Source organism: Geotrypetes seraphini, chromosome 16 (genome assembly GCF_902459505.1).
Source record: "Geotrypetes seraphini chromosome 16, aGeoSer1.1, whole genome shotgun sequence".
NCBI classification, from domain to species: domain Eukaryota; kingdom Metazoa; phylum Chordata; class Amphibia; order Gymnophiona; family Dermophiidae; genus Geotrypetes; species Geotrypetes seraphini.
In genome coordinates this window covers 10,313,785-10,385,368 of record NC_047099.1, presented here as the reverse complement: position 1 = coordinate 10,385,368, position 71,584 = coordinate 10,313,785, and the positions used below count along the sequence as shown (strand labels likewise).

The following is a 71,584-nucleotide window of genomic DNA, read 5'->3' as shown; positions in this document are numbered from 1 at the left end:
TCTAAATATGATATGTATAAAGACACATACAGAACAGATACCATTTAAATGTTCTAAATAATATAACAATAGAGACACTGTAGAGATACCTTTCAAATGTTCTGAATGTGATAAGTATTTAAAGAGTTTAAACATTTAAAGAGTTTCTCTACAGTGTCTTTATACTTATCACATTCAGAACATTTGAAAGGTATCTATTCGGTATATGTCTTATTACCTATGACATGCAGAATATTTAAAAGGTATCTCTTCAGTCACTTTATACTAATCACATTTAGAACATTTAAAAGGTATCTCTTCAGTATGTGTCTTTATATGATATTACAGAGACAAAGTATGCCTAAAATACATAACGCATTCAAAACATTTAAAGGGTTTCTCTACAGTGTCTTTATACTTATTACATTCAGAACATTTGAAAGGTATCTGTTCAGTATATGTCTTTATACCTATGACATGCAGAATATTTAAAAGATTGCTCTTCAGTGTCTTTCTACTTATGATATTTAGAACATTTAAAAGGTATCTGTTCAGTCTCTTTATACAAATCACATTTATAACATTTAAAAGTATCTCTTCAGTATGTGTCTTTATACAATATTGCTGAGACTAAGTATGCTAAAATTAATATCACATTTAGAACATTTATAAGGTATCTCTTCAGTGTCTTTATACTTATCACATTCAGAACATTTAAATGCTATCTCTTCAGTGTCTATATTTATCACATTTAGAACATTTAAATGCTATCTCTACAGTGTCTCTATACGTATCACATTTAGAATATTTAAAAGATATCTCTTCAGTATGTGTCTTTATATGATATTGCAGAGGCAAAGCATGCCTAAAATACATATCACAATCGGAAGATTTAGAAGGTACCTCGTCGGTCTCTTTATACTTATCACATTTAGAACATTTAAATGGTATCTGTTCAGTATATGTCTTTATACCTATGACACACAGACTATTTAAAGATTTCTCTTCAGTGTCTTTCTACTTTTGACATTTAGAACATTTAAAAGGTATCTCTTCAGTATATCTGTATACTTATCATATTCAGGACATTTAAAAGGTATCTTTTCATTGTTTTTCTGCTTATCACATTCAGAACATTTAGAAGGTATTTCTTCAATGTCTTTATATTTATCACATTTAGAACATTTAAAAGGTATCTCTTTATTGTTTTTATATTTGTGACATTCAGAACATTTAGAAGGTATCTCTTCAGTTTCTTTATACTTATCACATTCAGAACATTTAGAAGGTATCTTTTTATTGTTTCTATACTTTTGACATTCAGAATATTGAGAAGGTATCTCTTCAGTGGTTTTATGATTATCACATTTAGAACTTTGAAACGGTATCTCTTCAGTATGTCTTTATACTTATCACATTCAGAACATTTAAACTGTTTCACTTTAGTATCTTTATTCTGCAGAGATGCTCAGTGCTGCCCTCCTGTGGAAAATGTATAGCATAAAGGCTGAACCATTTTTCCCCTACCTAAGCAGAGTTTCAACATTACCCCCACCAGCATGAAAAGAAACAGGTGGTTAAAGTGGAAAGAGAGTGGGAAATGTAAATCAAACAAAACTGGACACACTTAAGGAAAGGAGAACTGAAACCAAAGGATAAGAAATTGGAAATTGCAACCCAGGACAGTGCATTACGGGAGATACGGATCGCAGCAAATACAGGAGTTAGAAAATGGAAAACCAGAAATGTAACTGCTAGGAACAGTTACCCTATTTTTAGACGCCTGCAAGGTGCTGAGGGTAGTAATTTTCAATGTAGAAAGATGCAATGAAATAACATCTCAGATCCTATGGGAACTTTGTAAACACTTTAGCATCATTGGATTGGAAGAGCCCTGGGGGAACCCACAACCCTAAGAGAATGAAGAGATTATGATCACCTGGGTCATCCCCATTCTGACCAATCAAAAGCTGGATGCAAGAAAACTGGACACAGTGGTGAAAGAGAAAAACTCCAGATGGGCATTAATCAGCAAAGTTTCTGCCCTTAGCGGTAACTCTATAAGCAGCAGGAAAAGAAAGAAGATCCGGTCAGCGTAGTTGCCAGATTTTTACAACCCGGTGAATGGCTGCCTAAATCGAGAGCTCTATAGGGGCTGATGAGAATTGTGGAGTTAAAAGCCTCCAGCGCATAGCAATCTCTGACTCTTGGGAGGTCAAGGGTCAGTAAGGTTATGGCGAAGGGGGTGAGAAGTCCTCTGCAGTCCTCTGGAGAAAAATAAGACGGCGGCAGGGCAGGCGACTCATTCAGAGTTGGAGGATGAGGGTATCCCTGCTCAACAGTTGGAGAAAGGTGAGGAGGCTCACAGATGTGGGTTAAACATTGAAGGAGGAGATGATTGGGTACACGTCGATGTTAAAGCGTAGAACTCCGCTCTGATGTTAGTGAGTTGGGTGCATGAGTTTCCACCTCTGAAGACCACATGGAAACCCTTTCTACATCGGTGTCTGGGATTAAAGAATCTACCGATTGTATATCTACTGAACTGCAACACCTACAAGTGCAGGCGGAGGATCTTGAAAATCGATCCCGGCGCTGTAATCTGTGTTTTAAAGGCATACCAGAGGTGGAGGCCTAGCGGGACTGCAAAATGGTGGTGTGGTAATTTTGCAAACAATTGCTGCGGGCTGATGGATCACATGCTTTTACTACGGGCACAACGTAGCCTGTGGCCAACTAGAGGTCCCGGCACTAAGGATGTAATCGTTTGCTTTGTCGATTACAATTTAAAGGAGCGTGTTTTGCAGGTGACTTTTCATTGGCAAGATCTAGCGGTGGGAGTATTTCAGGATATAGCATGGTCTACGCTACAGAAACACAAGGCCTTTAAAGAAGTCACCCAGGCTTTGCGTGCAGGTGGACATAGGTTTCGCTGGCTATTTCCCTTTGGGGTGTGGTTGACTGTGAATGGAAGATCTAAGCGAGTGAGCACCGTTGCAGAAGCGTGGTCGGAGATGCAAGATCTGGGCTGCACCAACCTTCCTGAGATAGCAGTGACGTCTAGGCCGAGCGGGACATGGACTACAGTGTTGAGATCTGGAAAGAAACCTGTCAGATCTGCCACTTGATTTTTTATTTTTTTTTTTGGGTGGGGGGTGCTGTTCATGGGCTTTTCTAGCTATTTGTGAGCCACTGTGTGGTTGTCTGTTGCCTTTGGCTCTCATCTTTTGTTCTAATATTAGACGATTTTATAGAATGTCTGTACTTTTAACCTGTTTGGCTCGAAGTGGGATGTTTATGTTGCTGGCACTCTGTTGGGGATTCTGGGGTGCAGTTTCTTTTCCATCGGTTTGGGAAGGTTGGACTTCCCCGGGGTACGTTGCTCTCTTCTACACTACCTTGGGTAGGTAGAGAGTGCCCTCTTGTTCTCCCTACCTTGGAGAGGGTGAACAACCTGTCCTATCCACTAAGTCTATTCCCTTTAGTACCTTGAATGTTTCGATCATATCCCCTCTCAATCTCCTCTTTTCAAGGGAGAAGAGGCCCAGTTTCTTCAATCTCTAACTGTACGGCAACTCCTCCAGCCCCTTAACAATTTTAGTTACTCTTCTCTGGACTAGAGAGTTGCACAGGGGACAGAAATCCCACCCGTCCCCGTGAGGAATCCCTCCATCCCCGCCCATCCATGTGAAGAATCCCATCCATCCCCACGAGAAATCCCTCCATCCACGCCCGTCCCTGTGAAGAATCCCATCCGTTCCTGCCCGTCCCTATAAACTTCAGAATTAGTCATTTCATTTAATTATGCTACTGAATTAAAGACTCTGGTAGAGACCCTTTATTAATTTGGAAATATTAATTGGGAAGAATACATACTTTGTAAATGGTTTCTACCAGAGCCTCTAATGTAAATATAAAATATAAATACTCAGCTTATGAGGACCCCCCAAGGTATGTCAGCTGAGGACTTCCTCTGAAGGTGGCCGAGGCTCCCTTTTGCAAAGCTTGGCAGGCAGCAGCAGAGTCCCTGAGTCACAGATGCTGGCACCTCAGTGTCTCATGGATGCTGCCAGTGGCTGCTGCGCTTGGTGGAAGGGAGTTCTGGCTGTCTCTAGAAGAGGTCCTCTGCTTGCAGTGCTTGGGGATCATCAGCAGCCACAGCCAGGGGTCAGCAAGTACTTCAACTACACTGTAGAAATAAAACCAGAAATGCATTTCCTTTTCTTTTGAACTCAATACAAAGACATCTGCTATATACATTTCCCAAAGCTAACATATTTTAGTCAATAAATTCTGTTTTTTACCTTTGTTGTCTGGAGACTTATTTTTCCATCAAGTTGGTCCCAGTTTCTTTTTTTCTGCTTTCCCGTCTTCTGTAAATTCTTCTGTTGCTGTCCATTGGTTCCTCCTACCAGGGTCCAGCATTTATCCCTCTCTCATTCCCCGGACCATGTGCAGCATCTTTTGCCCCTGCCCATCAGCCCCATGCCCAACATTTCAATTTCTATCACCCCTCTCCAGCACCATGCCACATCTCTCCCTCCATTCCCTTCACCACTATGTCCAACATTCCTCCCTCTTGCATCCCTTTCAATCTTTCCCACTGTTCCCTTTCCACAACATTTCTCCCTCTCATCTTTCACTTCCCTATCTGTACCTCCTTCTCTCCCAATGACCAAAAATTCTCCACTTTCTTCCATTCCCCGTGTACACCATCTTTCTTTCCCTCTCACTGACACACATATGGCGTGCTATACTATAATAAAAGACATTTTAAAAGGTAGTGTAACTCCTTATTGGGGGCAGTTGTTTTCTAAACATAGCTGTTGAATGAAATTTAGTCCTACAGTTATTTTCTTTCAGATTTCCATTGCCGGGTTTTGACCCTCATTTAGCTCCTTATTATCTCATATGAAAAAACCACAATTCTAATCACACAATAATTCAATAGTGCTGTGGTCATCCCTCAACCCTTTAAATATGATACCTCTTTCTTAACAGAAATGATAGGAAAGAGTAAAAGAGGCTTGACTAGTATACTTGTTTCCCTCTCCTGTTAGCTTGACAGTAAACTACACAAGAAAACACTATATACGTTTCTTTATCAGGCACAGCAACAAATGGTTCAGCATGCAGAACCGAGATAATAGGACCAGTATAGAAATACAAAGATGTACTATATTAAGAGACCATAGTTTGTACATAAACACTTGAAAACCCCAGCTAAAAGTAACTAGTCTTTAACAACTTTCAAAAAGCATTAAAGAAGAGCCCGAGAGCTCGTCTCGATGGGCGGCTGTAACACGGGGATGAGGGCCCGCGCGGCCTCCCATCGAGACGAGCGCTCCGCGCGAGGGGAGGGGGAGGGTAGAGTGCAGGAGGCAGCATAGGATAGGCGGGTTTAAAATTCCCGCGGCGGGGCTGCCTCCTGATAGGATGGGGGGAGCCGGGCGGAGATGTTAAAGCCGGGACCTTGGAGGACCCGGTCTCTTCCTGGGTCCTCCGAGGCGGCTTTTCCTGCCCACCCTCCCGCCCTCTCGTTGTCTGGGTTGGTTGGTGACTGAGTTTCGGTAGGCGGTTATCCCGAGCTACGGTATGTTACAGCTCATCAGGAGATGAGCGGGGGGGGGCCGGCAGGGAGTCGTGCCCGGGTTCTGGTTCTATGGTTAAAGGGGCATGTTGGGACATGCCACCCCCCAGAACCTTGCTGGCATGGCAGGATCGGGGGCCGAATATTATTGGGATTGGTTAAGGTGTAGCTCGGGAGAACTGTTTGTTATGTAATGTTAAATTAATGGTTTATTAATAAACAGAGCTGCGGCTGTTTATCCATATACTTGAGTTGTGTTGTTATTGGAAGGGAAGTTTAAGTGTGGGTGGGGTGGGGGAGAGAGAGCGGGCTAATACATATCCCGCTGTTACAATTTAAAACATAAATAAAAAGGCACAGAATACTAGCCATGCAGCAACGGAAGTTGCAGTCTGAACTACAGAACCTAGTTAATTTAAAAATAGGTAGTAAGCATAACAACAGTACGTTCACTATACAATGCAGAAACGATCAATTACTTCTCTTCAACAATGCTTTTGTTCCCACCTCCGTTTGCTCCTTTTTTTGTATTTTTTAACCACGCTAATCTGCCAACTGTGATCAGTTCTAACCAGGATATACTACGGCAACTAATCCCTCGGGATCCCATCAATTTAAAGATGCCGCCATCCACGCCCACCTTCTCCCCTTTAATCAGTTCAAATGGATAAGGGAAGCTAAGTAGCAAGAGCTCAACCTACCTTATTATGTGGGCTAGTTACATCTTTAAAGAATGGCAGACAGCCAATCTGGTTCCTCTGTAAGTGAAGAGGCGGTACCTTTCTGGTTTGAATGGACAGAATGATGCAATAGGGCACCAGTGGGTGGATACTCGCTGAGTAACTAAGCTGCTGTGTCTGGGAGCATTGTAGAAAACAAGAGACTGTATTACTATTTAAAAGCTGGAATGGGCAAGAACAAATTAGCAGGAGGATCGGTTTCTTCCTAGTGCGCACGCAGTAAGTTCTTTTTAGCAGGAGGGCAGAAAAAGAAGACGAGAGCCACTCGGCTTTAGCTGCCTCCAACCTGCGGGATCCCCACAACCCTGAGGGGCATCCTCCCAAAAGAAACCAAAATGGGTTACAAATCAGCATTCATAGTATAATGAAATAATAGCATAACACACACAGATACTCTTACAAAGAATGATGTTAATTTTCCTGGTAACAGTATTTTATGATGATGATTATTGAGAGCTTCTATACCGCAACTAATGACAGTGGAGTCAATTCAGAGCAGTCTATATGAGCTTCTGTAAAGGTGTTATGATACATTAGTTTCTCTTCATTGTCTTAATACTTATTACATTTAGAACATTTAAATGGTTTCTCTTCAGTGTCTTTATACTTATCACATTCAGAACATTTAAAAGGTATCTTTTCAGTGTCTTTATATTATCACATTCAGAACATTTAAAAGGTATCTCTTCAGTATATCTGTATACTTATCACATTTGGGATATTTAAAAGGTATCTTTTCATTGTTTTACTGAATATCACATTCAGAACAATTAGAAGGTATCTCTTCAGTGTCTTTATACTTATCACATTTATCATATTTAAAAAGTATCTCTTCAGAATGTGTCTGTATATGATATTGCTGAGACAAAGAATGGCTAAAATACATATCACAATCGGAAGATTTAGAAGGTACCTCGTCGGTCTCTTTATACTTATCACATTTAGAACATTGAAATGGTATCTGTTCAGTATATGTCTTTATACCTATGACACACAGACTATTTAAAGATTTCTCTTCAGTGTCTTTCTACTTTTGACATTTAGAACATTTAAAAGGTATCTCTTCAGTATATCTGTATACTTATCATATTCAGGACATTTAAAAGGTATCTTTTCATTGTTTTTCTGCTTATCACATTCAGAACATTTAGAAGGTATTTTTTCAATGTCTTTATGTTTATCACATTTAGAACATTTAAAAGGTATCTCTTTATTTATTTTTATATTTGTGACATTCAGAACATTTAGAAGGTATCTCTTCAGTGTCTTTATACTTATCACATTCAGAACATTTAGAAGGTATCTTTTTATTGTTTCTATACTTTTGACATTCAGAACATTGAGAAGGTATCTCTTCAGTGGTTTTATGATTATCACATTTAGAACTTTGAAACTGTATCTCTTCAGTATGTCTTTATACTTATCACATTCAGAACATTTAAACGGTTTCACTTTAGTATCTTTATTCTGCAGAGATGCTCAGTGCTGCCCTCCTGTGGAAAATGTATAGCATAAAGGCTGAACCATTTTTCCCCTACCTAAGCAGAGTTTCAACATTACCCCCACCAGCATGAAAAGAAACAGGTGGTTAATGTGGAAAGAGAGTGGGAAATGTAAATCAAACAAAACTGGACACACTTAAGGAAAGGAGAACTGAAACCAAAGGATAAGAGATTGGAAATTGCAACCCAGGACAGTGCATTACGGGAGATACGGATCGCAGCAAATACAGGAGTTAGAAAATGGAAAATCAGAAATGTAACTGCTAGGAACAGTTACCCTATTTTTAGACGCCTGCAAGGTGCTGAGGGTAGTAATTTTCAATGTAGAAAGATGCAATGAAATAACATCTCAGATCCTATGGGAACTTTGTAAACACTTTAGCATCATTGGATTGGAAGAGCCCTGGGGGAACCCACAACCCTTAGAGAATGAAGAGATTATGATCACCTGGGTCATCCCCATTCTGACCAATCAAAAGCTGGATGCAAGAAAACTGGACACAGTGGTGAAAGAGAAAAACTCCAGATGGGCATTAATCAGCAAAGTTTCTGCCCTTAGCGGTAACTCTATAAGCTGCAGGAAAAGAAAGAAGATCCGGTCCGGTAGTTGCCAGATTTTTACAACCCGGTGAATGGCTGCCTAAATCGAGAGCTCTATAGGGGCTGATGAGAATTGTGGAGTTAAAAGCCTCCAGCGCATAGCAATCTCTGACTCTTGGGAGGTCGAGGGTCAGTAAGGTTATGGCGAAGGGGGTGAGAAGTCCTCTGCAGTCCTCTGGAGAAAAATAAGACGGCGGCAGGGCAGGCGACTCATTCAGAGTTGGAGGATGAGGGTATCCCTGCTCAACAGTTGGAGAAAGGTGAGGAGGCTCACAGATGTGGTTTAAACATTGAAGGAGGAGATGATTTGGGTCCACGTCGATGTTAAGGCGTAGAACTCCGCTCTGATGTTAGTGAGTTGGGTGCATGAGTTTCCACCTCTGAAGACCACATGGAAACCCTTTCTACATCGGTGTCTGGGATTAAAGAATCTACCGATTGTATATGTACTGATCTGCAACACCTACAAGTGCAGGCGGAGGATCTTGAAAATCGATCCCGGCGCTGTAATCTGTGTTTTAAAGGCATACCAGAGGTGGAGGCCTAGCGGGACTGCAAAATGGTGGTGTGGAAATTTTGCGAACAATTGCTGCGGGCTGATGGATCACATGCTTTTACTATGGGCACATCGTAGCCTATGGCCAACTAGAGGTCCCGGCACTAAGGATGTTATCGTTTGCTTTGTCGATTACAATTTAAAGGAGCGTGTTTTGCAGGTGACTTTTCATTGGCAAGATCTAGCGGTGGGAGTATTTCAGGATATAGCATGGTCTACGCTACAGAAACACAAGGCCTTTAAAGAAGTCACCAGGCTTTGCGTTCAGGTGGACATAGGTTTCGCTGGCTATTTCCCTTTGGGGTGTGGTTGACTGTGAATGGAAGATCTAAGTGAGTGAGCACCGTTGCAGAAGCGTGGTCGGAGATGCAAGATCTGGGCTGCACCAACCTTCCTGAGATAGCGGTGACGTCTAGGCCGAGCGGGACATGGACTACAGTGTTGAGATCTGGAAAGAAACCTGTCAGATCTGCCACTTGATTTTTTATTTTTGGGTGGGGGGTGCTGTTCATGGGCTTTTCTAGCTATTTGTGAGCCACTGTGTGGTTGTCTGTTGCCTTTGGCTCTCATCTTTTGTTCTAATATTAGACGATTTTATAGAACGTCTGTACTTTTAACCTGTTTGGCTCGAAGTGGGATGTTTATGTTGCTGGCAGTCTGTTGGGGATTCTGGGGTGCAGTTTCTTTTCCATCGGTTTGGGAAGGTTGGACTTCCCCGGGGTTCGTTGTTCTCTTCTACACTACCTTGGGTAGGTAGAGAGTGCCCTCTTGTTCTCCCTACCTTGGAGAGGGTGAACAACCTGTCCTATCCACTAAGTCTATTCCTTTAAGTACCTTGAATGTTTCGATCATATCCCCTCTCAATCTCCTCTTTTCAAGGGAGAAGAGGCCCAGTTTCTTCAATCTCTAACTGTATGGCAACTCCTCCAGCCCCTTAACCATTTTAGTCACTCTTCTCTGGATTAGAGAGTTGCACGGGGGACAGAAATCCCACCCGTCCCCGCGAGAAATCCCTCCATCCACGCCTGTCCCTGTGAAGAATCCCATCCGTTCCTGCCCGTCCCTATAAACTTCAGAATTAGTCATTTCATTTAATTATGCTACTGAATTAAAGACTCTGGTAGAGACCCTTTATTAATTTGGAAATATTAATTGGGAAGAATACATACTTTGTAAATGGTTTCTACCAGAGCCTCTAACGTAAATATAAAATATAAATACTCAGCTTATGAGGACCCCCCAAGGTATGTCAGCTGAGGACTTCCTCTGAAGGTGGCCGAGGCTCCCTTTTGCAAAGCTTGGCAGGCAGCAGCAGAGTCCCTGAGTCACAGATACTGGCACCTCAGTGTCTCATGGATGCTGCCAGTGGCTGCTGCGCTTGGTGGAAGGGAGTTCTGGCTGTCTCTAGAAGAGGTCCTCTGCTTGCAGTGCTTGGGGATCATCAGCAGCCACAGCCAGGGGTCAGCAAGTACTTCAACTACACTGTAGAAATAAAACCAGAAATGCATTTCCTTTTCTTTTGAACACAATACAAAGACATCTGCTATATACATTTCCCAAAGCTAGCATATTTTAGTCAATAAATTCTGTTTTTTACCTTTGTTGTCTGGAGACTTATTTTTCCATCAAGTTGGTCCCAGTTTCTTTTTTTCTGCTTTCCCGTCTTCTGTAAATTCTTCTGTTGCTGTCCATTGGTTCCTCCTACCAGGGTCCAGCATTTATCCCTCTCTCATGTCTCATTCCCCGGACCATGTGCAGCATCTTTTGCCCCTGCCCATCAGCCCCATGCCCAACATTTCAATTTCTATCACCCCTCTCCAGCACCATGCCACATCTCTCCCTCCATTCCCTTCACCACTATGTCCAACATTCCTCCCTCTTGCATCCCTTTCAATCTTTCCCACTGTTCCCTTTCCACAACATTTCTCCCTCTCATCTTTCACTTCCCTATCTGTACCTCCTTCTCTCCCAATGACCAAAAATTCTCCACTTTCTTCCATTCCCCGTGTACACCATCTTTCTTTCCCTCTCACTGACACACATATGGCGTGCTATACTATAATAAAATACATTTTAAAAGGTAGGGTAACTCCTTATTGGGGGCAGTTGTTTTCTAAACATAGCTGTTGAATGAAATTTAGTCCTACAGTTATTTTCTTTCAGATTTCCATTGCCGGGTTTTGACCCTCATTTAGCTCCTTATTATCTCATATGAAAAAACCACAATTCTAATCACACAATAATTCAATAGTGCTGTGGTCATCCCTCAACCCTTTAAATATGATACCTCTTTCTTAACAGAAATGATAGGAAAGAGTAAAAGAGACTTGACTAGTATACTTGTTTCCCTCTCCTGTTAGCTTGACAGTAAACTACACAAGAAAACACTATATACGTTTCTTTATCAGGCACAGCAACAAATGGTTCAGCATGCACAACCGAGATAATAGGACCAGTATAGAAATACAAAGATGTACTATATTAAGAGACCATAGTTTGTACATAAACACTTGAAAACCCCAGCTAAAAGTAACTAGTCTTTAACAACTTTCAAAAAGCATTAACGATTTAAAACATAAATAAACGGCTGAGGAGGTAGCAGGAGTAATACAGAATGGGTCGTTGCTGAAGGCCCCCGGGCCGGATGGTTTCCGGATGGAATTCTATAAACTCCTCCATCCCACCATAGCACCAGTACTGGCTGAGACCTTCACGGCCGCTGTCCAGCGGGGCACCCTTCCGGATTCTCTCTCCTCTGCTCAAATAATCGTGCTGTTGAAGCCTAATAGGGATGCTGCCCTTTCTTCTTCTTACCGTCCTATCTCACTGTTGAATGTGGAGGCCAAGATGTTTGCCAAGGTTTTGGCTAATCGATTGGCTTGTGTTCTTCCTGATTTGATTGCTTCCCCTCAGGTGGGATTTGTGCAGGGGCGTACTAGTGTGAAAAACATTAGATCCATATTGGCTTCCTTGGAATTTGTGGAGAGGACCCGGCTTCCTTCCCTATTGGTCAGCTTTGACGCGGAAAAAGCCTTTGACCGTGTTTCTTGGAACTTTTTATTTGCGGTCTTAACTCGGTATGGCATAACAGGGTTTTTTCAGGATGCGATTCGGGTGCTTTATCATTCACCTACAGCCTTCGTTTGGGTCAATGACCATAGTTCTCCTCTGTTCCCCATCCGTCGTGGTACGCGTCAGGGCTGTCCCCTTTCTCCATTGCTCTTTGCTCTGTCGTTAGACCCCTTGATCCGTGATATTCAGCTTAATAGAGCTATTTCAGGCATTCGAATTGGTTCTTCCGAATTCAAGATCTCAGCTTTTGCGGATGATCTCTTGGTTCATATTTCAGATCCCATTGTATCTCTTTCCAATCTGATGGCCACTTTTCAGGAATATGGCGATTATTCTGGTTTTAAGCTTAATCTTGACAAATCTTTAGCGTTGGCCACGTCCTCGTCGTTACGGGACTCTTGGCCTGGGCCCTTCCCGCTTCAATGGGCTTCCTCTTCGTTTCGTTACTTAGGGATCTTGTTGACGCCTTGCACTTCGACGTTATATCGCGTCAACATTGATTCTTTGTTCTGTTCCTCGACTGCGTGTTTTGCTCGTTGGTCTCCTCTTCCACTGTCTTTATTAGGCAGGATCCATTTGTTTAACATGATCCTTTTTCCAAAATGGCTTTATACTTTGCAATTACTTCCTTTGTGGCTTCTGAAACGGGACATTACTAAATTGCATTCTATGCTTTCTAGATTCTGCTGGGGGGGTCGACGACCACGGGTGGCGTTGCGTTACCTGTTTGGCTCGTGGGGAAGCGGGGGACTGGGGTTACCGCAGTTCCGGTTATACAATGCGGCCTGTTTGTTGCGTTACCTGGGGGAGTGGCTTTCGGATCGCCAGGATTTTACTCCGAAACCTTATGAGAAGGATTTTTTTGCCCCTTGGCATATTTTGTCCTTGGTGCAGTCGCCTCGTTCTGCCTTACCGGTGCCATTTAGGGGAAGTGTGTTGTTACACTCTCTACGCATCATCTGGTCTTATGTATTGCATTCCTGGAAGGGTACTCCCTCGACTACCAGATACTTACCTATTCAGGGGAATCTGCAATTTAGCCCTGGTAGTGAGAATGCTTGTTTTCGTAAACTGGCATCTCGGGATTATACGCTGCTTGCTCATGTTCTCCAGGCTGATGGCTCTTTAAAATCTTGGGATGTTCTAGTCCGGTCTGGAATTTTTTCTGAGGGTGACTTTTTTGCGTTTCGGCAACTTCATCATTATATCCAATCTCTCCCCCGAGCCGCTTTGGCGTTTCCGATTGAGGATAGATTTGCGACACTACTGGATCCCTATTTGGAGACTGGGTTTACGGTTTCAGGTCTTTATAAAGATCTCCAGCGTTGGTTAGGTCCGGCTGATCGTGCTGCACTCCAAGCTCGCTGGTGTCAAGATTTGGGGATGGCTCAGGACGCTTTGGATCTCCCTTCCTTAATTTCCAGAATTCCAGGAGTGTCTGTTAATGCAGATCTCCGGGAGTGTCAATTTAGGGTGATTCATCGCGGCTATTTTACGAAAAGTCAGTTATATTATTCAGGTTATACGGATTCTCCGTTGTGTCCCAAGTGTCTCCAGCAACCCCACTCGTTTATTCATGCCTTTTGGTCCTGTGTGAAAATTAAACTCTTCTGGAGACGGGTTTTATCTTATGTGGAGCGCATTTTTGGTAAAGCACTCCCCCTTTCTGCTGCTGGTCTCCTGCTGGATAACTATGAGGCCTTTTGTTTGTCTGATTCGGGTCAGCGGCAGTTTATGAGACGGGTGGGTGTCCTGGGGAAGAAGGTGATTCTGGCTGTTTGGATTGGAGATACCTTGCCCTCCTTTTGGGCTTGGAGGAATCGTTTGCATGCTCTGCTGCTGTTGGAGCGGAGGGATGCGTCTTTTAGCCTGTGAAGAAAACGCCAATTTCTGCGGATCTGGGATTCTTATCTTTTTTCATTAGCACCACGTGCTCGAAGTGACATCCTGAATTTATTGTAATTCTCTCTGGGCCCCGAGCTTGTTGTATTTTTGTGAGGGCACCAGGGCACCTTCTATTTCTTTTCCCCCCCCTTCCCCACCCCCTTTTTTTTTTTTTTTTTTCTCTCTTCTCAGTGTTGGAGTTTAACTTTTCTCGCTGGCAGTGGGTTATCTGAGTCCAAGCCTACTGCACTAGGGTTCTGCTATTTGTCAGATCAGGGGGTTTGGGGTGGGGGTGGGGTGGGAGGGGTGTTGAATCCGATCTCTTGTATCTGATTATTCTTTGTAATTGTGATTCGTGCTTGTTGGTTTGTGTTTTTGTATATTTTGATAATAAAAATTGATTCAACATAAAACATAAATAAAAAGGCACAGAATACTAGCCATGCAGCAACGGAAGTTGCAGTCTGAACTACAGAACCTAGTTAATTTAAAAATAGGTAGTAAGCATAACAACAGTACATTCACTATACAATGCAGAAACGATCAATTACTTCTCTTCAACAATGCTTTTGTTCCCACCTCCGTTTGCTCCTTTTTTTGTATTTTTTAACCACGCTAATCTGCCGACTGTGATCAGTTCTAACCAGGATATACTACGGCAACTAATCCCTCGGGATCCCATCAATTTAAAGATGCCGCCATCCACGCCCACCTTCTCCCCTTTAATCAATTCAAATGGATAAGGGAAGCTAAGTAGCAAGAGCTCAACCTACCTTATTAGGTGGGCTAGTTACATCTTTAAAGAATGGCAGACAGCCAATCTGGTTCCTCTCTAAGGGAAGAGGCGGTACCTTTCCGGTTTGAATGGACAGAATGATGCAATAGGGCACCAGTGGGTGGATACTCGCTGAGTAACTAAGCTGCTGTGTCTGGGAGCATTGTAGAAAACAAGAGACTGTATTACTATTTAAAAGCTGGAATGGGCAAGAACAAATTAGCAGGAGGATCGGTTTCTTCCTAGTGCGCACGCAGTAAGTTCTTTTTAGCAGGAGGGCAGAAAAAGAAGACGAGAGCCACTCGGCTTGAGCTGCCTCCAACCCGCGGGATCCCCACAACCCTGAGGGGCATCCTCCCAAAAGAAACCAGAATGGGTTACAAATCAGCATTCATAGTATAATGAAATAATAGCATAACACACACAGATACTCTTACAAAGAATGATGTTAATTTTCCTGGTAACAGTATTTTATGATGATGATTATTGAGAGCTTCTATACCGCAACTAATGACAGTGGAGTCAATTCAGAGCGGTCTACATGAGCTTCTGTAAAGGTGTTATGATACATTAGTTTCTCTTCATTGTCTTAATACTTATTACATTTAGAACATTTAAATGGTTTCTCTTCAGTGTCTTTATATTATCACATTCAGAACATTTAAAAGGCTTAAATTAGACTCTTCAGATTATCTTGAGCAAGGAGAGAACTGTTGTGGGGAGTAAAAAGATTTGAATACTGAAGGTGGGTAAGGATGAGACAGATGCTTCTTGGGTGGCCTTGACGGGTCCTCTTAGATAGCTTTCACATTTGCTTCTTGCATTTCAGCAGTAGTTTAAAAATCCTATGTGTTCAGACCTTTTCATGACAGGAAAACTTTCAAGATTTTACACCATGCTCTGGTTTTGGAACACTTTTTGAGTACTGTTAATTCCCTTTCACACATAAAGAAACAGTACAACCTCATTAAACAGTGTCTGCTTCTTTGCAAGCCCTCACAACTGCAGTTACAAGTTTCAAGTTTAAATAAAATTTGATATACCACCTATCAAACTTCTAGGCGGTTATACATATTTAAAATGATAAAACTGGGGTAACAAACATTGTGAAAAAAAAGAAATACTACGACGATAGAGATGGAGCTATGAAGTACATTTCAAAATAGGAAAGAGAGCCATTTAAGGGAAGTAAAAAACCCGAAGCTAGAGCAAAAGCAAAGCTCTAGAAAGGAAAGTGTATTAGAGGTTAAAAGGCATCTTTAAATAGAAACGTTTTTACAATTCCCCCTCCATATTTGCGGAGATTAGGGATCAGCATGGCTGCAAATATAGAAAAACCTCAAATAACTTTATGTATGTTATTTGCGGTTTTTCTGTAAAAAGTCCCAAAAAAGACATAAAACTGCAAATAACCTTACCTGTTCCCGCAATTTTCTCTGTACAACGCTGAGAGGAACGATTCTCTCTGTGTATCACTGGGAGCGGCAACTTCCTGTGATGTAAATTTGGGGGCAGAGCCTGTGCACGAAAAACCGCGAATAACCGATACCGCGAACAACAAAAACGCGAATACGGGAGGGGGAAGTGTAATTTTCCTTTGAAACGTTCTAATACAGTTTCGTCCCGTAGGTCTGGGGGCATTGCGTTCCAGAGAGTAGGGAAAAGTTTGTTGTTCGTGTAGTACCAAGGATGCGGATGGATGGAATAGTTAAAAGATTTTGGGACTTTGATCTGAGTATTTCAGTAGGGTTATAGGGAATTAATGTAATGTAATGTAATTTATTTCTTATATACCGCTAAATCCGTTAGGTTCTAAGCGGTTTACAGAAAATATACATTAAGATTAGAAATAAGAAAGGTACTTGAAAAATTCCCTTAATTAATTAAGATTAAGATGCTATTTAGGAATTCTGGTTGGTTGTAGTTGAGTGTTTTGAATGTTAAAAGCAAGATATAGTGGAATTAGAAAAGGTACAGAGAAGAGCGACAAAAATGATAAAGGGGCTGGGATAACTTCCCTATAAGAAAAGGCTAAAGTGGCTAGGGCTCTTCAGCTTGGAGAAGAGATATGATAGAGGTCTATAGAATACTGAGTGGAGTGGAAAAGGTAGATGTGAATCGCTTGTTTTACTGTTTCCAAAAATAATAGGACTAGGGGGCATACGATTTAAAACAAACCAGAGAAAATATTTCTTCATACAACGTGTAATTAAAATCTGGAATTCATTGCTGGAGAATGTGGTGAAATCAGCTAGCAAAGCAGGGTTTAATAAAGGTTTGGATAAGTTCCTAAAAGAGAAGTTCACAGGTCATTATTGAGATGGCTTGGGGAAATCCATTGCTTATTCCTAGGATAAGCAGCATAAAATCTATTTTACTACTTGGGCCCTGAGTTGGCCACTGTTAGAAACAGGATACTGGGCTTGATGGACCTTTGGTCTGTCCCAGTATGGCAGTTCTTATGAGGTATTGGAAGCCAGTGTGCTTTTATTAGTAGTGGTGTATTTGTTATAAGGCTCTCTTTGGTTTATTACCTACCCTCTTATTTGGTATTTTACCTGAAATTGTTTAATTTGGGTATGTTCATCTTCCCTACTCCAAGGGCCTGTCGCTACAAAACTTTTTTGGACAGGACATTAGAATATCAGGCGGGGAAGATGAACTCCTGGATGAGTCCTTTGATTGCCCAGGTTTATTCTTATCTTACATTTAGGAAATTATTGAAAACTCACCTATTTGATAAACAAGAATGTTGATTCTTAATTGCATATTTACAATGGTTTTATTAGGATGTTTTTTTGTTGTTTTTTTCCCCTAAATCTTTATTCATTTTCATTTCATACAACAAACAAGAAAAGGACCTGGGTGTACTGATAGATAGGACCCTGAAGCCGTCGGCACAATGCGCGGCAGCGGCAAAGAAAGCAAACAGAATGTTAGGCATGATAAAGAAAGGAATCACGAGTAGATCGGAGAAAGTCATAATACCGCTTTATAGAGCAATGGTCAGACCACACTTGGAATACTCTGTCCAACATTGGTCTCCCAACCTAAAGAAGGATATAAAACTGTTGGAGAGGGTGCAGAGACGAGCAACGAAGTTAATAAGAGGTATGGAGAACTTGGAATATGAGGAACGACTCAAGAAACTGGGACTGTTCTCCCTTGAGAAGAGGAGGCTGCGAGGGGACATGATCGAGACGTTCAAAATGCTGAAAGGCATCGATAAAATAGAGCAGGAAAATAAATTATTTACATTGTCCAACGCGACACGGACAAGAGGACATGGTTTGAAGCTAAGGGGGGACAAGTCCACGACAAATGTCAGGAAGTTCTGTTTTACGCAGCGAGTGGTAGACGCCTGGAATGCTCTCCCAAAGGAGGTTATTAAGGAATCCACTGTGCTGGGATTCAAAGGCAAATTAGATGCACATCTCCTTATGAGAGGCATAGAGGGATATGGGTGACTAAAACTACATCAGGTGTATACCTGACTGGGCCTCCGCGTGTGCGGATCGCCGGACTCGATGGACCATGGGTCTGATCCGGAGATGGCAGTTCTTATGTTCTTATGTTCTTATGTTCTAAGTGTATAATATTACATCAGAGAACTCATACAAATCACTTAACAATCTTATCAACATATTCATAAGTACTTAAAAGAACTCCCTCCCCCTCCCATCCCTTCTAATAATAATGAATCAAGTAAATCTCATATTTTATATCCCCCTTCCAACACTAATTTTTTTTAATTGTACCTTTTAACTGATGTTATATCTAACTAATGTATTTATAGTAGTAGTGTGTTTGAAATTGTATTTTTACTGAAATGTCTCAGTTCCTTTGTTGTGAACCGCCTAGAACTGTTGGTGGGGCGGTATACAAGAAAATAAATTATTATTATGATGGTGTAACATGGTCAAATTTTTTTTCATTTTCTATAAGTTTTATTGCAGGATTTTGTATCATTTGGAAGCGTTTTATCTCTTTTTGTATGATACCTTTATATAGTGAGTTACAGTAATCTAAACACAAAATAACCAGAATGTATCAGAGTGTTCAGTGCAGAAGACTCGAGAACTTTGGAGAGAGAGCGTATTAGGCGTAGCCTGTAGAAGCATTTTTGAACGACGGAACTGATTTGGTGGTGAAATGTTAATTTGCTATGCAAGATAACGCCCGGGAGCTTCATTGATGTGAAATGCTGTAGAATTAAGACAGATGGAAATAGTATTGTTGAAGATTTGGTAATGTTAAATGCTAACATGTTAACTTGGAGCCAATGACTTATTTTTTCCATGCATACAGGGCCTCCAGACATGGCCCTGAGCTTGGGGACTTCCAAACCCAGACAAATTGCCGGATTTTGGAAATCCCTCCAGGCACTCAGACAGTCCTCTAAAAAGAGGACATGGCTGGGTTTTCCTGGAAGTCTGGTAACCCTATTTGTGTGTCTAGATTGCCAGCTGGATCCAGTCCTGGGTTCAAGCTAATGAATGGACTTACTATTTTTCTCAGGGCAAAATTATTTTAGCTCCAGCACATTATAAGTGAAATTATACCTCTGTAAATGTTCTCCGGCACCTCACGTCCTGGTCCTGTGACAGGAAGTGACATCAGAAGGGAGCTGAGGCTGGCGCGAGCAGCAGGTGGACGATGCTGCTCACGCTGGCGAACATATACAGAGGTACACCGGGGAGGGAAAGAAGAGGAAAGGCGCCGGCAGTGACAGATTCTTGCATACACATTATCTATTCTATTCTAGTGTATGTGAAGGGAATTTTAAAAATAAATTCTGGAATCTCTCACGGCACATGTGGAATCTCTTTGTGGCACACCACTATGCCACGGCACACAATTTAAGAGACACTGTCTTACGGAATACAATTAGGAAATCAGAACTACAAATCCCTGCATGCACTGGGGTAAACCCAGGACTGGATCAACATTGTAGGATGAATTTGGATCTCACAAGCTTTTCAAAACCCGGACAAAGTGCTGGGTTTTGAAAAGCTGACCGGACACCCGGACATGTCCTCTTTTCTGGGGAAATCCGGGCATCTGATAACTCTACCTCTTATCCAGTCTAGCTCACACTGTCAGGCAAGAACAGGTTTTCTCAACCCAGTCCTTGGGACACACCACTCCAATCTGGTTTTCACGATACCCGCAATGAAAATGCATGAGAGAAATCTGCGTGCACTGCCTCCATTCCATGTAAATCTATCTCATGCATATTCATTGTGGATATCTTGAAAGCCCAACTGGCTAGGTGTGTCCCGAGGACTGGGTTGAGAACCCCCTGTGTGAGAGGGATATGATGAAGAATACACGGTACCTGCTTGGTTCTGAAAACTGATCCGGTACTTGCCGCTGGTGAGGCATGCGACCCTGCACTCCCCACCCCCACACTTCCTGCGCAGGGAGAAGTATCGGTGCAGGGATTTCCTCTGCTGCTTGCTTAGCTCCTGCTGGCACCAGGCCAGAATGGAGAACTGGAATCTATCCATGTTCCTGGCCTCTTTCTCTGAAGCCCAGGGAGTTCTTGTGAAGCATCAGGCAGAGCTTTTGGAGGAGCCCTGAATTCCTTAATCCTTCTTCTCCATCCTTGTGCAGTGGAATTGTGTTTTGCAGGATTTAGATAGTAGATGTCGTGTGTTTTTGTTTTTAAGAGATAAAGTGACTCCCCCGGAATCATGCTCAGAGAGTCAGTGACAGAGCCAAAAATGAAAAGAGAGACAAAAGGGGATAAAGTGGCTGAATTTATTCCTGCAATGCTGTTCGTCATTTCCATTTGGCTATTTTTAGTGATACCGCCTGTCTAGCTAGAGGACTGTTTCCACAAGCTCCATCACCTTGCTGGGAAGACATGGACGCCGGACAATGACGACAATGCGTGCTATTAGCAAATCCAAAATGAAGGCATTTCTTAGGGCCCGGTACTCTTCATAGGTCGCCCCCATTTCATCTGAATTCATTGACTCAGTTGTGTTGGGCATCGCTCAGCAAATGATGCCAAAAAATAGACACTGGGAAAAATCCTTAATCTGCGCTATTCTATAAAGAGCACTATGGGCTAAGTACATGGGGGGAAATTCTATACGATCTGCTGTTGATCTGGGTCTACCTCCCAGGCAGTGGCGTAGCAAGGGTGAGAGGTGGCCAGGGCAGTGGTGCCACTCCCCTGCCCTCTTCTCTGCCCACCTCCATATGCTGCTTCCCCGCCCCCTTCTGTCGTGCGTACGCAGCTTCCCTTCCCTTCCCCCAAACCTCTGCAACATTTGTGACGTGAGCAACAACTCCCAAGCTGCTGTCATGCCAGTGTTGGCTCTTCCTCTGATGTCACTTACTAGGTGCAGGTCCAGGAAGTGACATCAGAGGAAGAGCCGACGCTGGCGCCACAGCAGCTTGGAACTTGCGGCTCACGCCACAAACGTTACAGAGGCACGAGGGAAGGAAAGTGGCGTGCACGCATGGCAGTGCGTGGGGGCGGCAGCGAGGTGGTTGGGTGCCTGTGCCCTCACCAGACCGCCCCCCCTTACTACCCTGCCCCCAGGGATTTGTCCTGTTCCCTCTTTCAGATCTCTTCCCTTCCTTCTCAAACTTGGGCTAGAGGGGTAAGATGAGGGATACACAGTACCTGCTTGGTTCTGAAAGCTGATCCAGTAAATTGGCTTCAATGATGAGCTTTAACAAATTCAAAATTGAAAACCAAATAAAACTGAATTGTGAGGTAGGCGTCTATCTTCTTAGGTGCGATTCTATACAAGGTGCCTATTGCATGGCACTTCTCAGCGCCTAACACCAAAGTAGGCGTGTTTTGGGGATGGAGAAAGACTTAGGTGCCGCTAGGCGTGATTCTCTTAAAGGACTTTAGACGCCTATAATGTAGGCCTTTAAAACCTTGACCTACATTACAGGCGCCTGAGTTTTAAGTTACGTGCCGCTAAGTGTGATTTTGTAATGGGCGCCTAAGTATGATTGACATGCAACCTTTTTTAGGCGCCTATTACAGAATCCAACCCTACGGGCCAGATTCTATAAATGGTGCCTAGGGTAGGCGCTGCTGGGCGTTCTAATCTCATATGCCTAGCGCCACCCAACTTAGTTCCACGCCTAACTAAATTGTTGTTGTTTTTTTTTTTTTAAATTGGTTAAATGGCGTAGTAATTGACCTCTCCATTAAAAACCAATTTAGATTCAAACAAAAGAACTAATTAAAGTTGTGTGTGGATATCCACGCGACACCTAAGGCCAGGCGCCCTCCGATGCCTTCCTGAAAATTAGGCATGGTTAGGGGCGGAGAATAGGCGTGGTAAACTTAGTTGTTGCTAGGCATGCGAAATAGGTGCCAGTAAATCAGGCCCTAATATACCAATGTCTACCTCAACAACGCCTAGTCCTAAGGATACCTAAGTGCTGCTAGCCGTGATTCTATAAAGGATGCCTAGTGGTTGACCGACAACCGCGCAAACCGTCGCCTACAAGTAAAGTGCGGTTAGGCGCCGTTTATAGAATCAGGCCCTTAGTGCGAGGACTTACATCAATTGAAATTTAGTGTAAATCCTGGCACACACATTGGATACTCATCCCCCTGTATTCCATAATATTGCGCCAACATATTCAGAATGCCCCCAACCCGCCCATGCCCCTCCCACGGTCATGCCCCCTTTCGAGTCAAGTGCTATGAAAGTTGGGCGCTTATCGTTATTGAATGCGCTGGTGGATGCAGATGAAATCCCAGACTGACGCCAATTTATATCAGTGATTGGTTGTTAGCGTCCAACTATTGAGTGCGAATGGCTTGATAACCAATTAAGTTGTGCATTTCTAGATCATGCCCAAATTTGGGTGGCCTTTATAGAATCCGGGGTGGGGGATGGGGTTCTTGACTCCCATTCGACAGTGCTCTGGGCTAGAAATCTAAATAAATTATAAAAGACATAATTCTGCAATGAACAAAATGCAGAACTACAAATCCCATGATGCTGTGTGTCGATAAAGTCTCTTTTTTGGGGGAAGACAACATCCAAATCTGCTCTTTTCCTGCACTCCCCAAAAGCCTCCTCATATCACTCTATCCCCCTCTTTTACAAAGGCGTGCTAACATGTTCATAGACTAACATGCACATGTTAGCGTTTAGCGTGCACGTAGATTTAGCATATACTAAAACACATAGCGTGCCTTTGTAAAAGGACCCCTATGTCTGGATCACAGGCTTTAGGATGAGTGTGGTAGGATCTCAGCAGCTGCAAACCCAAGAAGGTTAATTCTACTCAAATGTTTGTTGTGGAAAACAGAAGAGTTTCTCAACTGGTTCAGGAAGTATAGCCAATGGAAATAAGTCTTGAATTAACTTTTTGTGAGAGGAGCAGTGAAGAGACAAACACTCAGCATACATTCAACTCTGCTTCAGTGTTTGCTGTCGATGCTGGGTAACTATATTGGGCCTTCATCGTGGAATGAGTTGATTCTCCTTCAGGGGTGGCGGCGGCAGTTTTCATGGTGTCTGCGATCCAGGGTAGGAACGGAGAAATGCGTGTGAACACTGAAGGAGGGATGCCACAGATCTTTCCATAGGACACAATACCCTCTACCATATCATGGCACACCAGTGGCCCTCCGGAGTCTCCCTGGAAGAAAGCAGAAGGGACCTTCATAAAACATATCATAATACTTCAAGAAAGGGATAAAGATTATCCTTTTCTCAAACTACTTCAACTGAAATTATGAAGTTGACAGAGAGGAAACTAGAACTTTCAGGGATGCGTGTAAATAGATTATAGCCAGTTGAAATGGACAAGATCCTTAGGAGGTGTATAAATATTTAGCTGCAGAAGTAAACCTAGTATTATATGTGTATACTAGTGTTTTAGCCCGTTACATTAACAGGTGCTAGCTGTCTGTCTTTCTTCCCCCCCCCACTTCCCTGTGCAGCAGCCATAGCAGCATTCCCTCCCCCTCCATGTCCCTGTGCAGCAGCATTTCCTCCCCACCCTACTTCCCTGTACAGCAGCATTTTGATCCCCCCCCTTCCCTGTGCAGCAGCCACAGCAGCAGCATTCCCTCCCCCCACACCACTTCCCTGTGCAGCAGTAGCATTTAACCTTACCCCCCCTTCCCTTCCTGCGGTCCTGACAAATCTGACGATTCCAGCAGCGTGTGCAGCACTCTACACACGCTGCTTTGGGGCCTTCTACTGCCCTGATTTACTCTGACACGTCCCTGATGACATCATCAGAGACGCGGCAGAGCAAATCAGGGCAGTAGAAGGCCCCGAAGCAGCGTGTGTAGAGTGCTGCACACGCTGCTGGAGTCGGGACCGCGAAGTACATAGCGGTTGGAGTGGTTTTTCGGCACTTCCCTTCCCGCCCAGCGAGGTGTCGCCGTGGCTCCTTTTGATCCCCGCCAGCGTCGGAAGCCTTCTCCGACGCTGGTACGACTGGTGAGAGGAGCCGAATATTGTGGAGAGTCCAGCACTGGCGGCCAGTCCTGTCGGCAGTATAGTTAGGTGCTGGGAAGAAAGCTGGGGACTCGCGCATGCGCACTCCTGCGGCCACAGACCTACAGATTATGGAAGCACGCAGTTAAGAGTGCGCATGTGCGGCTAGGGTTTTATTATATAAGATAGGTAGGACTGATTTGGTATAAATGAATGCATATAAGTAGGATGATCAATGTGCTAGTATTACCGTGTTTCCCCAAAAATAAGACAGTTTCTTATATTAATTTTGGAACCATAAAAAATGCACTAGGGCTTATTTTCGATGTAGGTCTTATTTTTTCATGTACAATGATCATCTCTCCCTTCCTCTCCTTCACCCCAATTCTTGCTCTTTCCTTTCTCTCCCCTACATATGCAGCATCTTTCCTCCCCTCTCACCCATCCCCTTGAACCTTCCCCTCTGCAGGATCTTTCTATCCCTCCCTCCCATCCCTCGTGCAGCAGAACCCTTGCACAGCTTCTATCCCTCCCTTCTGTGCAGCAGAACCCTTGATCAGCCCCCACCCCCACCCCCAATGCGCAGCCGAACCCCCACTGACCCTCCCATCTCTTCCTCCCAGCCAAACCCCACCGACCCTCTGACCACGAGACGTAAAAGAGCAGCGTCGGCAGCATTCTAAACAGGCTGCTTCACGGCCTTCTCCCGCCGGGGCCTTATATGCGCCAGATTTCCGATGACATCATCAGTGATGCGGCAGAGGGAATGTCCCAGCGGGAGAAGGCCACGAAGCAGCCTGTTTAGAGTGCTGCCGACGCTGCTCTTTGTAGGTCTCACGGTTGGAAGGTCAGCGTGGTTCGGACAGGAGGGAAAGATGGAAAGGTCGTGGGGGTTCGGCTGGGGGGCGGGGGCAGGGGGGCGGGGAAAGCACTGCTGCTGGCGAATCCAGGGGCATTCAGGTTAGGCTTCTGGGGACTAGGGCTTATTTTTGAGGAAGGGCTTAAATTAAGACCTACCCCGAAAATCATGCCAAGGCTTATTTTCAGAGAAACACGGTATAAGTAGGATGATTTATTATGGCATAATCATGCCAGTATTTATAACTCTGTATTGTAACACCACTATAGAGCTCAGTGTATTTCAGTACAGAGCCATGTATTGTAACATCTCATAGAAGCTCTTTGTAAATCCGTATGATAACATCTCTACAGAAGCTCATGTAAAACCGCTCTGAATTGACTCCCCAGTCATTAGTAGCAGTATAAAAACTCTCAATAAGCACAAACAATACTTGACATGGTTATCTCATGTGGAAATGGATTTGGAATTTTATTGGATTTGCATTGATTTAATAAAGACCTACATCAGGAACATCTCGCCCACAGTTTTCTTTGGCTTTAAACTGGGGTAGAAACCAGCTCAATTAACATTAGTTATACTTTATAAATATGCTTAATGCAGTGGGCTGACCTTGAGCAGTTATATTTTTGACATTGGTTATCTCTATAAATCATAGGCTGTGGTGCACTCTTTTTCTCGTACTGGTATAGCCAGGTTTGGCCATATCTTCTTTCAGAGCCAACTATAGAAAGTTATGATTTCTGACAATAACTTGTTGCAGATGGAACAGCCATACAGTACAGTGCTCCCCTGGTCATTCGCGGTCAGCGATTCGCAGTCCCGGTCATTCGCGGTATTTTCCAACCGCGAATGACTGGGCAGGAGAGGGCAGCCGGAGAGGCAGCAGCCAGAGCGCCGGCGAGTGAAGGAAATCACTCACGGTATGCTTAGACCACCTCTTCCTGCACTAAAGTCGGGCCTCACCAATCAGGAGATGCATGTCAAAGCAGCTCCTGATTGGTTAGACTCGACTTTAGTGCAAGAAGAGGCGGTTGGAGCATACCGTGAGTGATTTCCTTCACTCGCCGACGCTCCGGCTGCTCTCTCCTGCCTCCCCTGCTAAAAACTGTATTCATGGTTTTTCAAGAGTACTGTACATCAAAATCTACTATATTGAAGATGCAGTCTATTGTAAGGCCACCAGATGGCACTGTTCTGTATAAGGGAATATTGATCCTTTCTTAAAGTAGATTTATTTACAGTCAAACCTTGGTTTATGAGTGCACCGGTTTGCGAGTGTTTTGCAAGACGAGCAAAACATTTACAAAATCGGCGCCTCGGGAACTGAGTTTAACTCGATTTACGAGCGCCACCCCCTGCGATCCGGCACCCTCCCCCAGCGATCTGGCATCCCCTCTGCTCGCGTTGTCCCCCTCCACGATCCTATATCCCCCCGAGCACCGAAACGACATCCCTTACTCCGATTGGACACCGGCACCAGCACCAGCACCAATGAATTGGACATGCTGGTGCCCGAAGATCCTCCCTCTTCTCTGCTGGGTTGGGCGGTGTGTCGGAGATCCTCCTTCTTGCCTGGACTGGGCTGGACTGGGCCTTGAGATTTGTGCATGCTCAAGGCCTTCTGGTCTCGCTCTCTCCGAGATTCTCAACCCAGCACAGAAAAGGATCTTCAGGCACCGGCACCGGCATGTCCTGTGCGTTGGTGCTGGTGCCAAATCGGGATAAGGGATGTTGTTTCGGTGCTTGGAGGGGATGTAGGATCGTGGGGGAGGGGGGCGACGTGAGCGGGGGGAGGATGCCATTTCGCAGGGGGGATGCCGGATCGCAGGGGGGGGTATGGAGCAGCATCAGTGGCCTCAAAGGGGGGTGGGAATGGAGCAGCACCGGTAGCCTTGGGGGAGGGGGGGGAGGAGGTGGAACGAATCAAAGCGAGTTTCCCTTACTTCCTATGGGGAAACTCGCTTTGATATACGAGCAATTTGGTTTACAAGCATACTTCTGGAACGAACTATGCTCGTAAACCAAGGTTCCACTGTATTTATTTTAAACATGTATGTACACAGTACACCACCTACACCAGTGGTCTCAAACTCAAACCCTTTGCAGGGCCACATTTGTAGGTACTTGGAGGGCTTCAGAAAAAAATAGTTAATGTCTTATTAAAGAAATGACAATTTTGCATGAGGTAAAATTCTTTATAGTTTATAAATCTTTCCTTTTGGCTAAGTCTTAATAATAATATTGTCATTTATAACTAAAGAGACAAATGATCAAGAAACTTTTATTTTACTTTTGTGATTATGATAAACATACTGAGGGCCTCAAAATAGTACCTGGCGGACCACATGGGGCTATGGGTCTGGATTTTATAGGAGTAAAATCTGGTAACCCTAAGTTTACTTGATTGGGTTTGAAACCTACTAGTTGGAGAGGGGAAGATTGGGGAAGGCAAAGAATATTTTCCTGCAGATAAACAGTTCTTACCCCAAAGGAGCCTTGCTTCTTGCCTGGGTCTCCCACACAAAGGGTGGTCGAGCCAGCTTCCAGTCCTGGGTAATACTGTCTGCAAATGTCTCTGTTGATTACCTCCAGGTCCACCTCCTGCAAGCAGTGAGTAATGCTCTGGTTATAAATATACGCCCGCCCCCATCCAGCAACATTGCAGAAAGATCCCAAGGTAACGTGGCTGGTGAAGTCAGTGTCAGGTAGAGCAAGGGGTCTCACCGCATAGTTAAAGTGGGCTTTGCCATTCAACTGCAACAGAGACGAGAAGAAAGAGGACAGGTGTAAGGTAAAAGGAAGGTGGGGCTGCACATGACTTCAGATACCGGCATGGATCACTCACCTGTAGCAGCATGATATCGTTGGAGAAAGTCTGTTGCTTGAATTGAGGATGAGGGAAGTAGTGCAAGACAGAGAAGTGTTGTTGCATGCTCTCATGCTCTGTGATGTCATGAGCTCCCAAGAGCACTTTGATATAGCTGAACACCCATGTTTGAGAGAGAGGAGAAACAGAGGAAAAGGGTCACACAGATGTCCCTGTGTTTAAAAGAACTGATTAAAAAATACCATCATTGTAAAACAAATGAAAACTGCATGAGCTGGAAAATGCCACTGCAAACATTTTGAACAATGACATCGATGTGTATCTAATGAGGGATAGAGAAGGCAGGGTGTGGTCTTACCTTCCGGGGCTGTAGCAATGAGCTGCCGTCAGCACAAAGTCCTCTTGCACCAGAAAGCCACCACAAACCAAGGAACCATTCAGCTGTGTAACATTCAAAAAAGCCATGTGTGGCTTGCTGTGAGGGATGGCTTCCCTGCCCACCACTGCCTCGTCTGGGAGAACATCTAAGAAAGGGAGGAAGTAGAGAACTGATTTTAAGGAGGGTAGAAGAGCTCAGGGACGCACCGTCTATGACTTCTAAGACTTTAGGGAGGGCTCAGGGGACTGGTGAAGGGATACAAAGCCTGTCATCTCTTCAACTAGAGGGCTCAAGATTGGCATAAACCAAATATAAGAACATAAGAACTGCCATACTGGGACAGACTGAAGGTCCATCAAGCCCAGTATTCAGTTTCCAACAGTGACCAACGCAGATCCCAAGTATCTAGCTAGGTCCCAAGTAGTAGAAGATACAGACTTTCATACCAGTTCGAATACACAGCAAGACGATCGATAAAGTCAGGAAATGCATCTTGTTGGTTCTCTAAAGGCTCCCAGCTCCATCCCCTGATTTGTTTCCCTGGTAAAAGGAGTTGGAGAGTGAGATTCAGTCTTTACAGAACCCTGTAGCAGCCATCTTTTGTTTTTAATATACAAATGTATCCCAGAATGTTTTGCACTGACCTATCATGTACTGCTGATTTTTATGCCAGGGCCAGAGTTAGGGGTGGGCAAACAGGGCAATTGCCCTAAGCTAGGATTAGGGTTACTAGATTTTTCCAAAGGAAAATCTGGACCCATGGCCACAGCCCCAGGTCTGCCCAGTTCTGCCTATGTCCCGTCCCCAGTCCCACCCCCTTAACATAACATAACATAACATAACATCACTTTTAAACCGCATTACCAAAAAGTTCTACGCGGTTTACAAAAGATTATAAACATTAAACATAATTATTTATTTGAATGAGTCAGCTAGTCAGATATTTGGAGAAAAGATAGGTTTTTAGCTGTTTTCTAAAATGTCTGTAAGAAACAGCTGTGAGCAACAACGATCGAAATTCTTTCTCATGAGAAGCCGCCTGAGATGCTAAAGAGTGATTTAGGAATTTCTTGCTTTTACAACCTTTTACAGAAGAGAATTTGAACAGAGCATGAGTTTTTCTACTGCATTTGTGCGTAGCTATGGAAAAACTATTAGCCAGATAAGTAGGGGCTGCACCAAATAAATCCTTGTAACAAAAACAGCCCAACTTGAACAATACCCGAGCTTCCACAGGCAACCAATGCAATTCGCAATAAAATAATGTAACATGATCGTGTGTCAGGACGGCATCTGTGCATGTGCGGATGCAATGCAATGACATTGGGTGTGTGTGTATGATGTCACTGCGTTGCAAGAGCGGTTGCCGTCCTGACATCGGAAGCTTTCCAAAACCCGGACAAAGTGCTAGGAAAACCCGGACATGTCTTCTTTTCAAAGGACTGTCCAGACTGATTTTCAAAACCTAGCAGCTTGTCTGGGTTTTGGAAGGCTCTGAGCTCAGGGCCACGTCCGGAGGGCTTTTGAGCATGCGCGGATCTCACACAATGATATTACATGCGTACGTGTGATGTCATTGCGTCACATCCAAACATGCTCAGAGACCCTCCAGACATTGCCCGGACTCGGGGAAGGAGAAGAGACGAGGTTTGTTTGGGGGCAGGGCTGGGGGCCTAGGCTCCCATGTTACAGAGGGCCCCAAATCTGCTTGAAGTTGAAAGAGGTTCAACGTGAAAGCAAGCTTTGGGGCTCTCTCCCTAGCATCTGCCTTGGGCCCCATCATGTCTAGCACCAGCCCTGGTGTCGTATCTAAAGAAACAATGGTCAGTGGCCAGCAATAGCTCAGTTATGAGCTTAGGCCACTAGGTGACAGAGGTTTGCGGACCAGAGCAACAGAGAATTAAAGGCAAAGAGAAAGAGAGGATTTAAGAAAAAGGAAGGCTGCCCCTAAACTAGACTGAGAACCCACCGTGCTCTGAAAATGAAAAAGAGCATAACCTAACAATCTCTAGCCTTTGTCAGGCACCCCCTGGCATATTCACCACTGTCTCCTCCGGCCTGTGTTCTGTATTTCAGCAGAGACTGCAGTAAAGTCTGTTCCCTGGATTCCTGCAAAGCTCTCTAGCAGAGCTCTCTGAGCTCTTCAGAGGCATGAGCTGAGGTCTTGGTGATCACAGTGCCTTACATATATAGCACATCCTTGAAACTAGGTAGCTCCATCCCCTTTTTCTGTGTCATGCACTTTGATTTTCTCTCTATATTCCTTTGCCGTACTTCCTGGCTTTCACCTTCCATATGAAGGAATTTAGAACCTTAAACCCAATTCTAGAATTGACTACATGTATAATACATCTCCTATGATGGAAGTGTTACTTACTCATAGGTGTTCTGGAAAACCTTATGTCACTCAGGGCTTGACACATGGAGATTACAGTGACAGGATAATATTTTTTTTGTATATTTTCTTAAGCCTTAAGCAAAAATTCCGAAGTTGGAATTGACACTTCACTATAGGTCAAATTAACAAGCTATTCCAGAAGCTGTTTTCCCCATTACAGAGTTATAGCTGATTAATATCAAAGGAAAATAATTTATACATCCAGTGCATGCAGTGGATCAAACTCAGGACTGCTTCAGACTGTATGGCCACTTGGAGTGAGGAGACAAGCCCTATCTTTAAATTAATATGAGGGTAAATCACATGATTTCTGGATTGTGATTCAGTCTTATCAAAGCTGGACTATTGTAATGACCTTTATTTAGGGGTTCCAACAGTACAGTGCAAAGCTCTACAAATGATCCAAAATGCGGCTACAAGGTTAATGTGTGGGGTTAGAAAATTTGACCACGTAACACCTTGGTTGAAGAAATTGCACTGGTTACCTGTGCGATTACGTATCATCTTCAAAACCCTAACTCTGGTGTTCAAAGTCATTTACCATGGGATTCCTTGGTATCTATCTCAAACTATGGCAATCCACCGACCACTCAGAACTTTGCGATCTGAGGGTGCGATACGATTGGCTCTGACGGACTTCTCAAAAATGCCCTTCTGCTATTTCCATCATGGGAGTAACGCTGTGGAACAAATTAACTGGACCTCTAAGGGCGTTATCTGATATTCAGAAGTTAAAAAAAATATATACTTAGAAGCTTTTCAATGAAAAGGGGGCAAGTTTAGAACAAATGCTAGGAAGTTCTTTTTCTCCCAGAGGGTGGTGGACACATGGAACGCGCTTCCGGAGGCCGTGAAAGGTCAGAGCACGTTACAGGGCTTCAAAGAGGGTTTGGATAGGTTCCTAGAGGATAAGGGGATTGAGGGGTACAGATAGGAGTTGAGGTAGGTTATAAGAATAGTCAAGGCCCATTGCACAGGTGATGGGCCTGGAGGGCCGCTGCGGGAGCGGACCACTGGGTGGGATGGACCTCTGGTCTGACCCAGCAGAGACAAATTCTTATGTTCTTATGATCTTAATGCTGGTTTTAGGATGATTTGTACTGTGAGGATCTATTAAATTACGGCTCCCTAAGTTGTAACTATTCATTTGTAATTTAAGATGTCTGTATAAGCTTGGTCTGTGTCATTTTGTGTATGTTACTTTTGTAATGCCACCTAGGAACAGGTGGTTGATAAATTTTTTTAAATAAATAAATAAAGGCAAAATACATTTAATGGCAACTGAACATAACATCGTCCCCCATGCAAGACGACACATTGGTTATATTGTTCAACTAGCTTCTGCAGAGAAGTTCGTCCGATGCTCCCGAAGCTAGGCGAGCACCGCTTCCTTTAGTTCATCGTGCAAGTTCCACCGTTTGAAGTATTATTTCAACCAAATGTAGATTCTTCCATGATATTAGAACATTTTTGAAGGCGAGAGATAAGAGTGTCAGTATCCCAATGTCTGGGAAAGAACAGAATGAAAGTAAAGTGAGTTTAGTAACAGAACTTTGTATGATAATTCAGTATGAGAGTTAATATTACAGATGGATTCCCATACTGAGATCCAGTATTTACTTAAGATAGGGCAGTCAAAAAGAGTGTGTTTGAAAGAGCCAGTTAGGGTTTCACAGGAACAATTTTCTGAGTTCAGGGATAGGATTGATAGCCTGGATGGGCCATTTGCCCTTTCTCTGATTGTTTCATTAGTACCCACACTGATAGCACCAAATGAATGATTTAAAAATTATTCTCTTTGTATAATTATTTATATTGTGTTATTGCATTATTATTAGGGATACCAGATTTGTTCAAGAAAAAAAGATGACACGTGGCCCTGCCCTGTTCCGTCCCCAGCCCACAGGATTACAAGATTTTCCATCTGGAAAATCTGGACCCCCCCCTAGACCTGCCCCCAGGCCCGCCCAGTTCCATCCCTGCCCTGTCATGCCCCGGTACCATCCCCAATCCCGCCTCCCCGCTCTCATCAGAAAGCTTTTCAAAACCTGGACAAAGTGTCAGGCATCACTGGACATGTCCGGGGAAATCTGGACTTCTGGAAACCCTACCAGCCCAACCCCACACAAACCTCATCTCTTCTCCTTCCCCGAATCCGGCTGCATCTGGAGGGCCTCAGAGCATGTGCAGATGTGACACGATAATGCGTGTGACATCATCGTGTCGGTCCGTGCACGTTTGGAAGCCCTCCAGACGCAGCCCCGAGCTCGAGGCCTTCCAAAACCTGGACAAAGTGCTGGGTTTTGAAAATCCATCGGACACCTGGACAGTCCTCTAAAAAGTCCAGGTTTTCCAGGCTGTCTGGTAATCATAAGAAACTTTATTGATATAGATGACATATCTACCAGATTGTCTTAGGTTTAACTTTGTTCATGTATTAGGGTTACCAGTTGTCCGGATTTCCCTGGACATGTCCTCCGGACGGCTTTTCAAAACCCGGCACTTTGTCCACGTTTTGAAAAGCTTCAGACATCGGGCGGAATCCATGAACGCGCAGATGCAACACTGTGACATCACGCACACACACGGAAAATCATTGTGTCACATCCGCGCATGCGCGGATGCCGTCTCAACGCACAAAACAAGTTACGGGGGTGGGGATGGGGTGTAACATGGGTGAAACTGGGAGGGCCTGGGGGCATGGCCATGGGTCCAGATTTTCCTTAGGGAAAATCTGGTAACCCTCTTCATGTTAGCACTTTTGCTGACCTGTTGTTAGTGATCTGTAACCTCTCGCTAAAATCGTCTGTAGTACCTGAAGATTGGAGGGTGGCCAATGTTATGCTGATTTTTAAAAAGGGGGGGGATCCGGGAAATTACTGACCGGTAAGCCTTACTTCGGTGCCAGGCAAAATGGTAGAAACGATTATAAAAAATAAAATTGTGGAACACACGATTTAATGAGACGGAATCAGCATGGATTCAGCCGAGGAGATCTTGCCTCATAAATTTGCTTGACTTCTTTGAAGGTGCGAATAAACATGTGGATAAAGGTGAGCCGGTTGATATAGTGTATCTAGATTTTCAGAAAGCTTTTGATAAAGTTCCCCACGAGAGGCACCTGAGAAAATTAAAGTGGCAAAGTTCAGTTGTGTATTAGGAATTGGCTATCGGATAGAAAACAGAAGTTAGGGTTAAATGGTCATTTTTCTCAATGGAGGAGAGTAAACAGTGGAGTGCTGCAGGGGTCTGTACTGGGACTGGTGCTATTTAACTTATTTATAAATGATCTGGAAATTGGAACAAGTGAGGTGATTAAATTTGCAGATGACACTAAACTGTTCAAAGTTGTTAAAACGCATGCAGATTGTGAAAAATTGCAGGCGGACCTTAGGAAATAAGAAGACTGGGCGTCCAAATTGCAGATTAAATTTAATGTGGACAAATGCAAAGTGATGCACATTGGAAAGAATAACCTGAATCACAGTTACCGAATGCTAGGGTCCACATTGGGGATTAGTGCCCAAGAAAAGGATATCACCCAATGTGCGGCGGTGGCCAAAAAAGCAAATAGGATGCTAGTAATTATTAAAAAAGGGACGGTTAACAAGACTAAGAATGTTATAATGCCCCTGTATCACTCCATGGTGCGACCTCATCTGGAGTATTGCATCAATTCTGGTTTCCTTATCTCAAGAAAGATATAGTAGCACTAGTAAAGGTTCAAAGAAGAGCGACCAAGATGGTAAAGGGGATGGAACTCCTCTCGTATGAGGAAAGACTAAAACGGTTAGGGCTCTTCAGCTTGGAAAAGAGACAACTGAGGGAAGATATGATTGAAGTCTACAAAATCCTGAATGGAGTAGAACGGGTACAAGTGGATCGATTTTTCACTTCGTCAAAAATGACAAAGACACTCGATGAAGTTCCAGGGAAATACTTTTAAAACCAATAGGAGGAAATATTTTTTCACTGAGAATAGTTAAGCTCAGGAACACGTTGCCAGAGGTTGTAATAAAAGTGGATAGTGTAGCTGGTTTTAAGAAAGGTTTGGACAAGTTCCTGGAGGAAAAGTCCATAGTCTGTTATTGAGAAAGACATGGGAGAAGTCACTGCTTGCCCTGGATTGGTAGCATGGAATGGGTTTTGGCCAGGTACTAGTGACCTGGATTGGCCAGGGATTCAAGACAAAGTTAGACAGGTTCCTGCTGAACCAGAACGTATGGAGGTAAGGCTAGTCTGTTAGGGTACTGGTCTTTGACCTAAGGGCTGCCACGTGAATGGACTGCTGGCTCAGTTTTCAGGCAGGTAAAATGGATCAATGGCTAAGAACCATTATTTCTCAAGCTCATTCATATATGTCCTTCAGGAAATTACTAAAAACTGATCTATTTGAAAAATTTGTAAATTGATGTCCCAGATTATTTACTGGTAAATCATATACTGATCTTATAGCTAGTACATTTTTGCTGAATTTTATTGTATTCTAGCATATTGTATTTTATTCACCTATTGTATAATTTTAGCTCAACTTTTTAGAACATTGTATTTTATTCATTGACTGTGTATTTTTATTATTGTATGTGAACCGCCTAGAACTATGTGGTAGGGCGGTATATAAAAATAAAATTATTATTATTACAGCAGCGGCAATTCTTATGTTCTGTGAGAATGGGCTACTGGGCTTGATGGACCATTGGCCTGACCCAGTAAGGCTATTCTTATGTTCTTATGCTTTTTTCTTCATAATTGTTCTGATAACAAAACATATCAATTTTGATGTTTATATTGTTTTTCTAAAAAAAAAAAAAAAAAAACCCCATCATATTTTCTCAAAAAATACAAGGACAGGACCCCCCCCCCCCAAAAAAAGAATTGCCATCCTGAGACAGGTCCATGAAGCCCAGGATCCTGTTTCCAACAGTGGCCAACCCAGGTCCCAAGCACTTAGCTAAATTATTATTATTTTCTTATCATCATAGACACCAAATGTGATTGTAATGCTCTTTATTTCTAAAATACATTGCTCGCGCCTAGTTTCGAGCTCTCTCTGGGATGGATTGATACAGGCTGCGCTCGTCAGACCCTCGCTCCTTTGTGCACGCGGAGCGACCGATTCTAGCCAATCCCGTTGCTCTGTGACTCCATTTCCACGCCCCTTAATCCATAAGGAAATACTGTACTGTATATCGCACTTCACAGTTGAGTTCCGGAAGAGGAAGGCGCATGCGCGCTGTGGTTGGTTGGTTCCCCCGCCCCTTTTGCGGCGGCTGTCATGAGGGTGCTTGTGGGTGAGGAGACGGCCACGGGGTTGGGGTCGGGGTCGGATCATCAGTGACACTGAGGGCGATCCCCTTTATTCTGGACAAGATTTTTAATTGAAGACAGACAGTCTTTTGTATTAGGGTCAATATTAACATTGAGGGCAGTCCCTCATATTCAGGACAGACCTTCACAGTGAGGATAGACTCTCCTGGAGGGTCAGAACAGATGCTCATATTAGGGACAAAATCTTACAACAGATCCTCACAATGAGGTCAGTCCTTTATATTAGGGACAACATCTTAAATTGAGGACAGCCCTTATATTCAGGACAGACCTTCACAGTGAGGACAGACCCTCCTGGAGAAGGTCTTACCTCTGTGCACTCTCATGTTCAGGACAGAACAGATGCTCATATTAGGGACAAAATCTTACAACAGATCCTCACAATGAGGTCAGTCCTTTATATTAGGGACAACATCTTAAATTGAGGACAGGCCCTTATATTCAGGTCAGACCTTCACAGTGAGGACAGATCTTCCTGGAGAAGGTGTTACCACGTGTGCACTCTCATGTTCAGGACAGAACAGATGCTCATATTAGGGACAAAATCTTACAAACAGAACCTCACATTGAGATCAGTCCTGTGTATTAGGGACAAAATCTTACATTGAGGATAGATGTATTCTGGTCAAGACCTGTACACTGAGGACAAGACATTTATAGCCTGGACAAGGTCTTATGTTGAGGACAGTATCATAAGAACATAAGACTTGCCAACTCTGGATCAGACCTTAGGTCCATCAAGTCCGGCGATCTGCACATGCGGAAGCCCCGCCAGCTGTACCCTGGCATAGATTTAGTCCCCATATCACTCTATGCCACTCATAAGGAGATTTTCATCTAGTTTATCCTTAAATCCTAGAATGGTGGATTCCGCAATTACCTCCTCTGGGAGAGCATTCCAGGTGTCCACCACTCGCTGCGTGAAACAGAATTTCCTGATATTTCTCCTGGACTTGTCCCCCCTCAGCTTTAGTCCATGCCCTCTTGTCCGTGTCACATTGGACATTGTAAATAACTGGTTTTCCTGCTCTATTTTGTCGATTCAGTATTTTGAAAGTCTCGATCAGATCCCCTTGCAGTCTCCTCTTCCCAAGGGAGAACAGCCCCAGTCTCCTAAGTCGCTCCTCATAATCCAGGTTCTCCATACCTTTCACTAGCTTTGTTGCTCGTCTCTGCACCCTCTCCAGCAGTTTTAGGTATGGAGACCAATGCTGGACGCAGTATTCCAAGTGTGGTCTGACCATCGTTCTATAAAGCGGCATTATAACTATTCAGAGCAGATCCTCGCACTGAGGACAGTCCTTTGTATTTGGGACAAGATCTTACATTGAGGACAGTCTCTCAAAAAGATCCTCACACTGAGGTCAGTCCTTTGTATTTGGGACAAGATCTTACATTGGAGACAGTCCGTATTCTGGACAAGGCCTGTAAACTGAGGACAGTCCCTCATATTCTGGACAAGGTCTTATGTTGAGGACAGTGTCTCGTATTCAGAGCAAATCCTTGCACCGAGGACAGTCCTTTGTATTAGGGACAAGATCTCTTGATGATGACAGTCTCGTATTCAGTATAGTCTCTTACACTGTTTTTGAATGAAATGGCTTTTCCACCATTTTGAATAGACTTTTCTTCAGAGATTAATTGGGATATCTGTTGGGTATACTTTAAGTTTGTGACTGTATTGCAACTTATCTACAAACATAGGCAGAATATATCTATATTTAATTCATTCTAGATAGGACCCTACACTGAGGGCAGTCTCATATTCAAGGCAGATTCAACTGGAGGAAAATCTCTCATATTCAGAACAGTGTATTTTATTTACTTTCTATGTTACTTTGAGCATTGTGCTTTCTGCAAGGTATCACATTACACACAGATACTACTACAACTATTCAATATTTCTAGAGCGCTACCGCGTATGCAGCGCTGTACAGAGTCACGACAGAGACGGTCCCTGCTCAAAAGAGCTTACAATCTAAAGGGGGATACAGTTAGGGGGGATGGTTAATCTGCTGGCTAGAGCAGTGGGGTTATGGATTGAAGGCTACATCAAAAAGGTGGATTTTCAGTCTGCTTTTAAACAAGGGAAGGGGTTTGACTGACAAACGTAGATAGTTTATTCCAGGCATAAGGGGCAGCTAGATGAAAGGAATGAAGTCTGGAATTAGCAGTGGCGGAGAAGGGTACGGATAAAACCAATTTATATGAGGAATGGGATTCTCGAGGAGGCATATAAGAAGAGATACCTTGGTTTAAATTATTGGTTATTTCCAATCTTTGTAAAATACACTCCTAACTAACCAGTCCACAGTGTGTGATAGAAGCTTTCTCCAGTCCATACAGTAATATAAACAGTCACCCTTATAACTGACTGCTATAAAATCACAGTGGGATTATTTCAGGCCTCTCTCGACGGAGCTCATCGAGAGGACCGTTGCAGGTGTGGAGTCATCTGAAGATGCAGCTGAGGATCCTCTGTGTTGTAACATTAGGCTGGTAGTTCCTTTAGTCAGCACTCGCTTTCCCATGGCACAGCAAATGGATAAAACACAGCAGCAAATGGTTAGCACAGCCAGAGACCCCAGTGCAGAGGAGATAAGGCCTTTGGCTCAGGAACCAAGCCCTGCAAACCAAGAACTCAAGTTTCCCCACCAGGACCCAATTTAAATATCAGGCTCTTTGGAGAGGCCTAGGAACTGGCCTACATAATCTAATTCTGTGTCAATTTCTAGTTCCTCCTTGGTGGTCCATACAAACTGTCTGCACTGATGCAAGATCCCTGAAGAAGAGCATAAACTCTATTAACCAGTTGCTCTCTTCTGTCTGCAGGTGGAGGAACAGGATTCGTGGGCCGCAACCTGGCACGCTTGCTAAAGAGCAATGGTCATGAAGTCACTGTTATTTCACGGAAGCCCGGCCCTGGTCGCATCACATGGGTAAGGCAGAAGGTACCAGGGCAGCTAAACCCTTCTTGTTTAACTCTTCTGCAGTGTAATAAGTTCTTCCCAGTCTCAGCCTGTGAGGATTCTCAACTCTCTATATTAAATTAGTTTTCCTGATTCTCAATCTGGCTCTGGGAATCTCCGTTCTGTGTAACAAGTTCTGTCAAATTTCAGCTTGCCTCTAGGACCTTCCCATGTATACAGTGAGTTTTTTATTTTTATGTTTTGGCTTACAGCAAGAGATCCCAAGCAAGGGTCTGCCCCCCTGTGATGCTGTCATCAATCTTGCTGGAGAAAACATAATGAATCCTCTCCAAAGGTGAGTGGGTGTTTGGAAGGTAGAGATGGGGATACACAGACTCAGAGATATGGATTGACAGATGCAGATATACAGAGTAGGGTGTAATACACTTCTTCCTCCGTATTCGCGGTTTTTACCTTGCTGGCTCCACCCCCCAAAAGACATCATCCTGGAGTGCCGAGAAAAAGGAGAAATTAAGTCCTTACCTGCTAATTTTCTTTCTTTTAGTCCCTCCAGACTGTCACAGAAACTGATGGGGTTTACACTCCTCTGCTAGCAGGTAGAGACTGAGTCACTAACTTTTGAGATCAGTACAAATAGGCTGGGCAGTCCCTCTTTCAATCAGTCTTTTTGAATAGCAGAAATACACCAGTCTTATTCCAGAACTTACAACCTCATATATCCATGAAGAACAAATAAGCCTAGCTCTAAAGGACCAGGAAAACAGTGTGGGATACTGAGTAGAACAAGAACCTTTCCCAAAAATGTCCCACAGTTCACTGGCTAAACCAGACGAACCAATGCTGCTGTCTTTGTAACTCTCCAACAATCAACATCAATCAACACCCACAGAAAAAAACGTACTCTGCGCAAAAAAACATAGAATAACACAATAGGGCGGGGTTCTGTGCCGGTCTAGAGAGACTAAAAGAAAGAAAATTAGCAGGTAAGGACCTAATTTCTCCTTTATCATCCTCCAGACCGGCACAGAAACCAAAGCAGTACCCATGATGGGTGGGACCCCCGAAGGGCCGCCACAAGAACGTGCTTATGGAACACTGCGTCCCGGCGCACCTGAACGTCCATATGGTAGTGTCACACAAAGGAATGGAGAGAAGACCAAACCGCAGCTTTACAGATATCCGCCAGAGGCACCAGAGAAGACTCGGCCCAAGTGGCTGCCTGATCCCTAGTGGAAAGAGCTTTGAGAAAAGCTGGAACAGGCTTCTTTTGAAGAAGGTATGTTGAAGCAATAGCCTTCTTGATCCAGCGTGCAATGGTAGCCTTGGAAGCGCCGTCCCTATGAGGATCTGCGAGGAGGACAAATAGACGATCCGATATCCGGAACTTCTGGGTCCGTGGAACATAAGAGCGAAGGACCCTATAGACATCCAACTTGTGCAACTCTATGCGCCATAGAGTCCCGCCCCCCCTCCACACACACACACACAAACTACCCAAGACCAGGAGGGCCACTGACTGGTTGACATGAAAAGGCGAAGCCACCTTCGGCAGAAAGGAGGGAACTGGCTGTCGCACGACTCGCTCCCGAGAGAACTCCAGGAAAAAGCGGCCTACAAGAGAAAGCCTGCAAAGCAGAAACACGTCTCGTGGAAGTAACAGCCACCAGGAAGACTACCTGAAGAGTAAAGTCCTACAATGTACAGGAACTGAGAAACTCAAATGGAGGACGAACGAGCACAGAAAGAACAAGAATGAGGTCCCAAACAGGAACCGATGGCTGAACAGGCGGTCGAAGCAATTTCACTGCTATCAGCAATCTGATCACATCTGGAGAAGAGGCCAACTGCCGACCATGCAAGAGACTGCGAGAAGAAGACAACACAGCAAGCTGCAACCAAAGAGAGGACCAGATGAGGCCGCGGTCCAGGCCATCCTGCAGAAACTTCCAAAATGTGAGGCAAAGCAGTGCGGAGGGGCGAAAAGCACCTTTCTTCCAAGTTGCCTGACAGAGAGAGGAGAGGAAATGATCTGCCAAAGGTTGGGCAAACTCCAGAGCATAACCGTCCTGAATCACTTCCAGGACACACAGATCTATGATGATCTTGGCCCACCCCCAGTGAAACTCCCACAACCGGGCTCCAACTGAAACCGGGGGAAGGACCCGCAATTAGTCATTGGGCTGGACAGGTGGAGGAGGAACCCCTGGAAGAGTCGCTACCCCCCCTCCCTGGCGGGCCCTCCGGAAAATACTTTATGCGTTGAAAGAAACCGCCTCTGTAAGGAAAAGACGATGCACCCCAGCCAGGGCAGTAGTTTCAAGTTTAATAAAAATTTGATTTGATCGCAAAATCGTAATTCAATGCGATTTACAAATAATGATAAAATTGGGGTAAAAAAGAAAAAACACATTAATCAAACCAGACGGTTAAAACAACTTTAGACCAACCAAACACATAAAGTAAAAAAAATAAAGGTTTTTTTTTTTTTTTTTTTAATCTTTATTCATTTTCAAATATTACAACAAGTGTATAATATTCAATCAGAAAAACATTAACTAATCACTTGACAAACTTACTTATACTCTTTAAAATATATAAATATAAAAGAATTCCTTCCCACCCACCCATATATTAATAATAAACAATTATCAATTATTGTCTTTCCCACTCCCACCCCTCCTATAACTTATCTAATACTAAGGCGTTTAAGATGTCTGATCATTAGAATAAATAATCAATGGCCCCCAAATCTTTTTAAACTTATGACAATTTCCTTGTTGCATGGCAAGCACCCTCTCCATTTTATAAATATGACATACTGAATTCCACCAAAAAGTATAATTAAATTTAGTGTAATCTTTCCAATTTCCAGTAATCTGCTGAATGGCAACCCCTGTCAATATTAATAAAAGTTTATTATTATTTGCAGAAATTGGGCTTTTGAACCTCATAGATGTATATGGGTTGGCCACTGTTGTAAATAGAATGCTGGGCTTGATGGACCTTTGGTCTGTCCCAGTATGGCAACTCTTATGTGAGCCAAGTATAGGGATAATCAAGCTATTGTGACATCACTGATGAGTTTGGCTCTTAGGCATAGGTGGAATGAGGCCATATGACATCACAATCTCAGCTATGGAATGTTGCTACTCTTTGGGTTTCTGCCAGGTACTAGTGACCTGGATTGGCCACATTGAAGATGGGATACTGGGCTGGATGGACCATTGGTCTGACCCAATAAGGCTGTTCTTATGTGAGCCAAGTATAGGACAATCAAGCCACTGTGACATCACTGATGAGGTTGGCTCTTAGGCATTGGTGGAATGAGACATTATGACATCACAGTCTCAGCTCTGGAATGTTGCTACTCTTTAGATTTCTGCCAGATGCTTGGCACCTGGATTGGCCACTGTTAGAAACTGAATACTGGGCTTGATGTACCTTTGGTCTATCCAAGTAGGGCAACTCTTAGGTTCTTAATATATTGCTAGTAGTATTACTTTTCTGACCCTTTCTTTTCCTTTGACAATTGGCATTCTTTCCTCTCAAATCTAGATTTATTGTGTATTCTCCTCAGGACAGACAGTTTAATAAACCATAAGATGTAACTCAGCAATATATTACTTGTACAACTCTACTACTGTACGTACATGAGGGATCTACCAGATCTTACCTGGAGACATAGGTAGTTAGTAGAAGTTCTTTGGCTGGTAGGAAGGCAGAAGATTCACACTTCAAGCTACCCAGAAATGTGAAGAGAGCACATAGTGCAGGGGGCTTGAGGAGATGCGATTCCTTGTCTTTTCTCTAGGCACAGTTCTCCAGAGTCCCTTCTGCTGTATATTGAGGTGTCAAAGATGGGGGGTCATATCTGCTGTTTTTAATGTTTTTAGGGTCTCTGCTTTATTTTTTTATAGGTGGACCGACAAGTTCAAGAAAGAAGTCACTAACAGCAGAGTTGAGACCAATCGAGTTTTGGCACGGGCCATTGCTAGCGCCGAGAAGCCCCCTGAGGCTTGGCTGGTGGTCACCGGCATCAGTATGTGTTACCAGAGAGGAGGGCTCGGCGTTCCCTGATAGCTGTGTAGGAGGCCTGCCCCGTGTCTCTGCTGTTGAGAGTAGTGCAGAAACATTTTGGTTTCAGTCATGAGGGCTATGTGAGTTTTGTGGGTTTCCCAGAAGACCTGATTGAAACTGCAGTACTAATGTACCAAGCCCTGCGGTAGAAACACGAGTGGAGGACTCCCACATGCTTTAGAGGGAACATTGTGGGGGATTGTTGTAATCTGCCATGAGGGGGAGGATGGCCGAGCACAGTCATATCTGCTCTGACACATAGCACTGACTACAAATACGGACTGTTTGTCTTCTGCAAATTTCTGTGCTAGAATTTAATAGTAAAGATTTGGAAATGGACAAGAGTTTTCATGAATTTAGGGATAGCTGATGGATTGCCTTGCATTTTAAGTTGCTTGGATAAACACAAAAATCCTTTACAGTAATCTCAATGCCTTTAATCCACACATTCAAAAGTCAGTTTCTGGGTAAATAAAGCCCAAATTGTGCCAATTACCTTGAGCAATTTACTCCTCTGTGTCGTATAAATGGGGGAGAATTTTCAGAGCTGGCAAATCAGATTCCAAGTCTTTCCTTCCCTACCATACAAAGAGAGACGCAAATGGCCGTGAACCACAATAGAATTCAGGATACGGTATAGAAAGGGTCATAGTTTGGGAATAGGTCAGAGTTCAACAGCACCAATGCCAAGCACACTGAGGGAGGGGCACAGTAACCTCAAACAGCACAAAAAGTGAGACTCCCATCATCGAGGAGGGCTCTATCCTTTCATGGCAACGTGTAGAAGAGGGCCAAAGTACATCACGCAAAGTATATGACCAAAAGCCCCAAGGCCCATCAAGTAACTTTGGAGAAGTGGCCTGGTGGTTAGAGCAGCTGTTTCAGCACCTTGAAGCTGTGAGTTCGATTCCTGCTGCAGCTCCTTGTGCCTCTGAGCAAGTCACCTAACACTTCATTGCCCCAGGTACAAAATAAGAACCTCTCTAAAATATGTAAACCACACATAAAAAATGGTACATCAAGTCTCATCCCTCCCTTTTATTGTAGGACCCAACATGGGCTGTTTTGGTGAAAAACATCTGCCTCAGGGATCAAAAAGGTCAAGAAAAGTGAAAGTGAACAATAGTCTCATTCCGCCACAGAAATGCTCACCACTTCTTTTGGTACCGTATGTTGAATGTTTGGGACCATATTTTTATCTTTTTCTTTAACAAACTGCATTTCACCCTTAATCCTTTTGTTTCCTGTATGTCAATTTAGTCTAATTATATAATGTTTTCCCCTTGATTTTAATGACTATAATTCTGTGAACCGCTTAGACAATTTTTTAAGCGGTATATCAAGTCTCAAATAAAACTTGAAAACTAGAAAAATAAAACTTGAGAGTTCATTTTCAATTTATTTGACTCCCGAGACAGGTGTTTTTTGTCCAAACTCAGCCTGTGTCGGGTCCTACGATAAAAGTTACTTGATTGCCCCTAACCTGGAGCCAGAACGCAAAAATAAAATATTTTACAGATCGCCAGTTCACTAAGTTTTAAAATGGGGGACATACGAGCAAACAGAACTCTCGGGGGACAATTTTATAAGATGCCCCCCTCCTCTGAAGTGAGCCAGTGCCCTTATAGAACTGGCAATCTGTGCATGGCATCTGTGTGCCAAGATGCTTTTATAGAATATTAGTTTAAACACGATTTGACACAACCATTTACACCAGCTCAGTGGCAGAGGTAAACAAGCACGCTTCAGCGTGCCTTGCAAAGTGCAGAACTTATATCATTCTATCAGATACATGCATTATAACGCGCTTAAAGCATGACCTTATACAATAGCACCTTGTGTGCTTATAGGTGTAGCCGCTAATTTTGGTACCTCTGACGCATGTAAGTGTTGACGCAGAGTTATAGAGTTGCCCCGCTCATATTTTTAAAAGACAGAAATATATTACGCAGGGCGCAATATGAAATAGTTATAGTCTAGACTGCGTGGGAATATTAAACCCTAACAAAGCTGTGCGACTACTCGGTTGCCTGCTGCTGTTTCTGTGTCGTTTTTCCTTCCTTCCCCACCCCTAAGTCTCAGGCAAGCCGTGTGGTGACGGGCTTTGCTTTCTGCGCAGGTTTCTACGCCCCAAGTGAGACGGCGGAGTATGACGAGGACAGCACCGGTGGAGATTTTAACTTTTTTTCACGCCTGGTGAGAGCATGCGAGGCTGCGGCAAGGATCCCCGGTGACAGCGCCGCAGCGGAAGTCACACGGGAAGCGGTGGTACGGTCAGGTAAGTCGTGGACTTCCTCTACACCAGTGGTCTCAAACTTGCAGCCGCCAGGGACTATTTTGAGGCCCTCGGTATGTTTATTCTAATCACAAAAGTAAAATAAAACCGTTTCTTGATCATATGTCATATTATGATTAAGACTTGGCCAAAAGGAAACATTTATAAACTATAAAGAGTTTTACCTCATGCAAAATTGTCATTTCTTTCATAAGACATTAACTATTTTTTCTACGGCCCTCCAAGTACCTCCAGATCCAAAATGTGGCCCTGCAAAGGGTTTGAGGTTGAGACCACTGCTCTACACCCAGCAGTTTTGCACTGCCTCTCCTCACTTCCACCATCTGTCTTTCTTCCGAGAACTCTCTTCTCAGTCATCCCTTCTACAATTAGCTTTCATTAGAACAGGGGTGTCAAACTCTGGCCCGCAGTGTAATTATATTTGGCCTGGGAGAAAATAACCAAATGTCTACTAGAACTGGCCCACCGGGTATGTCAGTGTTAGAAAGCTTTACTATCTTCACGATGTATGTCACTTTTATTTATTATTTTTAATCGGGTTTTAATTCCTCATATGGCCATCGGTTTCTTTAGTGTTTTTTTTTCGTGCCACTTTTTCCTTATGATTACGGTTGTGACTACGGCACTTGTCATGTGACCCCCCCCCCCCTTTCTAAATTGCCGGCGTTTTTTGAGCCGGTTTTACTTTCGGTTTTTCTCAGCTCAGAGCGCTACAGAGTATCTCTACTAGGTAAGAGCCACCGTGGCTTTATTTCATTCTTCCTTTTTATTTTTAACGTGCACATAGTTATTTTAAGTTATCTTACATTCCCATAAAATATTAGCCGATGGTTTTTATGTTTTCTATAGTTTATTGCCACCCTGTGACGTTTGTTAGTGCAGGACAGCTACACTTTTTTCGCGCTCTGTAGCAGAGACTTTTTATTTACGCATTTTAAAAAATCTTTTTAGTTTATTATGTGCCCGCAATGATTTTCTGGCCACTTTTATGTTTACACTCTTTTAGTTCTCTACTTTTGGCTTCCTCAATTTTTTCAATAAATACCAAGTTTGGCCCGCGACTTTGTCCAAGTTTTTAATTTTGGCCCACTGTGTATTTGAGTTTGACACCCCTGCATTAGAGAGTTCATAACTGTCCGTTTTATTAAATAAGTAATTTTTTAAAATAAAATCTTGTACAGGTTTTGTTCTAGGACGTGAGGGAGGCGCCTTCCCCTCTATGCTCTTGCCCTTCCGGTTGGGCCTAGGGGGGCCCATTGGCTCAGGATGCCAGTACCTTCCCTGGATCCATGTGGCAGATCTGGCAGGGATCATCGCCCATGTCCTGGAATCCAAGAATGTGACAGGCATCCTCAATGGTGTGGCCCCTTCCTTCGACACCAACAAGGACTTTGCCCGGGCCCTCGGTGCGGCTCTGAACCGGCCCGCGCTTCTCCCGCTTCCTGCCTTCATGGTGAACGCCGTCTTTGGCTCCGAGCGTGGAGAGATGCTTCTGGAAGGGGTCAAGGTGCTGCCCAGGCGGACACTGGAGAGCGGGTACCGCTACGCTTTCCCAGAGCTGGGGCCTGCGCTGAGGGACATCCTGTCGTACTGAGAGAAAGGGGAACCTGCTCACCAAAGCTATGTCATGACAGGACAGTGCTGGCTGTATTAAGAATCATCTGGTTTCCTGAGGTGTTGCATATTTTTGGGGGGTCTTTAATATGGTTCTTTATTAGAAGTTTCATTTTGGTTACATTTAAACGGATTTAGATGATGCATGCGGCCAGCCTGTGTGCTGCTTGCTAGGATTTAATCACAAAACGCACCAGGGCCAATTCATTAGAATACTGTCCTCTGCCTGTTCCCCCACCATCACCACATGTAGCATGAAGGAACCCTGTCACCCAGTACCTGGAAGATGCCAGGCTTGCTCAGTGATGAAATGTAGCTGGTTTAATTTCCAATTCAGTGTACTGTACAATAGAACCAGGAAAAAAAACTGCTCCCAGAGTGCATGGTTTAAAATACATGAGCATATATTTACATGTATATAAAAATAAACTCACATTTGTAACAGGATTTTGTTTGTGCTGTTTTCCCACTTAAAAAATAAAGGCGTACTGTGAATGGTTTTCATAGTCTTCAAAACGCAACATTGTTGTTGAATTTATGTTTGTCCCATAAAACAGTTAACACGGCCCAGGAACGATCAAATATCCTTTATCTTCCATGGGGTGACCCTATAACTCCATGTTCAGGGGCACAGCTGAAGCCAGTCCTGGTTTTACCTCTCCCAGCATCCCCACCCCTATCCCCATATCACTGCATTGATCAAATTAACAGTTCACATCAATACATATTTTGGCATTTAAGCTAAGCCTGTCCTTTTTCAGGACTCTCTCGGGAGCTCTGCTATTATTTTGCTTTTCTTACAGAGCAAAATAGTTTGATGAAAAAAAATCACAGCGACTGGAATAAGATACAGAGGCTGATGTTGGGGGGTGGGTGCAGTCCAGTAGTTCAGCAGCAGTGCTGCATGGAAGATCAGGATTTGAGTCCTGGGCCAGGCTTCTTTTCCCTGAGCTAAAGCTTGCCAGCTGGATCCAGATTTTTGCTTGACAGGGTTGATCCAGGCCTGGGTTTACCCACTGTAGGGAGGGACTTCATTTTCATAGGAAATGCAGTGGGGAAATCAGAACTACAAGTCCCTGCCTACAATGGGGAAACCCAGGACCAGATCAACCCTGTCAGACAAATCTGGATCCATTTGGCAACCTCTGGGTTGGAGATGGCTGTGGGAGGTAGCTCTTATGGTCCCTGGGGGGAGGGAGGGAATCTAGGTCATTGCTCAACAGGGTACACCGAATGATCAGAATTGGGCACACCTGCACTCATTTTGGGAGGGAAGTGTAGTTCGTAGTACCTGGCTGAGGATGAAACCAGTGTAGTGGTGCGAGAGAAGACAGGAGGGTATGCGTTTAATGGGAACAAACATTCCAGGCATGAGGAAACCTTGAGGCCATAAAACAGAAGAATTCTATTGGTTGATGCTGAGTTAGGCAGATCACTGTATCTAGGTATTTAGGCTTCTGTTCCATCTCCTCCCTTGCTGCTGGTGCCTCAGTGAAATCCTACAGGGAATCATGGAGAGAAGAATTGGTCTGTGGCATAAGGAAGGATGGGAGAGGGGGCAGCCTCTCTCCAGCACACACATTAAATCAGTGCAGCAGAACATGCCAGAAGGACCAATGTGCTTCAGATTTCTTAAAAAGGGGTCTCTCCATTTGCATAAAATAATTTAATCTTGGGACTCCCAGAGGACCTCTCGAAGCTATCATTGTTAATTTCAGTCTTGGTGGACTCCTCTTTTTCCTAGAGAGGATGTTTGTGAGAGGCTGGAGAGTCTTCCAGTCATCTACCCCCCCCCCCCCTCCTTCAGAATCTAAGGTTCAGTATGAGCTCAGAGAGTTTATTGAGGTCTTGAGTGCAGGGTTCACTCTGCAAGACAAAATCCACCTTCAGCGTCTGTTCTGCAAAGATGTCCAGTAGCTTCTCACGCAGACAATCTGTCTCTTGTGGCAGCCTTGGTCTTTCTGCTCCCTCTACTGCTCTACTATCCTCCGTGCCACCTCCCACCCTTTGATTCCATGGCGTCAGGATTTCTGTGTGTGCGACAGGGTGGAGTGGGACCTGGACTGGATTCCTTTGGCCTGCAAACGTGTGGCTTTTCCTAGCCCTGGACCAGAGAAAAAGGATCAAAGATGTCAGGAGTGAAGGTATTAGATTAAATGAACAGAGAGAGACAGATGTCTGAGAGAGCTGCATTATGGTATAGGGATGGCTAAGTGAAGGGTTTAGCAAAGATTTATGTGTAAAATAGTACTCCAGATTTCAATCTATAACAACATTCCTTGCAACGAAAGTAAAGGATATTTAAAAGAATTGGCACCTTGCAGCTTTAATGGCTATGCCAAAGGAAATGGGAAATATATTTGCTGTATTCTGCTGTCTGGCCATAAGATGGTGCCATTATTTCACTTCTCAGAATTACCATCTACTGTTGGGGTGGGTGGGTGGGAGCAGAAAACCACACCCATGTTCTTCTTCCTGAAGTTTTTCTATTAAGATCTTTCAAAGAGTGGCACTGATAATATTGAGTTTTTAGTGTTGTGAGGCAGACTAGCTGTACCACACTCGAGTTTACCCATCAAACTTCCCTCTTCTCAAAGTCATGCTGAGGGTTTTCTTAGGGTCTCACCTGGGTTTCTGTGTCTTGCTCAGGAACTGGTCTAAACCTGGCCCATTTCGGCCAAGTGGATCATCTGGAACCAGGAAGATGTCTCCAGCAAAAGTGAATTGGAGCAGTCTGTTAGAGGCAAGAGAATACGTCAAATTCAAAAGCAGACTACAGAGAAAAAAACAAGAGATGAGAAAAGAGGGAGGGGAAGAAACCTGCGCGTGCTCAAAAAGATATTTAAAGCGTCACCAATGTGAAAACAGCATTTTCACATTGGTGATGCTTTAAATATCCTTTTGAGCACGTTTGGGTTTCTTTTCCCGCTGCTGAAGAGAAACGCTATAGGCGAACAAACCAAAATCTTTTTTTTTTTGTAAATCTGTATTAAATGTGGATCGGAGGGGGGGGTGTTGGATTTTTACTAGTAATATATGTATGATTTACATGATTTGGGTGGGGATAAGGGTTAAATCTTCTTGTTGTATGCTGTTGTAGATTTTCAAGTGATGTTGTATTTTAATTGTTTGATATTTGCTGTGCACTTGATGTAAATATAAAATGAATAAAGAATTAAAAAAAAAAAAATTTCCAAACTACCATAGTGCAAACAAACAATTTCAATATACATAAGTTTAAGTTTCAAGTTTAATAAAATTTTGATTTGATCGCAAAATCTTACTTCAATGTGATTTACACAAAATGCACATTAACTTACAGACATTAATGTACAACCATATCCTTCCTCCCCCCATCAAATAATCAGAAAAAGTATATACCTGCAGGAAACCTCCATATATTCCCCGAATGAAATTCCAATGCAAAATCCTCCCCCCTCCCACGCACCCTGGATGTGTATGCTTAAGGGTCGATAAAATAAAATCAATTATCATTCCTTACAGAACTTAGTCAATGGTTCCCAAACATCCATAAATTTCTTATACCGTCCCTGTTGTACGGCCATCGAACGTTCCATTTTAAAACCACAAACCAAAATCTTAATGCAGTTTGCTTGTTGATGTCTAAAAAAAACACTGACTTAAGACTGAGCTTTTCCTCTCTTCGTTAAGCTACTGGATTTAAGTTTTTTAGATGCAATTACAGTATAGTTACATTGCAGATGTCTCAAACAAGTACAGTACAATTAAGATACAGATCTTTTAATAAGCAACGAGACATTTTCTTCAGTTTCTATGCTGTCTCCAAGGTCAATGTTGGCCAGATCCATAATATTGTTGAAAAAGGACGAACTTCAATTGAGTCTTTGGCGAGTCTTTGGACTCTTTAAGAAGATACCTTATAGGCACCAAAACACTGGCCATGTTGAGTCAGTTCTGAGTCCATTCTAGGTTACGAACAAAGACCCTAGTGGAAACATCTCTTCATCCTTATTATAAGGTATCAACTTAAGTGATAAACAGGTCAAGGTGATTCACAAAATTATATAAACAGAGAAGCATGAAAGGAACACCAACGGTTTGGACCAGGATAGGAGACAGCTTCAACCATGAAACAAAAGACAACTATTCTTTTTTTCTCTATACACTTCTCCCTCCGTATTTGCTGTGATAGGGCATTAACAGACCCGCGAATACAGGAAAACAGTGAATAACTTTTTCATATGTTATTTGCTGTTTTCTATTAAAAACCATCGTGAATATGGTGAAACCGCGAATAACATGGTGGGAGACCTGGCCTGTCCTGAAGGAGAGGCAAAACATGGTGAAGAAAATGTTGGGAATCGGTGATTTTATCTGTAAATGCTTGGAATCAACGATTTCTCTATGCAAGCTGATGTAATTGGGGGGGGGGGGAGAAGTCAGCAAGCTAAAAACGTGAATAATCGAAACCGTGAATGCTGAAACCGCAAATACGGAGGGAGACGTGTACAAGGATTCTATTTCTGTTTCTTTGCTCTTTGTGGTATTTTAAAAAGATTGTCAGAAACCTTGGTGATATATCAATTATATAAAGTTATAATGAAGACAACACAACAAGCCATAGCACCCTTCTCCAAATGGAGAGAGGGAATACAATATAGATACATCTTCATTCAGCCAGAGCCATGTGTGGCTGCCAGAAAGTCCTCCTCTGGCGCAGCTTCTGGTTTCCGGTTGTGTCAAAGGAGGACTTTCCGGCAGCCACATGCAGCTCCGTCTGCTTGTAGAAAAAAATTCTAAATTGCCTGAAGGTAAGGGGAAGGGAGGGAGATGCCTGGATGGGCGTCGGCGGCGTCAACCTTTAGAAAGAAGGGAGGGGGTTGTGCACGATCGGTGACCATGCGTGTTCCCTCCCTTAACTGCACAGACAAGGCCATTCACCGCTCCAGGGGCGGTGAATGGCCTTCTCCCTGTACACATGGTGACAATTCCCCCCCCCCCCCACTGTTTTGGCAGGTTACCCGCGGCAACAGCCACCATGCCATTCTCTACCTGAACTACGTATTTACATTTTCCAACACCTTCCAACAGTTTCGATGGGCTTTAAAAACGCATCTTTTTATAGAATCTTTTGGAAGTTAGCTCTTTGTTGTAGTGTTCACCTGCATTCTTTATCTTTTGTGAACCGCATAGAACTTAGCGGTATACAAGTGAGTCTTATATTATGTATGTTATGTTATGTCTGTGCGATCTATAATTGAAAAAAAGAGCAGAGGTGACCAAGGTATCGAGCGAGCAAAATTAACTTTAATCAAAGTCCAATATATGCTTCAAAACAAAGGCCCGACGTGGGCTGTGTTTCGGCAAAACCACCTGCATCAGCGGTCCACTAGTATGCATGCCTCATAGAAAATCAGGTTTGACCAGTCTGGGAGAATTACAATGAACTATGACATGAGAAGATACAGTGGAAAAAAACACACAAATAGAACGCTGGCTCAAGGAACTGCGGTACCACATTGTAATCCAAATTCATCAGAAGTATTAGACTGTGATTTAAGTTATGTGGGCCAGCTTGATTCCTTGGTCATCTCTGCCCTTTTGTTTCAATTAGATCAGCATCAGAAGCTAGGAACAGTCTGAAAACCTATTTATTTATTAAAGTTTCAAGTTTATTTAAAAATTTTATAAACCGCCCGATCGGCCTTCTAGGCGGTGAACATGTTAAAAAACATATATGGTATAATCATTATTAAAAGCATTTAAAAACAATACAAAAACAAACAGAAACAAAGAAAGGGAAGAAGGGTAGAACTACGATTTATCAAGTAAGAAAGAGAACATATAGGGAAAGAACCAAAGGGAGGGTATCTAAAAATAGAATAAAACTATGTAGCCCTATAAAGGGCATTTAGGTCTCGAAAGCATCAAGGAAAAGAAATGTTTTTAAATTTGTTTTATAATGGTGAAGAGTTGATTCTTCCCGTAAGGGAACTGGAATATTATTCCAAAGAGATGGAGCGCTGACAGAGAACATAGTAGACCTCATTGTGTTGATAAACTTCAGAGATGGAACAGATAAAAGATTTTTAGAAGAAGATCTTAGAGTCTTAGAAGAACCATAGGAAATAAGAAGGTTATTGATAAATTCTGGTTGACTATTTTGTCTAGTTTCAAAGGTTAGTAAAATAATTTTGTATGTGATTCTATGTTCTACTGGCAACCAATGAGCTTTATAAAGGAAGGGAGTAACATGGTCTAACTTCTTTGCATTAAATATGATCTTCACTGCAGTATTCTATATAATAGTCTTCTTATTTCTTTTTTAGTTATGCCCTTATAGAGCGCATTACAGTAATCAATACAGAAAATCACGAGGGAATGGATCACGATATTCAGAGAAGTAGGCTCTAACAATTTGGCTATAGATCTAATCATTCGTAGACGGTAAAAACAGCGCTGAACCTCTGTGCTGATATGAAGATGATAACTGAGCTTTTTAATAGCTTTGAAGTGAAATGTATTTTACAGTTCATATAGGGTGAGCTTTTTATTAGCGTTATGCTAGTTTTCGTGATTGTATTTGGAAGAGTAGAATAATATGTTTGAGTATGTTTTGATTGTGCATGTTTTCTATTGTAACCCGCTTAGGTGATAAGCGGGGAAGAAATTTTCAAAATAAATAAATAAATGTTTCTTTTCTGGACATGTAATTCTTTCTCTGTGCCAACATATGCACAGGGAAAGAATTACAGGCCATTTAGACCAGTGGAAAGATAATATTCAAATTACATCTCCAATATGTATTAATAACATTCCAATCAAATCTGTTGACATGATTAAAATCTTAGGAGTAACTGTAGACAACCGACTCAACTTTCGTTCACAAACTGGTTCTGTGGTAAGAAGCTGCTTTTATAGACTTAGAATGATTAGATCTCTGGCAAAAATCCTGGAACCATCATCTATCATAATAAAACCCTTAGCGCGCATGCGCACTTCAAACTCCGTGATCCCTGCCTCCGTGATCTGTGCTTCCGTGTCACACATACGCAGTGGAAGGAGCCAGCGGCGGTTTTCCCATCGCCCTCCCTCGGTGACACTGGCTTCTTCTACAGCGCTTACGGAGGCACCTTACGCATGGACGCATGGAGGCGGTGACCATGGCGGCGACTCCCCCCTCCCGCCCTCACTCCATCTAACAGGACCAAGGAAAGCACAAAAATAATGGAAGCAGGCATACCGATGCTCAGCATCCGGACTGTGGTTGGCGGTTGTTCAGGCTGGGGAGGAGGCAAAAGGAGTGATTTAAGGGTAGGTAGGAGAAGAGGGCTGGAGCTGAAGCGTCTCAGTGCACGAGAACGAAAGACAGACATACAGAAAGACAGTGGGCAGGGGGAGAGAGAGAGAGACAGAGGGCCAGGGAGAGAGACAGACAGACAGAAAGAAAGATAGACAGCGGGAGGGAGAGAGACAGAAAGAAAGACAGACAGACAGACAGGGGGCCAGGGAGAGACAGACAGACAGGGGGCCAGGGAGAGAGACAGACAGAAAGAAATACAGACAGACATATATTCTAGCACCCGTTAATATAACGGGCTTAAACACTAGTCAATTAATATTTTAATTCATTCACTTATCATTTTGAAAATAGATTATTGTAACTCCTTATATCAGGGAATCTGTCAGAAAGATATTAGGCGCTTACAGTTAGTACAGAACACATCCATCAAAGTGATTACAAACTCTGGAAAATTCAAACATGTTACTCCTCTTTTAAAAAAAGCCCATTGGCTTCCGATTGCCCTTTTAATATTCAAAACCCTCAAAACTAAATAACCAGCATTCCTTGATAAAAATCTTATACCTTATGAATCTGGACAGCATCTACTTTGGGTTCCTTCTTTAAAAATAATAAATACCCGTAGAACAACAATATTCTCAGTGACCACACCCACACTCTGGAACGCATGACCCACTTATCTTCGGGCAGAGCAGAACTTAGATAAATTTAAAGGAGCTTTAAAAAGCTTCTTATTCATTGATGCTTTTGGCTAATTATGCTACTATTTTTTTTCTTATTGAACCCCTTAGTCCTTTTGTTTTTTTCCCATATATGTTTTCTTTTCTGTATTTATTCTAGTTCTCCCCCCTATCCTTTTGTTCTTATTACATTTATTTTGTGTCTTGTTCGTCTGAGTATATTTCATCTGTTTAATATTGTTGTTTTAATTCTGTTTTTATCTCTGTTCTTATCCCTATTTTATTGCTGTAATACGCTTAGTATTTTGATAAGCGTTTTATCAAATTTACAATAAACTTGGAAACTTGGAGTCCCCCCTTGCCAGTCAGGTTTTCAGGATATCCACATTGAATTTGCATAAACTTGATTTGCATACACTGCCTCCATTATATGCAAATTTCTTTCATGCACATTCATTGTGGATATCTTGAAAACCTGACTGGCAAAGGGTATGCCAGGACCGAGTTGAGAAACACTGGTTTAGACTATTGTAATATGCTGTTTTTAGGTTTAAGTCAGGCCAATTTGCATTATCTACAACCATAAGAACATAAGAAGTTGCCTCCACTGAGTCAGACCAGAGGTCCATCTCGCCCAGCGGTCCGCTCTCGCGGCGGCCCATCAGGCCAACTGCCTGAACAGTGGTCTCTGACTAATTTTACAAATTACCTCTAATCCTATCCCTATAACCTTACCTCTACTCTTATCTGTACCCCTCAATCCCTTTGTCCTCCAGGTACCTGTCCAGACCTTCTTTGAAGCCCTGTAGCGTGCTTCTGCTTATCACATCCTCCGGTAGCGCGTTCCATGTATCCACCACCCTCTGGGTGAAAAAGAACTTCCTGGCATTTGTTCTAAACCTTTTCAAACCGATTCAAAACTCAGCTGCTAGGATTATAACAGGCCTGCATAAAAACGATCACATCATGCCAGTCTTGTTCAAATTGCACTGGCCTGCCTGTGGTTAAACGCATCAAATTTAAGATGCTTTGTCTGTTTTTTCAAGGCATTTCACCTTTCATCCCCTGAATATTTAAGCAAGAAGTTGTCCAAATACTCAGCGGGAAGATCCTTGTATTCTTCGCATAAAGACTTTTTTAGTGTGCCTTGCCCAAAAGAAATCCAACTGAAGTCCACTAGATAAAGAGTTTTCTCCTATGCTGGGCTGGCGCTCTGGAATTCACTCCTAGAAGGCTTTCAGGATGAACTATCTTATGCTTTTGGTAAACAATTGAAGTCCATCCTTTTTCAACGTTATGGATCTGTCTAAAATTGACCTCGGAGACGGCATAGAAACTGAAGAAAATGTCTCGTTGCTACTCCGTATTACTTGCTTATTGAGAGATCTGTATCTTAATTGTACTGTACTTGTTTGAGACATCTGCAATGTAACTATACTGTAATTTCATCAAATTAGATTTGTAAACTGCTAAGTACATTGGTCCTAGCGGTATATCAACTGCAAACAATCCAATCCAATCATGTTGCATAAACTTCTTTAGTGTAACAGATTGGGTAATAGTTTTGGGGTTTTTTTTTGGGGGGGGGGGGAATACATTAGGCCAGTGTGCCGCGAGAGGCACATCCTTTAAGCAATCAGCCGTCGCCTCTCCTCAGGCATCTCGCGGCACACCTGGAATTTGCCGCAGCCCTGCCTGCAACCTCTCACCTTTCCTTAATGATCACTTTCCATTTCCCAGACTCCTGAGCCATGTCCCTGAGGTTGTCGTTGGTGAGGATTACGCCGTCCGTCTGCTCAGCGAGCTGCAGCAGGAATCTGTGGATGAGCGACAACAGTGGTTACAAGGCGCTGACCTTAGAACTAAGGGGGCAACTCTATAACTTATTCGCCACAAGTGACATTGGTATAACAGCTTCTGAGCATGCCTAAGCCATATAGAATACTAGCACAATGAAATCTAGGTGTGCCCTCTTACAAGTCCATGGGTGGTTACAGAATTGTGTGCATGGCATGATGCACTTGGGTCTATAAGTCAGGGGTAGGCAACCTTGGTCCTCGAAGGCCGCAACACAGGATTTCCCCAATGAATATGCATGAAACCTATTTGCATGAACTGTCACCAGTGCATGCATATAGATCTTATGCATATTCATTGGGCGAAAACCCGATTGAGTTGTGGCCCTCGAGGACCGAAGTTGCCGACCCATGCTCTAAGTTGTGCATGATGGTTAGCAACATGTTCATGGCTTGTTCCTACGCTGCCACAGGCACACCCACTTGGAGCTGCATACTAAACACCTTATAGAAGACCACCTAGCACTTACCTATGTAAATGCTGATTAGTGGCAGTATTCTGTAATGAGCAGCAGTGATGTAACCAGACACAATATTTTGGATGGGCCCTTCCATACTTCCTCTTCTTCCCATAGATATTTAACAAAAAAATACAGGTTTTTTTTCACCTATCCTGTATCCAACATTTTTCCCCTCTCTCCTCTGCGGCATTCTGGCATATGCCCTCCTGTCTCTAAATTCCTGTCCCATCCCAGTACCTTACATGCCTCCCCATTGCCTGCACCAGCCCTGTAGGCTTTCCTCTGCTGTATTCTACCCTCTGACTTCATATCCTGTTTCCCGATGTCACTTCTTGTTTCCTATCTGTTTCTCACCCCATCTCCCTCTTTCAGATACCTGTCATCGTATGGTGTTATCCGTTTGCCTTCCACAATGCGAGAGGGTGTGAAGGAGAGAAGTCCCAAGGCATTCAGCTCGGTCAGAAAATGCTGCTCTGTAGGCCATAGAGAGCAGGGAGAGGGTGAGTGATTGAACAGTTTTAATACAAGGTTGTTGCATGTAAGGATGGGGGGAGGGGGGTGTCTCGTGAGCAATGCTGTATCAAGGTCTATGCAAGCGTGTGGTCACAGAGGGGCACACCATTTTCTCTCACTGATGGCGGCAGTGGTGAGGGTAGATAAGTCAGACAGTGCACAATTGCAGCTTGTTGCGGTCCTACGTATGAGCGCTGCTCAGATAGAAAGCCCCTGCAGGACAGACACACTGCAGTAGACAGTCATGGACTCCCCTTAACAGAGACATGAACCCTGCTGTCTTCTTCCCCTTCAGAAGTCACAGAATCACAGAGCTCCCTGCATCAACCACAGACCTCCCACCACCACCTCCACCAAATCATCTCATTTTAAGGATGAGTATTTATTTGCAAATTCCTCTGCAAAAGAGACTCAGTATAAATTGGTTTTAAAAGCTCATTCCTATTCCAAGCTCCAAAATTGTGGAAAAATTTGCCATCTGACATTGGGATCTGGAGACTGCTATTTGTACATTTATAAATACTGTTGAATCTGGTAATCTGCAATCTTCCAGCTCTTGTGCTTGGCTTTTTATTATATGTGATCAGTTGGACCCTCTGGGGATTGGGCAGAAGATAAGTGTGAAGATTAATTAGATTCACCATAGTAAATGCAGATACTGTGTCCTCTCAGCTTCCCGCTAGGTGGCACACAGCACCGATAACAATTCCTGCCTTTTGTTCTTTTACTTCTGCAAGTTTTTGCACTAGAATTTAATAGCAATTCTTTTGGAAACAGGCTAAACCAATTAATTCTTTGTATTCTCTAACCCTGCTTTATTCTTTCATTAGAGGACCAAAAAACTGCAAAAGAAGCCAGAGGAAGAACAGTTTAGGGCTTAGGGGCTGAAGTTAATGTAAGATTCTGCATTGAGGTTAGGGTTAGGATTAGAGACCAAAGTCTGGAATTATACATTAGATTGGAGTTAAGGAGCTAGTGGGAGGGAAAGAGCATGTATTACCTTTAGCTTTGCTGTCCTTCTTCATCCTCCACTGGGGAACAAGGACAGTGAGCTCACGATGTCCTCGGTCCCAAAAATGCTGTACAGCCAGAGCAATGCCCCGGCAGGAGAAGAACTGGTTGAGTCCGTGCCTGAGAGCAAAGAGAAAAAGAACCCTGGTGTTGGACATTGTCAACAGAGTATGCTCAGCAAGGAAAAGGCAGCAGAGAATGAATGCAAAAAGAGAGGGTCCAGAAATGCACTGGGATATACAAATGTAGCCTGTAGATCCCAGAATGCACTATGATAGGGGGAGGAGTTATAAAAAAATGAGACTACAGGTCTAAGAATGCACTGGGCTGGAGGCAGATAAAGAGGGCCCCAGAGGGTGCTTCATACACACTCACACCATGGCTACGTTGCTTCCATCAATAATAATATGCCGCAAGTTCTCCTTTCCCGGTTTGTTTCTGAGGTTCAACTGGAACGGTGTCTGCATGGCCTCATTGAACCTCTGTACTCCTGTCACCACAGAAGCTGCCTGCTGCCCAGAACTCCTTCTGCTCTCTGCCTCGGCCCAGGTCCCTGCTGTGGCCTGACATATATCTTCCACTGGCTCTTGCGTTGATGCCTGTCTAATGTCAGGGGTGGAAGAGCCTGATGTTAAGGCACTGGCAACCTTTAGAACACTAGCTTCAGAAACAGCTGTCCATGGCCTGTTCTCGGGAGGGCCACAGGGGACTCTTCTGGATGGAGATCCATGGTATTTCCTCTCAGACATCTTAGGACTCTCAGTGCCCTGAGCTTTACCCTCATTAAGCTTCCTCAGCAAAGTTGCCAAGGAGCCTTCCTTCAAGTCTGTAATTTCACTTGGCGAATACCCACAATTCTCTACTGCTGATTTCAACACCTCCAGTAGATACTCATTATCTGCTCCTGTTGTTTCCACCCTATCACCTGAATTAGTCCACAGGGTGGGGCTGCCTGGCCTCTGGGGCTCCTGATCAATTTGTAGCCTGTCCAGGATCTCTGATGGCTCCTGAATTCCTTCCTCCACCAGCACCTTTTTAACCATTCCTTCCTCATATCCCATGGTCTTGAAGAAGTTTAGAAGCATACAGAACTCCTTTTCTGTCCCTGAGGACATCAAAACACTCTGGCTAAGTTCTTCATCCTCCTCCTTCTCACCATTGGATTGGGAAACATCCTTCAGTAGTCCAGGGAGCTTTGGATGTTGCCCGTTCTGGCCTTGTATATCTACTTGGGCTGGTGTGACATCAAGTCTTTGGAGGTCATCCTCACTGTATAAATATATTTGGGGAACTTCAGGTTCCCCACTTGTTCCTGTTCTTATCTGGTGATTTCTGGGCTGAGGAGAACCTGGCAATTCTCCTGGAGAAGAATCGCTGAAATCTGGCATGGGTCTGGATGCTCTTTGTTGCAACACTTGCCTTCTTTGACCAGCTTCTTGAGACCTAACTAAGTCTCTAGGGCAGACTTCTGAAATCTCTGGCTTCTTCCAAGGCACAGGTGGACCTAGAAGCCTACTGTTTGGGTTCTGGGCTTTATGAGGAAGGTTTGTCTCATCCTTATGGAGAACCACCTCCCTCACTAGGTTCAGCAGCTCCTCTTTCACAGAGCTAGGCAGGATTAGGAGGTCCATGGTGTGTTTGTCAATATTAGCCTCCACCAGGCCCTTGAATTCTCTCTTCACCCTAGCTTCCTGCTCCTCAGGCAGCCTGGGGTTCTTTTGGTAGCGCTCCACAAACTCGTGGATCCGGCTCTGAGCCATGACCACTGATTCGGTCAACCCTGAGATCTGGAGGGAGCCGTGGGCATTCAATGAGATGCTGGCAGAAGTCCCACTGACAAGGCAGTTCAAGAAGAGTCCATTGGCTCCCAGAAAGATACAGTTCATATCCTTGGGGTAGGAAAGGGGTTCAGTCATTTCTGGGTTGCAGAGTCCTTTGATATAATCCTAAACAAAAACAAAGAAATAGAGTTTATATATATGACTGAGCTTCCAGAGAATCAAACGAGTAAAACAGCTATTTTAGAACCTTTGCTTGTTCCTTGCAGTTTTACGTGAGGGACTGTAAATTCCAGGTCCTAAATCCCATCCTTAATTTGGGTACTTATTCACAGATCAGGTTCATGAGACTGTATCCATTAGATTAGTGGTTCTTAAACCTGTCCTGGGGACCCCTATCCAGTCAGGGTTTCAAGATATCCCATATTTGGTCTGGCCCCCACCTACTTGGTTTCCCACTTCAATCTGGCAAGTTATCTTAGGCCCACACGAAGAATACATATGTTCACCTATCCGACAATAAAAGCCTGCCACTACAAAAGATTCTTAGACAGAACTCTTGCTTTCCAGGCAGGCAAATGGAACGACTGGCTTAGTAACGTTTTCGCACTCTCTTCATCCTATTTCAGTTTTAGAAAACTATTCAAAACGAGTCTGTTCAATCGATTTGTTAACTAAGAATCTACTCAGCATTGCTTATTCAATCCAGTAACCCTAAGAACTCTATAGCTTTCACCTTCTTTATTATGTAAGATTGTATTGCTGACTTTGATTGTAACCTCTTTGCTGATTGTCCAGCGCCTCTTGCTGTAAACCGCCTCAAACTTATATGGCTTTGGCGGTATATAAGAATAAAAATTAGTATTATTATTAATGAATATGTATGAGGCAGATTTGCATATAACGGGTGACAGGCAAGCAAATCTGCCTCATTAATATTAGGGATATATTGAAAACCCGACTGGATGGGGGTCCCCCAGGACAGGCTTAAGAACCACTGCATTAGATTATATTATCATCATTAAACAGATTCTAAGAGAAATCCAGAACTGGCCTAAAATCTCAAGCTAGCCCCAGCCTGGTGCATTATAATAATAATAATAATAATTTTATTTCTTATATACCGCTATACCATAAGTTCAAAGTTTACAACAAGATACGTACAATGAGGGTAAGAGATGTAATGGGAAGAGAAAAAAAAGTACTTTCAGGGATACAAATTACAAATGGAAGAGAACCAAGTTGGTTTGAATCAAAAGGATGTCCTTAGTCAGAGATTGGGGTGCGGGGGTAAAACAATTTGGGTGGAAGAGCATGAGTTAATCTAAAATCAAGAGAAATTGGGGAATGGGATGAGGATGGCTGAGGGGGATTGGACCAGAATTGGGATTAGAATATGTTAAAGAGACGGGTCTTCAATGATTTTCTGAAGTCAGCGTATGAAGTGGCCTCGAGTATGGGTTTTACGAGCCATGTGTTCAGTTTGGCTGCCTGGAATGATAACATTCTGTCAAGGAACTTCTTGTAATGACATGATTTCAAGAAGTGATGGATGAAATCAGGGACTACAAATCCCAAGCTGCTCTGATATGTAAATTCAGAACCAGGACTGACTAAGATGGCTCCCTCCTGGAACTGGGTAATATAGCAGTTCTGCGAAACAATGGATGGGGGCTTCAGGGAGGAAGGAGATGGGAGAGAGTAGGAAACTGTTTTTTAAGGTCTGCTCCAGAGAGCAGCGAGATTGATTTAGAAGTGTGTAACACTCATTTAAAGGCTTTCTCATTTCCACACTCTCTGAATCCCTTTTCTCAGTTATTGGATCCTCAGTGCCACTGCTTTGATCCTACTGTGGAAACTTATGTGCAATCTTTTAGCCAGTTGGGAGGTCAGTGTTTCTTTAAATTAGACCCAGATAATCAATGCTTGCCCCTAACCAAGTACCAGCACTGACTGTTCAGGCACAAGGCGGCTGCCTGGAGTTACCTGTATGTGACTGACGTTTAATGGCAGCACCTGGAGAGCTTCTCAGGGTAATCTTTTTTTCTGTCCTGTTAACAAGATAGTTACCAGGTACTGCTGCTTAGTATCAACGATGCCCAGATAACACCTGTCTCTGCTCCAACTCTATCCTAGAGCACTTATACACCACCCTGGGTTGGCTACTGTTGAAAGCAGGATGCTGGGCTTTTCAGTTCCAAAATCTTATTGAAATTTTATATACTAACATGTAAAGCCGGAGAAACATATTAAACAGATTGCTCGTAACATTATTAACACAAAGCAAAGCATATTAAAAGACGAAATCCCTGAAATGAAATTCCTTCCCCCCACCCCCCACCCATCCCATTTGCAGAGGGTGAAAAACCAACATACATCCATATCTACATGCATACATCTCTATTCTTTCATTATAATTCAACTATTACCTGTAAAATTTGCAGACGACACCAAACTATTTAGTGGAGTTAGGACTAAAGAGGACTGCGAAGATTTACAAAGGGACCTGAACAAGCTGGGAGAGTGGGCGACGAGATGGCAGATGAAGTTTAATGTAGAGAAATGTAAAGTCTTGCATGTAGGAAACAGAAACCCAAAGCACAGCTATACGATGGGAGGGCTGCTAATGGGTCAAAGTACCCAAGAAAAGGACTTGGGGGTAATAGTGGACAAGACAATGAAGCCGTCGGCACAGTGCGCAGTGGCCGCTAAAAAGGCAAATAGAATGCTAGGTACTATCAAGAAAGGTATTACAACCAGAATGAAAGAAGTTATCCTGCCGTTGTATCGGGCAATGGTGTGCCCCCATCTGGAGTATTGCGTCCAGTATTGGTTGCCGTACCTAAAGAAGGTTATGGTGATAGTCGAGAGGGTTCAGAAAAGGACGACACGATTGATAAAAGGTATGGAAAACCTTTCATGTGCTGAAAGATTAGAGAAACTGGGGCTCTTTTCCCTACAGAAGCGGAGACTTAGAGGGGACATGATAGAGACTTACAAGATCATGAAGGGCATAGAGAAAGTGGAGAGGGACAGATTCTTCTAACTTTCGATAAATACAAGAACGAGAGGGCATTCGGAAAAATTAAGAGGGGACAGATTCAGAACAAATGCTAGGAAGTTCTTCTTCACCTAGAGGGTGGTGGACACCTGGAAAGCGCTTCCAGAGGGTGTCATAGGACAGAGTACAGTATTGGGGTTCAAGAAGGGATTAGATAACTTCCTAAAGGAAAAAGGGATAGAGGGGTATAGATAGAGGATCACTATACAGGTCCTGGACCTGATGGGCCGCCGTGTGAGCGGACTTCTGGGTACGATGGACCTATGGTCTGATCCAACAGAGGCACTGCTTATGTTCTTATGTTATGTTCTTAACTCTTGTATGGGCACCCATAATGATCTAAATTTGGCCCCTTTACCTCTCTTCTCCATTATGACCGCCTCATATTTCCCAACTAAACACACTGAATTCTACCAAAATTGGAAAGTTAACAAGTATGCATTTTTCCAAGATGCTGGGCTTGGTAGACCTTCGGTCTGGCCCAGTGCAGCGATTCTATGTGAGCCAAATATAGGACAATTAAGCCATTGTGACATCACTGCTGAGGTTGGCTCTTAGGCATTGGTGGAACAAGGCATTCTGACATCACAATCTCAGCTCTGGAATGTTGTTACTCTTTGGGTTTCTGCCAGATTCTTGGGACCTGGGTTGGCCACTGTTGGAAACAGGATACTGAGCTTGATGGACCTTTTGTCTGTCCCAGTATGGCAATTCTTATGTTCTTATGATGTTCAGCAGCACTATCAGGTTAAATGCGGTTGGATATTAGTGCCTCCGCTACCCAGTTCATCTATGCTAAATATCGACCCCTGAGTGGAAAGCAATGTTCTACCAAGAGAAATTACCCAAAACATGTATATCCTGGTTGCACCATCTGAAAAATCTCTTCTTTGGCGTGATAAACCTCATTCTTTGGGATTGGTTCCATCTGAAATTAGGATGCAGGATGTCAAAAGTTAGGCTGAGGTTTAATAACTCATCACTTTGGAGTCCAGAGACTAGAGTCCCCCCTCACCCTTCCTTGAACTCTGGAGTTAAATTTTTCCACTTCCTAAATCTAGGATCTACTGTAAATTTCTCCCTTTTCTCTGAGTTGTTTGAATTCTACATAATTAGGACATTATATAGCGGACTAAAGTGTTTTTTAATTGAAAATTAAGCAAGTGACCCTTTTCCATCCCATTGTTTTTTACCTTTGCCCTTTTTTTTTTCTTTATGAATTTAATTTAATTCTATTTTCCTTTTGTGTCTTGTTTTGTCAAAGTTGTATTCAGTGTGTGTGTGTGTGTGTGTGAGGGGGGGGGGGTTACCCTGATTTTATTATTACTTGTAAATCGCATTGGATTGTGATTTTGCAATCTAATCAAACTTTGAAATAAACTTGAAACTTGACTGTGGACCTAAATTCTTCTTTGTCAAGAATCCAGTGCCTAAAATCTACCACACCGTCAATCTCTACTGAACCCATGGGCTAGAATCTCCATCCAAGACTCAGAGCACTTGGCAGCAATGTCAGTGAGAAAACTAATTCAATGTAGTGGTAAACAGAGTTTACTTTGAAGAAAGGGATGTCACCAATGGTGTGTTTCCAGCATTTGATTCCTGGTCAGGCTCTTTTTAACATTTTTGAGAGCGATATTGCTGAAGGTCTGTCTAGTGAGTTTGCCTCTTTGTCGATGATACTAAAATCTGCACTAGGGTAGATGCCCCTGATGGTGTGGAAAACATGAGGAAGGACCTGGTAAAGCTTGAAGCATGGTCTGAAATTTGGCAGCTAAGGTTCAATGCTAAAAAAAATGTAGGGTGGTGCATTTGGAGTGAACCCTCCCCCTCCCCAGGGAATGGTACAGTTTAGGAGATGAAGAACTTTCATGCAGAAAAGAGGAACGGGACTTGGGTGTGATTGTATGTGATAATGTTAAGGTGGTCAAACAGGTTGAAAAGGTGACGGTGAAAGCTAGAAAGATGCTAGGTTGCATAGGAAGAGGTATGGCCAGTAGGAAAAAGGAGATATTGATGCCCCTGTATAAGACTCCGGTGAGACCTCATTTAGAATATTGTGTACAGTTCTGGAGGCCGCACCTTCAAAAAGATATAAAAAGGATGGAGTTGGTCCAGAGGAAGGCTACTAAAATGGTACATGGTCTTCGTCATAAAGCTTAAAGATCTCAATCTGTATACTGGTACTTTGGAGGAAAGGCGGGAGAGGAGAGATATGATAGAGACATTTAAATACCTACGTGGTGTTAATGCGCACAAGTCAAGTGTCTTTCAGTTGAAAGGAAGTTTGGAATGAAAGGCCATAGGATGAAGTTAAGAGGTGATAGGCTCCGGAGTAATCTAAGGAAATACTTTTTTACAGAAAGGGTGGTGGATGCATGGAACATTCTCCCGGAAGAAGTGGTGGTGACAGAGACTGTGTCTTAATTCAAGAAAGCGGAAGGAAGAGAGAGGAAGAGATAATGGTTACTGCGGATGAGCAGAATGGATGGGCCTTTTGGCCTTTATCTACCACCAAGTTTCTATGCATACTTTGGAGGAAGGGCGGGAGAGGGTAGATATGATGGGACAAGTACATAGGATCTCTTTGGGAGAGGAAGAAATAGCAGATGTTATGGATGGGCAAACTGGGTGGCAAGTCGATAAAATCATGCCAAAATGCTGGTGCCGCGAAGGGGCAAACATAGCACCAATTCTGTTTAATTCATTATGAAATAACAGCACAGCATGTAGATATCTAAGCGTGATGGCTTATGCCATGTCAAGGGCAGGTTGCCCTAAAGTGACACCACGCACAGAATTCTATAAGTCGCGTGTTCCACTAGACAGAACCCCTATAACAACACCTATGCTCCGAAAGATACTGCCTACTCTAATTTGCATGTTAAGCTTCATGCACACCACGTTTACAGATCGCTCCTAGCTAGGGTTACCAAATGGCTCCGGAAAAAGTCATTGCTTTCAATAGAAGTAAAACCCGGATATTTCAATCCGTCCTCCTTTTTTTGGAGCCATATGGTAATCCTACGCCAGGGGTGTCCAATGTCGGTCCTCGAGGGCCGCAATCCAGTCGGGTTTTCAGGAATGAAAGCAGTGCATGCAAATAGACCTCATGTCTATTCATTGGGGAAATCCTGAAAATCCGATTGGACTGCGGCCCTCGAGGACCGACATTGGACACCCCTGTCCTACGCCTAGCCCTTAAGCACGCTTTTACCAATATATCTGTAGGCTGGAACTGGGTAACTTGGCACATCTGCAAAAAAAAGTGTAATAGTCCAATAAAAAAAAGGTATCGTCTTATTTTCCTTTCCTTTTTTTTCTATTTTATTAATCATTTTCTCTGTTTCTAAGCTCTTTGCAGCCTTCAGTTTTCCTATAGGCCGCAGAATCCTGGCCACTTTTTGGTCTAGCAGTGATGATCTCTTTCCAAAAATACTAGGACTAGGGGACATGCGATGAAGCTACTAAGTAGTAGATTTAAAACAAACCAGAGAAAGTATTTCTTCACACAACGTGTAATTAAACTCTGGAATTTGTTAATAACCTAAGAATAGCCTTACTGGGTCAGACCAATGTCTCATCTAGCCCAGTATCCCGTCTTCGTGGAGGCCAACCCAAGTCACAAGTACCTGGCAAAAACCCAAATAACAGCATTCCATGCTACTGTCCCGGAGAATGTGGTGAAATCAGTTAGCTTAGCGGGGTTTTAAAAAGGTTTGGCTAATTTCCTAAAAGAGAAGTCCACAGGCTGGCTTGGGGAAATTCACTGCTTATTCCTAGGATAAGCAGCATAAAATCTGTTCTATTACCTGGGACCTAGCTAGGTATTTAGAACCTGGGTTGGAAACAGGATACTGGGCTTGATGGACCTTCGGCAACTCTTATGTAGCCCTTCCCTCCATCAGATTTTACTATTAGAGACCAAAATGAAGGTTTTAATTGGTAACAAGGCTGATAGCTGTCTGTCCTCATTTTAAGCTTACAACAGAGACAGTTTAACTAACTTCCTGTTTCTGGTGCCAATGGTATTTAAACATGGACAAAGGATCACAGAGGGCTGTTTACATCCTACACTGTGCTGCGGAAAGATACACACTGGCCACCCTTCCCACACCTCCTGCCCCATTACAGATGAACCAAGTTACTGAGTTTCAGGGTGGAGATTTTGGGCACTCTTGGTTTTGAGTTACATCCCAAAGCAGTGTGGGATTTGTAGTGCCTGATCTGCCCACTGAAATCGGTGCTGCATGTCCCATAAGGGTTACCGTGTGGCTGCAGAAAAAGGAGGACGGATTAAGACGTCCAGGTTTTACTTCCATTGAAAGCAATGGAGACATCTGGCTTTACTTCTACTAAAAAGCAATGGAAGTAAAACCCAAATGTCTCAGTCCGTTCTCCTTTTTCTGGAGCCATAGGGTAACTCTACCCATAATGCGCCAGTTTGGAGGTGGTCAGAAATCCAGGACTGTCTGCCTCAAAATCTCCAACCTGGAACTGGATAACTTGACATTTGTACAATTACAGATCATGGACTGTAACAGTGCAAGATTTAGAGATATACATGTACTTCCCTATCACAGGCAGGGTACATCACAAGGTGCAGAAGTACAATATTTATTTGCACATACACTGTTGTACCACAGGGGAGATATCACAAGGGTACCAACAGTGCTGCTTCACACACACATGCTTTCACACCCATGCTTACACTGACACACGCTTTCACAGACATGCTTACACACACACACACGCTTACAGACACACACATATGCTTTCACACACACGCTTAGACACACACATTCAGATACGCTTACACACACACACACACACGCTTACAGACACACGCATTCACAGACACGCTTACACACACACTCTTACAGACACACACATGCTTTCAGACACGCTTACACAGACACACACACACACATGCTTACACACACACACACGTTTACACAGACACACACTTACACAGACACACACACACATGCTTTCACACACACGCTTAGACACACGCATTCAGATACGCTTACACACACACGCTTACAGACACACATTCACAGACACGCTTACACACACACCCGCTTACACAGACACACACGCTTACACAGACACAAACACATGCTTTCAGACACGCTTACACAGACCAGACACATACACATGCTTTCACACACACACGCTTACACAGACACACACACTTACACAGACACACACACACATGCTTTCACACACACGCTTACATAGACACACACACATACTTACACCCACCCACACCCATACACTATAGATTAAGTACAGCACAGATAGCAGAGGCAAGCTTTGCTTTCACACATATAAATTATAATCATTTTGCTTTCCTGCTGTTTGATTTACCTTTGCTTTGTTGAGGTTGTCCCTCAGGCCCAGCAGCTGCAGCCAGATCTGCTGGGCCCCCTGGCTCTCCCGGGGCCCTTGAACCCGGCCAAGGATCCCGAGGATGTTCAGCTCCACGTCAAACAGTTTCTCGATACGGCGCCTCTCCTCACGCACCGCTTCTTCCCACTCCTGGCAGATGGCAAATTCGTCCAGGACCCACCCTTCACCCCGCGACATCCCCCTGCGCCGATCCCCCCCAAACTCGAGATGGAAGACCATCAAACCCCACCCCCAGCCTTGCACCTGCCACGAAACCCTTTCCAAACCCGCCTTCCCTTGCAATCAAATCCAATTGCAACTTAAAGCAATTAATTTTTTTGTTTTTATAAACCAGGCCCCATGCAGGTGAGCCAAACTGATGGAACAGTGTCAAGATGCTCCAAAACCCCTTTTATCTTTTAAATGCACCAAGGACCAAAAAGTCTTTCCCCATCCTCTGTTCTCTTTCTCCTCTTCTCCTCCTTCCAGGCCCAATGATTTGATCTGATTCGCTCTTTTTCCTGCCTTTTCATTTCTTACTTTCATCCATCTCAAGGCTTCCTGTCTTATGTTAGTGTGTGTGTGTGTATTACATATTATGCTGTTAAGAGCCCTTCCTTATTCCTCCTCCTCTGACTTGCTGTGGCCAATAGAAGCAGAACCCTGGCGTCACGAGGTGGTACTGGGGAATTCCAGTGATGTCAGCCAGTGGCTCAAACTTTAACTATGGTTGTCTCTCTCTCGTTTTTTGTTTTTTTGCAAAAAGGTGCATACAGAGACCAAAGAAATGGGGAGAGGGGAGGGGTCAGCGGTGCTCTGGAAAGCTAGTCACACATGCACCGAGTTCATTCCAGAAAAAGGCCTCACCTCCAACTCTTTTGTTGACTTTTCATTTCTCACAGCCAGGCTATCTTAAAAAAAATATCTTATAAAGTCAAAAAAAAAGGTGCCCGTACCTCCACCCCACTGCTTGTCTTTCCTTCTCTGCTATTTCTCAGACACCCTCCCCAGCTTCCCAACACTCCTGGGTAATTTCTTGCAATAGCTTTTCAAGTTTCACTTTCAATTACTGATAAAACTGATAAAAGGAAACCTGTCTACAGCAGTGGTCTCAAACCCTTTGCAGGGCCACATTTTGGATTTGTAGGTACTCGGAGGGCCTCAGAAAAAAAATAGTTAATGTCTTATTAAAGAAATGACAATTTAGCATGAGGTAAAAATCTCTTTATAGTTTATAAATTTTTCCTTGTGGCTAAGTCTTAATAATAATACTGTATTGTCATTTATAGCTAAAGAGACATATGATCAAGAAGTCCAAACTACCGAAAGCAAAAAGGCAGGAGTGAGATATAGTTGCTGAGCTGGAGGGGCGGGGGGAATAGGAGGAATAGGAAGGAAAAGGAGGGGGTGCTGCAGGACAGGAATGAGGTACATTTGGAGTGTGTATGTTGAGGATTCTCAGTTCTGGAAGAGTAGAAGACACTACAGGTAATAATAAGGTACACTGGCACAGTTGTGGGAGGGGGTGAGGAGAGGTCTCAATACTGGAATAGCAGGGGGTGTTACAGAGCAGATGTGAGATACATTTGCAGAGCCATTTATGGGGCGCTGGCTGGGGGATGGGGGAAGTCTTAGTACTGAACTAGCGGAAAGTGAGATACAGGCAGTTATCTAGATTGGGCTGCCATTATAATATTAGACTGGCAACTGGATATCTCTGAAAAATAGGCCTCCTCAGAGCTGGGCCTGTCTCGCAGATTACACAGCAGATTTAGGAGAACCGGATGTTCAGGCAGGAGCTATACTGGTACTGGTGGCTATTTAAATTTTGACAAAGTCTTGTGGTTAGACATGGGAAGGGAAGCGAAGCAAATGGGGGATTTTGCACAGTCATCTGCCTCAGATGGTAGAGTGCAAATGGCAGAGGCTGCAGCAAGATGTGGCACCAGGCCGTATGTACTCTTTGACTAGCACTGGGAGGGTCTCATTCCTTTTCTGTGGGCAGGAATTACTGGGCAGACCATGTGGGTATCCTGGTCCTTCTCTGACATCATTTAACTCCTTCCAGTGTCTCATCGTATTCTATATAAATTATGTTTGCTTATTTAAAACTCCAGCTTTTATTTATAAAGCATTGATATCATATAATTCCTTCTAGATTATTTATTAGGATTTTATATACCACCTATCAAAGTTATCTAAGCGGTTTTACAATCAGGTACTCAAGCATTTTCCCTATCTGTCCCAGTGGGCTCACAATCTGTCTAACGTACCTGGGGCTATGGAGGATTAAGTGACTTGCCCAGGGTCACAAGGAGCAGCGCCCAGCAGTTTGCTCACGCGGCAGCCCTTAGATCAAAGACCAGTGCCCTATTTGAGTCTAGCCTTACCTGCATACGTTCTGGTCCAGCAGGAACTTATCTAACCTTTTCTTGAATCCGTAAAGGGTGCTTTCCCTTATAACAGCTTCCAGAAGAGCGTTCCAGATTTCTACCACTCTCTGGGTGAAGAAGAACTTCCTTACATTTGTACGGAATCTATTCCCTTTTAACTTTAGTGGGTGCCCTCTCGTTCTCTCCACCTTGGAGAAGTTGAACAATCTCTCTTTCTCTGCTAAGTCAATTCCCTTCAATATCTTGAATGTTTTGATCATGTCCCCTCTCAGTCTCCTCTTTTCAAGGGAGAAGAGGCCC

At 43.5% G+C, this 71,584-nt stretch overlaps 3 protein-coding genes across 4 annotated transcripts; 1 reads left to right on the top strand and 2 right to left on the bottom strand.

The window, feature by feature from the left end:
• Positions 1–23,089: 23,089 nt before the first annotated feature.
• LOC117349593 (granzyme H-like) lies at positions 23,090–28,710 on the bottom strand. Its single transcript, XM_033923184.1, has 5 exons — positions 28,656–28,710; positions 28,189–28,354; positions 27,849–27,984; positions 27,488–27,757; positions 23,090–23,332 (listed from the first exon to the last, which is right to left on the bottom strand). Exons 1-5 carry the CDS (start codon positions 28,699–28,701, stop codon positions 23,090–23,092), a joined length of 861 nt encoding a protein of 286 aa, XP_033779075.1. The 5' UTR covers positions 28,702–28,710.
• Positions 28,711–35,779: 7,069 nt separating this feature from the next.
• On the top strand, positions 35,780–47,373 carry SDR39U1 (short chain dehydrogenase/reductase family 39U member 1). Of its 2 annotated transcripts, none has more exons than XM_033924654.1 (6): positions 35,780–35,898; positions 38,768–38,874; positions 39,117–39,199; positions 42,783–42,904; positions 45,062–45,220; positions 46,420–47,373. In XM_033924654.1, the coding sequence occupies exons 1-6, from the start codon at positions 35,883–35,885 to the stop codon at positions 46,830–46,832; spliced, it is 900 nt and encodes a 299-aa protein (XP_033780545.1). In that variant the 5' UTR covers positions 35,780–35,882; the 3' UTR covers positions 46,833–47,373. The 2 variants fall into 2 exon arrangements, with proteins under 2 accessions (XP_033780545.1, XP_033780544.1); XM_033924653.1 differs by having other exon boundaries at positions 38,768–38,886.
• KHNYN (KH and NYN domain containing) lies at positions 47,234–69,089 on the bottom strand. The gene is made up of 7 exons (XM_033923182.1): positions 68,871–69,089; positions 59,034–60,604; positions 58,648–58,778; positions 57,511–57,607; positions 56,527–56,634; positions 49,479–49,586; positions 47,234–48,956 (listed from the first exon to the last, which is right to left on the bottom strand). Exons 1-7 carry the CDS (start codon positions 69,087–69,089, stop codon positions 48,656–48,658), a joined length of 2,535 nt encoding a protein of 844 aa, XP_033779073.1. The 3' UTR covers positions 47,234–48,655.
• Between the last annotated feature and the right edge of the window lie 2,495 nt (positions 69,090–71,584).

Excerpts from the sequence above, each read along its gene's own strand:
- LOC117349593 (XM_033923184.1), bottom strand. The coding sequence starts at position 28,701 with ATGCATTTCCTGACTTTATCGATCGTCTTGCTGTGTATTCGAACTG. Across the intron at positions 27,758-27,848 it reads ACGATATCATGCTGCTACAG|TTGAATGGCAAAGCCCACTT; the intron begins GTGAGTGATCCA and ends TCTCTGTTGCAG. Across the intron at positions 23,333-27,487 it reads AGAAGCAAGGCTCCTTTGGG|GGAGACTCCGGAGGGCCACT; the intron begins GTAAGAACTGTT and ends GCTTTCTTCCAG.
- SDR39U1 (XM_033924653.1), top strand. Across the intron at positions 38,887-39,116 it reads TCACATGGGTAAGGCAGAAG|CAAGAGATCCCAAGCAAGGG; the intron begins GTACCAGGGCAG and ends TTTGGCTTACAG. Across the intron at positions 42,905-45,061 it reads GCTGGTGGTCACCGGCATCA|GTTTCTACGCCCCAAGTGAG; the intron begins GTATGTGTTACC and ends CTTTCTGCGCAG.
- KHNYN (XM_033923182.1), bottom strand. The coding sequence starts at position 69,089 with ATGTCGCGGGGTGAAGGGTGGGTCCTGGACGAATTTGCCATCTGCCAG. Across the intron at positions 60,605-68,870 it reads ACAACCTCAACAAAGCAAAG|GATTATATCAAAGGACTCTG; the intron begins GTAAATCAAACA and ends GTTTTTGTTTAG. Across the intron at positions 49,587-56,526 it reads AAAGTGATCATTAAGGAAAG|ACTGCTCCAATTCACTTTTG; the intron begins GTGAGAGGTTGC and ends TGCCTCTAACAG.